Below are 68,325 nucleotides of genomic sequence, written 5' to 3'. Positions count from 1 at the left end.
AACAACAAAACCTACTTTTTTCTCACACAATTTCTCACAGAATTGTGTGAGAAAAGTAGGTTTTGTTGTTATTGTTTTTTTTTTTTTCAAAAAGAGAGAATTTTTTAATATTTATTTTTTAGTTTTCGGTGGACACAACGTCTTTATTTTTATTTGTATGTGGTGCTGAGGATCGAACCCAGCGCCGCGCATGCCAGGAGAGCCTGGTACCGCTTGACCCACATCCCCAGCTCCCTTAGTTTTTTTTTTAAGCAACATCTACATTGCTGGCAGAATCTTCCTCCCACCCACACTCCTTTTAAAATGGTGAGAATTGCTTTGTTCTACAACAGCAAATGAAGGTTTGAATGAATGGAGGTGCCCAAGGCCAGCTCCAGTCCCCTGTGTCTGTAAGGGACAGCCTGAGGGCAATGCTGGGAAGATCAGAGAAGCCCCTCCCCACCGGGCCCCTCCTGGCTCCTGTCCTCTGCCCTCAGTAGCCTTCCAGGTGTGGGGACCCCCAGGCGCAGGCTCTCTCCAGGGCTTCCAGCCCAGGTCCATGCCAACAGCAGGAGGTGGGGTGGCAGCAATTCCTCCCCCTGCTTGGATCCACGGAGGATCAACCTCCAAAGGTGAACTTGGAGAGGCAGCAGGTCTGCGTGGTAAACCAACATCACGCCAAACGCACAGTCCCACTTCCTTCCCGCCTTTTAAACATGGACACTCATGGCTTCACTCAAAACAGCTGCGCTGGCTGCTGGGAGAGGGACAAACAGGGAAGCCAGGACACTTTGCCAAAGGTCACACAAGGCTACTGGGTGGTGGTGGTACGTCGCAGTCACCGCAGGGTCGTCCCACACTCAGGAAAGACATCTTATGAACAACTTATAAAAGTTTTAAAAAGCCTTTTAAAAGTTTACCAGACTCTTTTCCCTCCAGATACTCGGGTTCACAGAATCATAGAAAAAGAGGTAAACTGCTTGGGTACGCGTAAGTATTTGTTTAAAATCATATAGAAAAGGAGACTGGATGCTGTTGGGGGAGGAAAAAAGAGGTAGATTTTGTCTGTGACACTGTGGAGTGGTTTTCAAATTAATGAGTTAAACAAATTTGCAAATTAATATCCAGTAGTCTGCCATTTTCATTAGAAAAAAAGGGGAGTGGAAGGCTGGGACCTCCTAGAGCTTGCACAGTGCTTCTCTGTTCTGAGCACGCAGGGTCCTCAGGGTCTTTAGAGACTTGAAGGCTGAGGCGTGGAGAGGGGAGTGTTTACAAGGCTGGTAAGTGGAGGAGCCAGGGTTAAGCCAGGCAGTTGGCCTGCAGATTCTCAACCATCACCTTCACACCATCCGCACAGGTACTGCTTATGAATGTAAGTGCTTAAAAAAAAGTTCAGAAATATATACACGAATGAAAACTGCGGTCCTCTTTGGAAGGAACTGGGAATTGGGGCAAGGTTAATTCAAACATTCCATTTGCAGCACTTTGTGGGTTTTTGTTGTTTTACTCCTTAGAGAGAATGCCTTTGTGTTACTGCTATTGTTAAACCTATTTATAAAAAATTTATAAACATATTGGTAAATAAATTTTAAAATATGTATAAAAATATATCTTGTGGCCAGTGCAAGTGATCCAATAGAATGGCTAGATTGTGCGCTTTAACTTAAGGCCCCGTGGACTTTGGTGCCATCAAGATCTGAGGGATCAGCTGCTTCATTTCTCCTCTTGATCAGTCTCATGATGTGATAAAATCTTATTTCAGGCATCAGATGAAAAGTTATTTCTGGTTTTATCTGGAAGAATGGAAGGTATATTGGTAAATGTATTATTTCGGGGCTGAACTATCAGAGTTCAGACACTGAAGACCAGTGATCAAATCAGATCAAGCGTTAAGATTGCACTAAATCAAGGAGACTTTTTTTACTTAATTACAAAAATGAAGCACACCTTTAAAAATCTCATCATGTGCTAGTGACTAGGAAATAACAGTGTCTCAGGATATTCAGAGAAAGAGAACCAATTGGGGGTGGAGGAGAGAGAGAGAGAGAGAGAGAGAGAGAGAGAGAGAGAGAGAGAGAGAGGGAGGGAGGGAGAGAGAGAGAGAGAGAGGGAGAGAGAAAGAGAAATAGATTGAGATTTCTTAGAGAACTGACTCCCTGGTGTAATCTTCACATTTCCAGCTTGGCTGGCCAGCTGGAAATTCAGGTGAGAGTTGATATCACAGTCTAAAACCTTCAAGGTGACCAGGAAGCTGAAAACAGGTAGGGTTTCTACGTTGAAGCCTTGAGGCCAAATTGTTTCTTATTCAGGAAATCTGCCTTTACTGATTAGATGGGATCCATCCATAGTAAGGAGGGTGATCTCTTTTAAAGTTAGCCCATTATAAATACAAGTACCTTCTCAGTAACATCCAGCCAGACTGGTGTTTGATAAAACAACTGGGCACCGTAGAACTACTCAAGTCCAAATATAAATATAACCTTCATGAGTAGATTCCAATTTGAACGAAACTCTGCCTGCCCAGGAATATGTTAGAGATATAAGAGTCTGGTGATTTTTTACATTTAGGATGACTAACGTTTTAATTTGCTTTAAGAGAGTCAGTTGATCCATCATTTGAGGAAAATCTCTGCAATATATCACATGCAATATAACCATGCTGATCACTAGCTTTGGTTCTGAAAGATCTCATGGCATGGCCAACTAAACAATGCTGGTGAAGACACATGGATGGCATGTTCATTTCAGGATAACTAGGGTCCAAACAGATTATGAGTTGGACCTGAGAGAGGGTCAGTAACTCTGGAAAGTGTCTCCTGGCATGGCATTGTTTCTGCACTTCAACGTTTTCTTTCTTTGGTGCTGGGGTTTGAACCCAGGACCATGTGCTTGCAAGGCAGGCACTCTACCAACTGAGCTAGTCCCCAGGCCCTGCACTTCAACATTTGATGCTATGTTATACATCGGTACTTTGTAGCTGCCAGATAAACTGTGCAGAAGCTAGTGGACACTTCTCAGATTTCAAACCACCAGTTTAATTATCAAAAAGGATTATTGAGATTGTTACTTTAAGTAAGAAGAAATTCATACTTAACCTTAGTCCCTTTCTACACTTGAGGACAGTCAGACTCAGAAGTTAAAAACCTGCTGGCAGGACAGGGCCAGCAGCTGCTGTCCCAGGGCCAGCTCTCCTCCCACTGCAGACACAGCTTGGGAAAGCTGAGGGGATTCAGGTGCTTGCTCCTGCCGTCCTGACAGAGGAAAGGTGACTTATTCCTCGTGTCCTGCTTCTGCTTGCCTTTCTGCCCACTTCTGGCTGGTGTAAGGGTTAAGATTTCCCCCATAACCGAGGCTGTCCTTCCTAGGATGGTGCACTGTCGGGTTGGCCCAGTTTTCAGTATCCTTTATCACATGGCAGTGTATCTTTGGAAAGATCAAATTTAAATGTTTCTCACTTTAGCTTGTCTTTTCCTAAGCTACCCTTGGGGACCTGCAGGGGCTGCCCTCTGCAATGGGGCTGGAGGGGCATGGTAGCGGAAGGCTCACAGGCCTCCCCAGGTGGGACTTCCAGGGACTGAAGGGCTCAGCTACAGTCGCTGTGGACAGTTCTGATCACACAGGCTCCCAGGTCAGCGCTGCTTTTGCCTTTGTCCAGTTGCTGGGAAGACAAACGTGGATTCTGCAGTTGCACATCCACGCCAGACGTTTCCAGGATTGAGCAATTCTACCCTTGGATGAATAAACTGAGAGGGTACTGGAGGTCATCTAGCTTGTGGTTTTCTGACTCTTTCTTTTTTAGCACAAAAACTTCAAATTCTTAGTTGCAAGCCCAATAGGCTTTCAGCGCTCTATAGCCTCCCAACTCATTTCCCACCGCCTCCCCTGTTGTTCTCAGCACATTCCCCGTCCCTGCTGGACATCTGAAACTCTAACTTGACCTGCCAGCTTCCCTGCTTAAAGCCCTTGGAGGCTCCTTCTCGGGAAGAACCAAGAAGTGCTGTGGTGACGTAGGTCCTGGGTGCTCTTCTTGGAGCCCCAGTCTACATTGCCATTAGTTTTCCCACTCTGTTTACAAATTCATTGAATAAAACTCTATTAAGCGACTATTATGTGGCCAGCAGTGCAGTAAGTTTGGGAAAAACATCAGGCTTAAAACGTGAGTATAAATCTGATCACGTTTATCAGGAGAAAAAATGACAGCACCGTAACTCAATGATAAAAATGCCCCTGCTATCATGGAGGCATGGAATGGGGGCTCCTGACTCCGGCTGAGTCTCTGAGACCTAGTTACTGAGCAACAGGGGGAACGGTGAACAGGTGGGTTTAGAGGGCCTAAGCCTGCTCTTCCTGAGAAGGGGCCTCCAAGGGCTTTAAGCAGGGAAGCAGGCAGGTCAAGTTAGAGTTTCAGATGTCCAGCAGGGACCGGGAATGTGCTGAGAACAACAGGGGAGGTGGTGGGAAGATGAGTTGGGAGGGTATAGAGCACTGAAAGTATAAAAGCAGGAGTGAAAATCGCGCCTTTACAGTTAGAAGCAACCTACCGTTGCTTCTTTCTGAGGCTGGAGTCTCCTCCGGCTGAGAAAGGAGGCTGAGGGGTGCTGGCCTAACAGGTGGCGGAAAACGGAGCCAGCCAGCGTTTCCGACCAGCACAGCCTCCCTAAGTCTCCACATGTGCATTTGCTGCTTTTTGTCCCACTGTACCCCCTCTTTTCTTCAAAAGCTGTTTGCATCACTGAACCTCACCCAAAGATGGGGCTTTGAAGTAGAAAAGGTCTCCTGTCTTTCTCAAGGCCAGCTCTAAATAAAACCCATCTTTTTCCAACCATTTTTTTGGGGATGGGGATGCTGGAAATTGAACCTAGAGGAGCTCTGCCAGTGAGTTACATCCCCAGACCTCTTTACATTTTGAGACTGGGTCTCATTGAGTTGCTCAGGTTGCCCTTGAATTTGCGATCCTCCTGCCTCAGCCTCCTGAGTTGCTGGGATTACAGGCGTGGGCCACCAGGCCTCCAACTCCTGAATTGTAATGGCACCTAGCAGTGGAACTTTCATCACCAGTAACAGCAAGTTTTCAGGGAAAATGGCACATTCATTTTGAGGTTCCAAGATCAGTCAGAAAGCCCTGTCCAGTAAGGACTGGATCAGTATCTTGTGCCTGAACCTTGGAGTAAGATACTATACTGGAATCGCATGTCCACAAACAGGCCTGGGAGAGATGGCTTGGAAAAATATTAACTGCCTAACTAAGACTTTTGGTAAGTTCTTCTTCTTTTTTTTTTTTTTTGCTAAGTTCTTATTTTCCTAATGTTTTTACTTTTATAACCAGCAAAAGCATATTTTAAGTTTATCTTCCAGGCTTTTTTCCCCCTTGTCTAATCTTTTTAAACAAATTCGGACCATATCCTATATAGAAAATTATGCATTTTCTCTGAAAGCTTTATTTGGGAACAATACCGTGTCTCTCGCCCTTTGGTCGCTTTCCTTTACACAGCTCCCATTAATTTTCTTAAGATCCCACCATCTTCCTTTTCCTTTTCCTGTCTAGTTCCTGCTTATGGGAGAAACCATTTGACCCTTAAATTTAACATAATGGTCTTTAGTTGCATACATTCTCCTGCGAATGACATGATTTCATTCTTTATGGCTGAATGAAACTCCATTGTTTATATACACATTTTCCTACATTCATCCACTGATGGACACCTGGGCTGGTTCCAAAGTTCAACTGTTGTGAGTTATGTTGCTGTAAACATGGGTCAGCATGTGTCACTGTAGTATGATGACTTTAATTCTTCAGGATAAATACTAAGGAGTGGTATAGATGGGTCATATTGTAGTTCCATGCCTAGTCTTTTGAAGAATCTCCAAACTGATTTCCACAGTGGTTGTACTTAAATACAGTCCCACCAACAGTGCAAGGGTCTCTTTTCTCCACATCCTCTCCAGCATTTATTATTTGTATTTTTTTTTTAATGTTTATTTTTTAGTTGTACACAATACATTTATTTTGTTTACTTATTTTTATGTGGTGCTGTGGATCGAACCTAGGGCCTCACACGTGCTAGGCGAGCGCTCTGCCTCTGAGCCAGAACCCCAGTCCCTATTATTTGTATTCTTATTTATTTATTTATTTTTTTAAAGAGAGAGAGAGAGAGAGAGAGAGAGAGAGAGAGAGAGAATTTTAATATTTTTTTTTTTTTTTAGTTTTCGGCGGACACAACATCTTTGTATGTGGTGCTGAGGATCGAACCCGGGCTGCACGCATGCCAGGCGAGCACTCTACCGCTTGAGCCACATCCCCAGCCCTGTATTCTTATTTTTTAAAAATATTTTTAGTTGTAAATGGATTATTTATATACGTTGCTGAGGATCAAACCCAGGGCCTCCCACATGCCAGGCAAGTGCTCTACCACTGAGCCACAAACCCAGCCCTATTGTTTGTGTTCTTGATGATTGCCATTCTGACTGGTGTAAGATAAAATCTTCCAGTGTAGTTTGATTTGCATTATCCTAATTGCTAAAGATGTTGAACATTTTTTCATTTATTTGTTGGCTATTTGTATTTCTTCTTTTGAGAAGTGTTTAATTCATTTGTCAATTTTTAAATTGGTTTTAAAATTTTTTTTTTAGTGTAAAGTTTTTTGAGTTCTTTTTTTGATTCTTTTTTGATTGATTTTTTTTTAAATGACAGCAGAATGCATTACAATTCTTATTACATGTATACAGCACAATTTTTCATTTCTCTGGCTGTATATAAAGTATGTTGACATCAATTCATATCTTCATACATGTACTTTGGATGATGATGATTATCACATTCCATCATCCTTACTAATCCCCTGCCCCCTCCTTTTCCCTCCCACTCCTCTGCCATATCTAGATTCTCTTTTTAGAGTGCATTGATTTCTGGAATTTTCTTTCTTATTTCTTTGTTTGCTTGTTTATTTTCCTTCTGTCTCCTTCCACTAAAATACAAGCTCAATGAGATCAGAGGCCTTATTTGTTTCCATCACTACTTTATTCTCTCTCTTTTTTTTGGTGGTACATAATTATTATATTCCACAAATTTTTAACAATTTGAAATAAGTTTTTAACAATTTGAAATAAATATTTGATGTTTAAATAATAGCTAAAAACTTTACATAGATATATCATCAAATTCATTTTAGATATAAAACTTAAGATGTATCCCAATTTTTTTTTTTTTTTATATATACTCTTCCTGTCAGAGGAGTAGCTAGCAAAGATTTTTCTCCCATTCTGCATGTTCTCTCTTCATATTCCTAATTGTTTCCTTGCTGTGTAGCTTTTTAACTTGATGCCATCCCATATGTTAATTCTTGGCATTATTTTCTAAATGTTAGGGGTCCTATTGAGAAAGTTGTTGCTTGTGCCTACATGCTGGAGTACTGACCCTGTTTTTGAGAAGTTGCATAGTTTCTGATCTAACTCCTAAATCTTTGATCCATTTTGAGTTTTTTTGTGTGAGAGATAGGTTCCATTTTCACTCTTCTACATATGGACGACCCGTTTTCCCAGCATTATTTAAAAGGCTGTCTTTCCACCGAGGTGTTTTTAGCAACTTGTCAAGGATCAGATGACTATAGATGTGTTTGTCTCTGTGTCTTCAGGTATATTCTCTTGGCTATGTGTTTTTTTACACCAGTACCATGCAGTTTTTATTACTTTAGCTCTGTTGTGTAATTTAAAGTCAGTTATTGTGTGTGATAACTTTAGCATTGCTTTTTTGGCTTAGAAATTGCTTTAGCTATTCTGGATCTTTTATTCTTTCAAATGAATTTTAGGACTGTTTTCTCTATTTCTGTGAAGAATGTCATTGGTATCTTGATGAGAATATATGCAACTATTTATTAGGCTCCTTACACCAAAAACTTCATGAGGTTTACTTGGGTCCTAATTGTACACAATATGAAAAGAATCTAAAAAATAAACCAGGGCTCACAGCATACCAAGTACTCTCTTGAATGGGGCAATCACAAGCAGGCAGTGTCCTCTCCATCATCAGTGATGGTGGAACAAAGGCAAAGCTTATTTAGTACCAAATTTTCTCAAAGTGACTCTCAGGGGTGTGACAAGGAGGTAGAGGTGTTTCTAACATTATCTGGGAATTATGCTTTTTGCCTAAAAAGTAGCAGTGTTGGCAGGTCTTGATTTTTTTTCCCCCCTTGGCCACAGCCACATACATCAGTCTGATTATGTACCAAACCGAGAGCTGATCTCAATGGATCGTAACACCCACTCTAGCATTTTCTTTCAGTAGGGGAATTAATTCATTCAATATCATCGTGTAATAATCCATGGCTTCTATTGGCAATATTCTGGAAGCAACTTACAAACTACTACTGTATTGCTAGCTTATTTTGATCTTCAACAGCTCTGTGGAGTCCACCTTGTGTGGACCTGTCAACAGCACACATTCTCAGCAACTTGCTGCACTTGGGTCATCAAGAGGTTAAGCAGGATACTTGCATAACAAGTCCAATGACCAAGTTTTCTAGGGAGAAAATTTCTCCAGTGCTAATTCAATGTACTAAATTTAGCTTTCTAGATTGTGGTAGAGGTGGGTGTACTGTCAGATTCCACAGAGCTCAGAAAGGCAGGTAGGATTACCGTTTGCACCACAGCCAAGGCTTCAAAAACCTTGTGTCTGGATGGTTAGTTTTCTTGTGCAGAAATTGGCTTGAACAAACATGGCTTTTATTTGGAAGATATATGCCAATTTAGAGATGCTGGCAAAAGAAAACACTTAGCAAACACTCTACCAACTGAGTTATTTTCCTACCCAACCCCTTAGAGTGCTTTCAAGTGCATGGTACCAAGGATTACCTAAGGACCCTGACACATAAATATTTTGCCCTCAGTGGTAGAACAGGATCCAAGAATCTTGATTTTAAGGACAAGTGATTCCAATGAGGCAAGTTTAGGAAAGTTGGCCTAAGGGGGAACACAGTAGAACAATACCACCAAGCCAGGTCCCCCTCAATCAGAGATATTGGGTAAACTGGAGAATGAGAAACATTCAGCTAGAATTGAGAAATCATCTACAGAACAGTTTATTTCAAGTCCAGAACACAAAACTATTCATTTTTTAACAGACCGCAAATTTTTACTGCATGAATAAGAATACTTAAGTGTTTTGCTATTCACAAGTGCAAATTTATTATTGAACTTTAGGCTCAAATGATTCATATATGTATCAGTTTATTACACAGGAGTTCTTTAACAAATTTTGAGAAAATATTTTACATAAAAACACAAAGCATTGACCAATATTCTCCAGCCCTCACAACTGTCCTTCAGTCAAGATTTGGCTGAAGATCACACCTTCTAGAAAACAGTGCAGACTGAATAGAATGCAGTATTTATAGACTTCAGCTTCCTGCTGCAGCTAAGTTTCCCTTTCTTTGATGGCTTCTGCATGTTACACTATTACACAGGTCTTTTTCTTAACTAGTGACTTAAGTAGAATGAAGTTGGTGCAACTTGTCCCCAACCAAGAACCTACAGTCATGATGAAACCAAGGAACTGACAATGAGGGCTTTTAGAAAGGGCATTTTCAACCTAATAATGAAAGAATTTAGTATCATACAATATGCTCTATTCTTTTGTGTTCAGTAACTACTGCCTGGAGTGCTACTGCAGCTAATATAATCAGTTTCCATCAAAATATAAAGTAAAAAAAATGTACACTTATATCTACTCTTACCTGAATATCTCAGATCTCTTGAGAATGTTCCACAAAAGTGGAATTTCTTCCTAAGTTACACTGAATGTGGTACAATGTGTACAACTCGGTTAACCAGTGCCTTCTTTTCATTTCCAAGATTTTTTCCTTATCTTGAATCAAAAGCACAACCTTACCACCATATCATAATGCACTGGCTGTTTAACAGTTTTGCGTATAAAGTCCAACTCAAGCTTATTTTGGTTTATTGTACATGCTTTATTAAAATGGTACTTGTATTTACAGTATCTGCAGAAGAGTCCCTTCCAAGGTACTCTCACACACCCAGACACACCCACACAGACATCCACACCACGACCATGCACCCACACTAGTGAGATGTGAGGGTCAGACTCCTGAAATTAGGCAGCTGTTGGGGATAAGAGTTGTTGATTTTTTTTTTTTCTTTTTTGAAAAGAGAAAAGCACGGGGGGAATGCATTTGGCCATGACATTGCTAATTAAGTTTGTGTATATTAACATATATGGCAGTTAACACTGAATATTCCTTTTACATTCTATATACACAGAATGACATCAAGGTTTTGTGATCAACAGAATATTCCAACTTCAGTCTCAATGCTGCTTGTAGTGACTTCTGAATTCATATAGGGGCTTACCCTAAAAATAATTCAAGTCTATGGACATGAAATAAGGCACAATTAATATTGATTTGACCTAGGGGAAAGAAGGAAAGGAATAAAACCAGTTTCAAATGATCTTAATTGGGAAACTGCTTTGATTTTAACCCACTTAAATCCATTCTAAGTTCCAAAGATTTCTTAGAAATGTTTTTTTCTTTTCCCTGACAAAGTCCAAAAAGAAAAGTTTGGGAATTCACATTTTCATGTTTCAGTAGCCTAAACTACTCAACTCAATATGTAACTGCCCCCTCCCCTGCTCAGGGCTCCTCCCTCCTCAATGCCTGAATAAAAACGCAGCATGAAATAGGAGTCCCTTGCTGTTTTCTGAGGAGATTTGTACACTTGAGTAGCAAATACATATCTGGTTGTCTTTGATATCTTAGAAAAAGGTGGGGGGAGAAAGGGAAGGGAAAGTAGGAAAGAAGGGAGGAAGAGAGGAAAGAAGAGAAGAAGGGAGGAAGACAGGAAGATAAAAGAGAAAGAGAAAAAGCTAAAAGTAACCTTGTGACTTTCTTGCAGTTTAAGAAATCCCTGTTTCCTCCTTTTCAGGACGATGAAGCCCCACCAGACATTACACACAACTGCAACAAATGAGTCTGGCAGCATAAATAATGTCTAGTATTCAAGTCTTCATAGTGAGACCCATACATCTTGTACAATCTGTTGAATGTTTTTCGCAGCAGGTGAATCAAACCCAAAGACACTGGACATTCTGTGAAAGGGAGTAAGAATTGCAGTTCTGAAGGCCCCTGACTTTGGTTGTTTACAGAGTTCAATCCTGTTTATTGTGATCCTTGGTATCTTCTTCATCTGTATATTCTGAAGGTTCTTCCCCTGGTTTTAGGAGTCTGCCTACATAATCATATTTTTCTGAAAGATACATCAAAAGAAAATCAGTAATGGTCAAATTATTTCACTACTCCATCATACAGAGGTAAGGCGCTTGTCTCTCTTGGGATCATACAGAGTAAACCCAGTTCTTCCTAATGCTTCACCATGGCTTGTCTTTAAACCTCCGGAAAGCCTGAACAAAAGAATGCAGGAGCTTTCAAGTCTTGGGCATTAGTTTTTGCAGGACAGTGCTCTATGCCAGTGACTCTTAATTGGATATAGTATCAGAGACACATGGAGAACTTTTAGAACAATATATATGTATAGGACCCACCTCAGAGCCATCCAGCTGAGACCTTTGGGTTATGTCTGGAGAGGTGTACTTTCCTTCTTTTTTTTTTTGTACTAGGATTGAACCCAGGGACACATAACCAGTAAGTCATATACCCAGGCCTTTTTATTTTTTATGTTGAGACACGGTCTCACAAAGTTGCCGGGGCTGGCCTTGAACCTATGATCCTTCTGTCTTAGCCTCCCAAGTCACTGGGATGACAAGCCTGCGCTACAGCAATCTGGCTAGACACACGTACTCTGAAGCTGATCTAAAAGTGTACTATGAGTCTCAGAATAGTTCTTTAATGTTATATATTTTTTTTTGGTGGTGGTGCTGGTAATTGACTGCATGGCCATTCAAATGCTAGAACTGATCCCCAACCAGCCTAGTTCTTTAACTCTTTAACAGTTCAAAATATTATAATCAAGGAAATGTGCTGGCAATGTAGGGCTAACAGTTATTTAAAATGTATAAATATATTGGGCTTTACATATAAGAGGGATGAATAAAATCTAATAATTTGGAGAACAGACCATGAAAAATAAATGGTGACTTTCTTGGGGCTGAAGAAGGGGGGTGGCTCAAGGAGCCCATGAGGTAGAGAATCACATGGTGAGCAGATTCAGTTGGAAATATTCTTGGGGAGAAAATGTGACTCAGTAGTCATCCAGAAAAAACATGAGAAGATCAAAATTCATTTGTTGCTTCTTACCCTATGTTTCTGAGGTTTTAGCGTGTGACCCATCACATTATTATTCCTTTCCCCTATCAAACTCTTCTTAGATCTGCTACTTTGCTTGTTTTTATGTGACCAGGTGTTTAATTTAGAATTCTGCATGTAGGCAATATACATCGACATGCTTCTTTCTTGGTCAGGAATTGAAACCTAGGCTAAGTGAAAAAGTTATCTGAGTCAGCTAGTCAAAGATGAGTTAAGAGAACTACTTTATACATGACCAGTGCAAGCACCCAGGGAGCCAGAACAGCTGTTCCAGGGGACCCAGTGGTCAGCTCCACAGCTGACAGTACCACCCAGGTGGTAGAAACTGACGTCACCAGGGCATAATAAAGGGAATAATAGGGGCTGTGGCTGTGGCTCAGTGGCAGAGCACTTGCCTAGCATGTGTGAGGCACTGGGTTTGATTCTCAGCACCACATATAAATAAATAAAACAAAGGTCCATTGACAACTAAAAAAAACTTAAATATGTTAAGTCTTAAGGCTAAAAGTTTCACAATTTTTGAGATTTAAAATTTGTAACAAGCCAAGTTTTTTGTTGTTGTTGTTTTGTTTTTTTGTTTTTTTTTTTGAGTTGGGGGTCTCACTATATTGTCTAGGCTGGTCTCAAACTCCTGGGTCCAAATGATCTTCCTGCCTCGGCTTCCTAAGTAGCTGGCAATAAGCTTGGTAAAAAGTCAGTAATAACATGGATTTTCAAAATAACTATCACATGTAACAATCATATTTAGCTATGCTTAAAATATCATCTAATACTGATGTTAATGAAAGAGATGACAACCGTAGGCTTTTAAAAGATGTGAAATAGTATACACTTCTTTATATGTAATTAATTTTCTAAAGAACCCAACAAAAGGAAGGTACCTTTAAACTGCATTTCCCATTCTCGAACACTCTCCATTTGTACTGCATTCAAATCTGAGAGATCATCATATTCATCTCTAAGTGCATCCTTATCTAGGCAAAATGTTGCCAGTCCTCTGGAGGCATCCCTACCAGCAAATATTCCATATGGACCCGCTGAAAAAAAGAAAAGAAATTATATAGACTGATTAATAATATTTTAGAATGTACAAATAAAAAATCCCCACCATGATTCATATTTGGTACATAGCTTTAATTTAAAAATATGCACGGATAGATGAGATAACGAGAAGAAATTTGTTGGAAATCTGCCTTTCACTAAAGTAAAAGTTTTTTGGTGAACATTGAACCTTACATTTCAGTTCGTTCAGATACCCCACAACTAGTTTTTACAATGAAGACTGTGAGGAAACTTAAGACGTCAGGTTTAGAAGCCAGTTTGCTTAAGAAGCCAGGGCATTCTTCTGGATGCTGTTCATAGTGGGATCTAAAAATAACCAATGGCTATGTCCTAGGCAGATTCAGGTGAACTGCGAATCTACACCATTTTCTCTTCTCCTGATTTCATCTTTGCAGGTCTAGTGATTAGTTCAATGCACAGTACATGTTTGATAAATCTTTCCTTAATAAATGTTTTGGTAAAAAACATGACTGGCTTTAAAAATATCATCTGGCCATCAAAATATGCACAAATTATCATTAAGGAAAACAACAGTTTGTCCTGACTCCTGGGAATCCTAGTAAGGAACTTTAAGGAATAGCTCTGGACTGTTTTGCTAGAGGATTTAGGTACCACCCTCAGAGAAGACGGAAGGCCTGACCGCAGTGCTGACAGTGAAGCATTCCCCAGGCATGTCCTCGACAGCAGTAGCTGTCCTGTTCATTTCTGTATCCTAAATGCTCAGCACAGTGACTGGCGTGGAAGAGTAACACAACACATTTCTTCCAAAAAAATCAGCCGTAGTTCCCAATGAGAAATTAAAGATTCTGACCCTTAAGCAGATTTGCTTATGAAAGTAAAATCTCTACCCAAATTACAATTAAAAAGATAATTCAGCTGTTTAAAACAGACGGTATTATCAACAAATTGAAACAACCTAATTTCTTAATAAAGAAATTTGATTAAATAAATTAGAGTACATTAATATATCAAAATGCTACTCAGTTCTAAGAATGGAAAAGAGCAATCAGCAGAGTATAAGTACTTATTATGAATTGAAAAAAATACATACATGCATATTTTATATGTTTGTGTATGTATGAAAAATATCAGGGGGAAATAAAATAACAAAACTCAAAAAAAAAAAAAGAAAAGAAAAAAAAAAAGAAAAATACCAGGAAGAATATAGACCAAATACTTAATAACAACAACATTTCTAGGGAATGGAAGAGAAAATCTGACTTCATATAATTAGTCTAGCTACTTAGGAAATTTTTTTGGTACTAGGGATTGAACCCAAGGGTGCTTTAATACTGAGTTATATCCCAATCCTTTTCATTTTTTGAAACAAGGTCTTGCTAAGTTGCTTAGGGTCTCACTAAGTTGCTGAGGCTGGCCTTGAGCTTGTGATCTTCCTGCCTTAGCCTCCCAAATCACTGGATTACAAGGGTACACCACCCTGTCTGCCTTGCAAATGATTTTTATAATAAAATTTTTAAGACTTAAATGTTTTCTTAGGTTGCAGAGTGGAATCAAGCAGATTTTTCTGCTTAAAACTCTTAGACTATAGTGCTAATAAGTAAGATTTCCAAAATACCTAAATTTTACAAAAGAAACTTTCTTGAGTCTGTAAGACACTCCTATATTCCAAAGGTCATTTGAGACAGAAATCTAAGTTTCCCTTAAGTAGACAAAAATCTACACAGTTATGAACATTTATTTGAATCACTGACAGCACTGTACTATAAAGTTTATTGGTTATGAGAAACTCATTCTCTGACAAGTTCAGGCATGGAACCCATGTGACTTTAGCAGTTAATTTCAAAGTAGCATTATTAGGTATTGCTGTATTAACATAACAATGAGGGTAATACTTCTAGTAAAGTACTTTTTATCCTCCTTTTCTCATTCTTTTTTTAAAAAATTTTTTAGTTGTTGATAGAACTTCATTATTTATTTATTTATTTATATGCAGTGCTGAGATGAACCCAATGCCTCAAACATGCCAGGCAAGTGTGCTACCACTGAGCCCCAGCCTCAGCCCTCTCTCATTCCTAAGTACTTCCCATATTAGGTATTCGATGACCACCAACAATTATCACTCAATAATTTCCCACTGAATAGATGTATCTTTATTTACTTTATTCATTCTCTTATTAAAATAAACTTAGGCTACCATTTTGTACTTTCAAAAGTATCTTCCACATAAGAAAATGGGATACTATTTACCACTGGCCAACATTTAGGACTTTCAAACTTAGCCCATAATTTCAACTGATATTCAAAAGGGTATTTAGAAAAAGAAATTCAATATAGTCTACATTTATAGAGTAAAATCCAAAGTTCATTAAGTTGGAGTTAATTATCCCAGGGGAAATGTTAACTTCTAAAATTAAGCAAGGACAACTTCTAGGGAGAAGAAAAGAAGCCCATCCTAGAATAGCAGTCTTGTTTCTGTTTTTGTTTTCTAGAACTCTACATGCTTTGTGGCAATGGGTGCCTTCAGAAGATTGAAGAGAGGGTCTGTTTGTGGGTTTGTGTGTGTAAAATTAGTGCGATAGTTTTTGTTGAGAAACAATGAAGACCAAAACTCTACAGACATTGTGTGTAGCTTCTTAAGGCTGACAAGACTAATGCTATCAACTTAAAAATAGTGACAACTGAAGCACAAGAGGAAAAATAAAATAGATCATGGTTTTAACAATATATAAATGGAAAGTAATAACTTTGACTTTTAAAAGAATTTTCCAGCAACCACATTTTCCTCTCTTGGGAGTGTCACAAGGTGGAAGGTACAGATTTTTGTTTTCTTTCCCACTTTCTTTCCCAGTTGCCTAAAATCACTGACAACGGGAAGTCCGATTTCCACTTTTTAACTCCTGCAAATATTACATCTGGAGAAAATACACAGGGGACCCACAAACCCAAAGATGGAATGTCAACCCTGAAAACTGGAACATTATACTAATTACAAAATTTCAGGGAAATGGAATTGTAGAATACTTGTTAAATTGAGGAAAACTGACAACAGCTTTTCTTGGCATTTTGTTTTAGCATGTACCTCCCTGTCTTGCAACAGTCAATCTATGTCAGGTACTTCAGAGTATAAATCATAAAACAGGTTTAAGTGATACAAAGGAGAGAAGATTATCACAAAAACAGCAAACATGAGGTCCTGGGTTTGCTCTCCAGCAACACACACACACACACATACACAAGAAAGAATAAGTAAAAATAAAATCATCAATCAGTAAACCTTCCATCTGTATCTTCGATATTAAAATACACCAGGGCTTTCTCTAGCCATATTTCTCGGCCATATTCTCCAAGGAAGCCCTGACATTGAATATAAAAACCTAACAAAACTTCATACATGTATTCTTTTTGATTTTAGATAGCTGACTTAGTAAGAGTAAATAACTCCTTAGTCAAGAGTCAATAATCCAAGCCAAATTCTAGACAAAATGACGTTTAACTCTAGCATAAAACAGGATGATTTGATGATTAACATATTGCCCTGATCCTAGACTGTACTGAATTAGAATTTCCCTGGAAGCATTTAACTTCTGAAAAGTTTTTTGGCAACGGTTTTCTTTTGCTCTTTCTTGTAAGACTGGTAAAGAACACAACATTGAGATTAAGAACTAGAGCTGGAATTGCACGGATTGTTCTGGCCAAGGAGGATTTGAGGTCTAATAAAAGGACATTTCCCTGCATTCATAATACAATCAGAAGTAGATCTGAAAATCAGCAGTACCTCCCCATCCCTCTACCCTGTTACATAACAAACCTAAATGTTATCAATTCTAATACTTTGATAATACTTCACTATCCAAACTGAAATAACAGGGAGCTACCCGAGGAAAGCAAATCCTAAATCGTATTAAGTCTATTTAGGTGCGATATAATTTACCAAAAAAAGCAAAGGCTGAATCAGTGGACTAACCTGTTTCTTTCTGATTGCTGAGACACACTTAGACTAATACAGACAAAGACCAAACAATTTTTTGATTTTATGAGTAAAACTAGACTGAATTTTGATCTCTTCCTGGGACCACTGCTAGGCAGCACAGTGCTGATGGTGATCTGGGCAGTGGCAGTGAGCTGCAGCTCTCAGTTAGCCCTGGGATGGAGGGGAAACTACCTGGACTACACAGCATACATTGCTGCCAGTGTGTGTGTGTGTGTGTGTTTATATATATATTTTTGATAAGGTATTTAATAAATTACAGGAGACAGTCAACATTTTAGTATGAAATAGGCTTTGTGTATGATAATTTTGCCCAGCTGTAGGCTGAGTTAAGTGTTCTGGAACACATTCAAGGAAGGTTATGCTGTGATTTTTGGTAGGTTAAATGCATTTTTGACTGACTTTTTTCAACTTAACGATGGTTTATTAGGTTGTGGATTCATTATACGTTGAAGAGCATTTGTAATTCAGTAATAACTAAGAGAAATCCTGTTGCTTTAATAGACACTATGATACAATGCTGTAGAAAAACAGATTCAAAATGTCAAGAAAATCCTGTTACAAAAAAAGGAATAGTATTGTTTAGCCAATAACAAATATTCTAGGACATAATTTTAAAGATGAAATTTACTTTAAAGACATAGTTAATTATATGAAAATGATATGACAGTAGTTAAAATTAAAATTTCTCTTTTAGAGTAAACCCAACTGTGGTTTATATTTTTAAAAATTCAAAAATCAATAAACCTATTTGTGACTATATCTTAAAACTACTCACTTTAATATAGAATGGGGTAACATATTCTTGTAATGGCAACAATATCTGTTCATTAAAAAACAATGTTTAAAGAATAATTTAATGAACAAAAAATGCCAGGAAGAACCAAATAAAGTATGTAATAACTGATAATTCTGGGATTATTAGGATAATTAGAGAAAGAGAAGAAACATTTCATGAAAGAATAAAAAAATTATAATAAATAATTTGTTTACTTCTATGTTTTAATAAACAATAGCTCTCAAATCAAACTTATTTTAAGTTATTAAAGTTTATAAATAGTCCAGTCTTCTGGCCTGTTTTAACAATAGTCTTTTTTGAATTTTCAATACTTGGTAACTTAAATAAGATTATGATGGGCCTAAGAACAAATGTTGCAATATATAAAAGTGATAAATAAAGTCCAACACACACACACACACACGCACGTGAGCAAGAAGCCCCAAGACTTTTAGAGCTAGTAAAATTGAAAGAATTTCTTATACTTGCATTCTAGAGAATCCATTAAACAAGTGACATTAGGCAAGACTAACTTTCCATAGTCCTTAGAGTCCTCACTTATAAAATGGGGAAATTATTTTACCTGTCTAAAGTTGAGGCCAAACTAGAAAATGTCAATACAGTGATTCTACAAAGGACAGAAAATCCAATCTTGTTTCTGAAAGTTAAACCAGAAGAGTCTCATTAACCTTGTGGGATGGGCTTACGGCCTTGGCCTCTGGGCTCGTGGGTAAGATGGGGAAAGGGAAAACTAAAAAATTAAGACCCCAGGCCTGTGTCATTTATGGGAGCGGGACCTGAGTTTACCTAACCCATGTAGAATGAGAAATCTAAAGTGAAAAAAATAGCAAGAACTCAAATATCTAAAGAAAATAAACAGTACAGATGACATTTCAAGTATTGGGGAATAGAAAGATTATTGCATAAACTACACTGGGACAAGAGAAGACTTCTGTTCAAAGCAAAACAAAACATCCCCATAGAAGCTGCAATCTTTTTCACATCTTAAAGCAAAATCAATTCCAAATGGAACTAGAAACTGAAAACCATGAAAGAAACTAGATTAAAACAACAATAAGATGCCATTTTAATCTCTCAGATCAACAAAGAACAAGAAGTTTTAATATCACATTTTTGGCAAGAGGGTGAGAAATATGTATTTTCATAAATTTTAATAAAAGTTTTTCCAATCTTTCCAGAGGACTTCAGAAATAAACATTCAAATGAAAAATGTCCATACTATGAGCCACAGCATTTTTACTCTAGGAATTTATAATTTTACCCATGTAAATGACATATATATGAATATTTATTGCCGCATCTAGTAGTAAGAGATTGGAAACAACTCAAATGTTAATAGTGGACTGCAAATGAGTTCTCTACACAGACAAGAAAGGCTCTTGAGATAGTAAATACTGCTAAAGGTATACACAGTATGCTATAATTAGTGTGGGGGAATAGGTTCATACCCATATTTGTACTTGGACAGAATAGTTCTGGAACAACATTGAAACTAAGCCCTTGCTTCTGTGGAGGGAACATGGTGTTTGTGAGATGGAGGCTTATTTTTCATTGTACATCCTTTTGAATTTTCCACCTTAAGCATGTATTATCTCATTTTTTAAAAAAATCTCTTTTTAAACTTACTTGAGACTCTATCCCCAAATCACTCTATAGAAACACTTCTATAACCCAGGGCTCATGGAATAGTGCTGGAAACATCCCAGAAACAAAAATGCAGTAACTGCAGAAGATAGTTTTCGTAATAATAATTACAAACTAGCAGGGAGTAAGCACACACAACAAATAGAGAACTAGCATCCCATGAATAAAATTAAAGTTATCAAAAAATTAAGAAATGGGGCTGGGAATGTAGCAGCAAAGCAGTGCACTTGTCTATAGCCTGGGCCAGGCCTGGGTTCAATCCCCAGTTCAAACCACAATCAATCAATCAATCAATGGAATGTAAGAAAGATCACAAGACACAAAGAATAGCTGATGTATCTCTATTAAGAATTCCTGAGGAAGGAACAGAGAGAATAGAGGTGGCAAAATTTCCAAAAGAAACAAATGACACATGTTCACAGGTTTTAGGAGAGTCCAGCACATGTTAAAATCAAAAGTGTACCTGGAGAAATCATAGAAGAGAAGAATCCCACGGGCAAAGAGAAAAAAGAAACTCAACTGCAGCCAAAGGCAACGACAGATGAATAGAAGGAAAGACAAACCCCATGTGGACTTTTTGTCAAAAAGCAGGGGGTAGAGGCATGATGCTACTGAGGTGATCAGGTAAAGCAACAGCCTATCTAGTCTCAGAGCCTCGCCCAGACCCTTACCCCTGAGGACAGATGGAAGGTCTCCTACCAATGAGAAGAACTCTAGCACATACCTCATTCAAACCAACACGGGATTCTGAACAAAGGAATGTGAAGCAAGAAATAGTGCATTTCTTAAAAAGGCAGTTACAGTGGTTAAATATGAAGACTATTAAAAAAGACATCAACTGAAATGACAGTGGAGCCAACAGTCTAACAGTGACAGTGTTGAAAACAGGATAGGGAGGGATAGAAGTTAAACCTTTTCAATGAGGGCCAAGATATGCCGTGTGCTGCACAACTCCAGGGGTATCACACCCATCTGCAGTCATGGCAATTTTGTATATTTGTTAAGAAAAAAATCTGTAGGAGGAAGTATATTGTCCAAAGAGGCAGCTGTTTCTAATTCACACTGAAATGATATTTGGCTACAATTCTTACATTGTTCTAATGGTCAGGATAGTGTTTATAGCCAAAACTTAAGGAAATCATCAAAAAAATAGAACTAGAATGCATTCAAATCAGTAAAGGAGAGTAGGTGGAAGGAATAAAATCTGAGAAGGAAAAACAGTGGGAAAGAGAGGAAAGAATCATACAGATGATTCTCAGCTTATGGTGGGGTTATGCACTAAAAATATCCTAACTAAAAATGAATTTAATTCACTTCAGTCACTGACCATCCTAGTTTAGTAACAGCACACTGGAGTGCACCAGTTGGTTTCCTAGCTGACTGGCAGCTGGAGCCCACTGTCTCTACCTCTGCATATTGCTAGCCGGAGAAAACAACACATTTCAAGATTTGAAGTAGGGTTCCTTCTGTATATGTACTGCTTTAACACCACTGCAAATTAAAAAAAAAAAAAAAAAATAAGTTGAACTATTGCAAGTTGGTGACTATCAGTAAAGAGAAACCACAAAATAAGATGGTAAGAATAAATGTAACTATATCAGTAATCACAAAACACATGAACTGATTAAGCTCTTAAAAGAAAGTATTGATGTGAGATTTTTAAAAAATCCAGCTGTTATTATGAAAAAATAAATACAACACAAATTAGTTGAGAGTAAAGAGAATAAAAAAATACCGAGGTAATACTAATCAAAGGCTTAAGTCAAATATGAAAATCAATAAAAGTGATAAAGATGTTTCCAACATGATCAACTCTACATCTAGTGTTAGATGGCTTCAATTTGTTCAGTATAGATGTATAGCCATCAGAATAATAATCCTGCTTCACAACACCCACATTCCCAGTCTTTGTATGGTTGGCTATTTCAGGTTTTTGTTTAAATGTCAACCCTTTTCTCTTGACAATCTAATATAAACAAAGTACTTTCATTAACTAAGCAATCTAAATAAAGTCCTTTGTTATTCTTTATTATATATCTTGTTAACTTTCTTCATAGCACATTTAATTATGAATTATAATTACGTGTTGAAATGTTTTTACTGCTTGTCTCAACACACTATTAACTCTTTAAGGGTAGGGACACATTTGGTTGGAAAACTCAAGTTAACTCCTTTTCAACATCTTAAGGTTTTACTGTAATGAAATCCAGGGAATTCCTTCTTGGTATTTAAAAAGAGTTTAAACCACATATTAAAGATCTGGAAGACAGGGAACAGGCTCTTAAAGATTAAAAAAAAAAAAAAAAAAAGCTGTACAGTGATGTCCATGTGACACAGGGGGAGGAATGTTATGTCACAGAATGTCAAAATAACAAAAGAATTTGAATGGTTAGTTCCAGTTGTTACTAGTCTACCATTTCTTCTACCTTGAATAAGATCTTCTAGTCTCAAGACTTAAGCTTTTCTTTTGTGATCTGCTTTACTATTCAATACAAATACAATTCCCTCAAAGATTAAGAACAATGGAATGATGCTGAACTTAGAAGGGACAACCAAGTAGGAGTTGCAGAAACAATTAGTAGAAATTTTAGCGAATATAAAATACTTCAGAGAACTTAGCTGATTCTTTTATCTATCTAGCTTCAAAGCAAGAAGCCAGGAGGACAGCTGGGTAGATACCCATGGAGGAGGGTCAGGTTGGGTCAGATCTTCGCATTGCAACTCTTGCTTCAACTGCAATTCTGCAGACCAAAGTATGAAATAAAAATTAACATACTGGTGATAAAGTTTGAAAAAGGAGAAAAAACACCTGAAGGGTCATGTGCTTCTTTCCCTAATATCCTGAATATTAGGTATCTCATAGGGTATTTTGGTGACTTATTTTCTTTTCAGTGGAATTTTAAAGACAAATTGGACTTGGCTTTGGTATATGTTGAGGGACACATAGGAATCAGGGAGAAGTAATATTCCAAGTTTCAAGACTATCGAATAAACTATTAAAAAGACCAAATGTGTATGTATGTATTTATTTTTTTGTGGCCAAAGATAAAAAGAAAAATGTACTAGTAGAGTTCCACTGTGTAATGATAAAATTATTTAAAATACTGAGTCTTCAAAAATCTATTATGACTCTGTAAGCATGTGAAATTGGATAGATGATGCAACAACGGGAAAGGGATGGCCTATGAAGCCAGTTAGACCTGGGGTTGATTTCTAATATCGCTCTTTAATAGATATATGACTTTGGGAAAATCTTTCAAGTTTCAGTTTTCACAAATGTAAAATGAGAACGTTACCTATTTCTATGGCTGTTTGAAATTTAAATGAGATAATAAACTCAAGAAATAGCACTTCCTTCTCCTTTTCCTTTGACCTCTAGAATCAATGCAGTTCAACAGAACTCTCTGGAAGACAAACTATTCTATAGAGTGTACTGTCAAATACAGTGGTCATGTAACTGAGCATTAGATGTGTGATTGGTGTTACTGAAGAACTCAATTTTTAATTATATTAATTTTAATTTGGCCATTTGAGACTTGTGTGGCTATCATACCGAACAGCACAAAGCACAACATAAAGCCACAAAAGTGTGTTTCTTTTATTTAGTACTTGGGATTGAACCCATAGTCCTTTACTACTGAGCTACACCCCAGTCCTTTTATTTTGAGATGGGGTTTCTCTAAGTTGCTCAGGCTGGCCCCAATCTTGCAATCCTCCTGCCTCAGACTCCTGAATTAACACTTTGCAAAGGTACACCATGTGCAAAGTGTTTCTTTGAGGCTTTAAATCCTTATGAGAACTGGGGGAGGATATAAAAGAAAAACAACAATAAGGTTATCTACAAGCCTATCCCAGAATGCAGTTTACTAATTAGTGTAGATAAGCTTTGTGGTCAAACACATCTTGATTTATTTTATGTCTGTGACCCAAGCTCATTTACCTAAACCTTAGACTTCTCATCTGTCAGGCAGGAATACCTAGCAACTTCAGGGAGAAATTGTGAAGATAACAAATTGATGGATCTGATAAGAGTTGGTGCTTAACAAATCTGGTTTCCTTTCTCCTCCCATATTCATTGTTTGTGACATGATCATACTTTCCTCACACACTGGCCAAGTGCCTGACCCGTTACTACAAGTAATATTGACAAATATAGTTAACTCATTTTGACCAACAGTTGGTATTAACTACATTTGTCAATACTACATTATAAATCAATTTTTAAAAAGATGAATTTTAAAAATGTATGACAATGAGAAAATATGTCTCACATGAAAAACAAGGCACAAAACAATCTAATTCTCAAACTATGATTGTGAAACAAGAGTAGTCATTGGCTAGGCATAAAAACTAGATTTTCTAGCTCTCTTAGGTCATTCTTTCAAGTTACTAAGATTCTCAGATAAGTATTACTATTTCTGAATTATTCTGGTACAAAATTATTTGAGGATAAAAATGATTATTAGAAGTTATATTTGATTTATAGACAGAAACTTGGTTTCAGGACCTTTGCAAAGTGCTACAACATTTTCTACTAATGTGAAATATAAACCTGTTCTAAGCCCCAAGATGATCTGGCTACCTTTAAGTTTCCTTTTTTTTTTTTTAAACATTCTTACTTTATTTTTTTATGTGGAGCTGAGGATTGAACCCAGTGCCTCACATGTGCTATGTAAGCCCTCTACCACTGAGTCACAACCACAACCCTAAGGTTCCTTTTAATAATGTCTTCTAAATATCTCTAGTAGGCTATTGCCCAATATTTAGAATAAAATAACTAAATATCACTCTTATGCTGTTCATCAGAACTTGGGAACTGGTGGGAAGTTAACCTAAAACTGACTTCACTGTTTAGAGGAACTCTTCAGTGCTCAAGCCACACAAAAACAATTTACATTAGACCTACTACTCTTACCTTAGTTTTTAATTTTTGTCACAGAACATTTGCCAATGAAGGCTGCCAAACTATATGTCCATGACTCTATCCTGTTTTCAGGTAGTGCCAAAGCATAATGTATGGGGACTAAATGATTCTTTGTATTAATACTTTGTTTTATTGTCAGTTTAGATGGCACAAAGGCAGAGCTTTTTTGAATTCTATATTAAAAAGCTCAATCTATACAAAATTTCTAATCACTTCAATAGATTTTAATACCAATGAGAAAAAAGCTATAACTAGGTACAAAATAATGTGTAAATATTTAAAATTAAAAATTCATTTAATTTGGTCTGTTAAATACTGTACTTTGGCTCTATTCTCTTGTCCCACTTGCTCTTAAGTAAATAAACAACAAAAAGCATTAACTATTTCAGCTGATATAAGTAGAGAGACATCTGGTGTTCTTATTTATAGGACCAGAAGCAAATACCTTATAAATTATCTGTGACTTGGTTGGAGTGAAGGTAGATATACACATAGAAATACAACCAACCAAGAAATATATGAAATAGATCAACACCCCAAATCCTTTCTCATTTCTAATTAACAAACAACCAAAGTCCTTCTAAAACATCATCCAGTCACCAAGCACTGAAATTGGAAGTATATATTTGCAAATGTCAATAAATCTCATGTACTAACAGATTAAATAAAAAAGGAAATAATTTTGTTTACAGAATGCCAACCCCCTTGACTTTAAGAGTCGGATGTGTATTTCTTCCAGTAACAGTTCACTTTAGGTCTCTAACTTTATTATTTACTCTTACTCTAATCACTTATCTTTTTAAAGCTTGGTATTAACCACTGCACCACCAGAATGTGCAACGTGCTCAGTTTTATGGGACACCAACAGGTTGAGTTTGAAGTTTATTTGCTTGATCTGAAATGTATGACTACACTGTAAAAGAAGAGCTTCTAAATCAACTACCCTACATACACAGGTCTCTAAAAGTAAAGCTCTAAAAAATCTTTAACTTCCAGAACCGATGGAGAGAGGGTCTGAATACACAGACAGCTCTTCTAAGTTTTTTTTCTCCTTAGTTCTGCTAAGGGGATACACCAATAAATCATTATCAATGTGTATTCGGATACTTGTCTTCCTATTAGAGAGGGAGAGAGAGGAGGGGGAAAAAAAGGAAAAGAAAGGGGGAAAAAAAAAAAAAAACCCAAAATAAAAAGAAACCCGACAGGCACGCCTGCTGGGCACGGGAGCTCCACCCCCACTCCAGGGCGAACGTCCCTGCCAGTCTTCAGCAAGGTCTGCGTTCGGGTCGGTCCTCATCCCAGACAGTGTTAATCTTGCAAAGCATCTCCGAACCAAAACTGGTTTAGGAAGAGTCCGAGGTGTTGCAGACGCGCCCGGACTTCACAGACACGAGGGCTGGGACTTGAACTACGTGTCCCTAAAACGTGGCCTTGTGGGGAGTGGTCCAGAGAGGGGAAGGCAGACGGGTGGCGACGCAGGGGGAGAGAAGGGAGAGGTGTGAGTCCTAAGGCCTACAACTTTGGGTCTCCGCTCTAGAAGCCCCCTCCTGCCCCCACCCGTCCCAGACCTCGGAAAGGCCAGGAAAGGCGGGCGCCAGCGTGACTGGCGACGACTACGGGAATTTTGAAAATTTCAGCTCGAGAGAAAGCCGCGAGGAGACCGGGACGGGAGCGGACGAGCGCCCCGGAGGCGGGCGTGCGCGGCGGGCCGGGCCGGGCCGGGCCGGGCGAGGGGCCCGCGCCGCCGCCGCCCCCGGCCGCACCTGCCGGCGCAGGGCCCCTCGCCCCCTGCCACTCCTCACCGGGGCCGTAGAACTTGCTGCCTTTGGTCACGTCGAAGACTTTCCCATTGACCGCGAGCAGGATGCGCGGCGTGCGGGACCCGTCGTACTGGCGGAGCTGCTCCAGGCTGAAGTCCCGCTTCTTCATGCGCGGCAGGGAGGCGGCCGGGCTCTCCTCGCCCGCCCCGGCCCCCGCGCCCAGACCCCGCCGCCCCCAGCGCACCCACAGCCGGTAGGCCCCCAGCAGCACCAGCGCCACCAGCGCCACGTTCAGCAGCATCTCCCCGCCCCCCGCCAGAAGCGCCAACGCCGCCGCCGCCCAGCCGCCCCCTTCCGCTGTCGCTCCCGCGCCGCCTGGGCTCCCGCTGCTGCCGTCGCTGCCGCTCTCGCTGCCACTCCCCAGGGTGCCTAGCTTCACGTCCCCATCACCCGCCGCCATCACTGCCCGCCAGCGCCTTCCTCCTCCTCCCCGCCCCCTGCCCGCCCCAACCCCACGGCAGGCCCCGCCCACCAGGGGCTGCCCAGCCAATTACGAGCGCGGAGGGGGCGGGGCCGGGCCGGCCGCTGATTGGGCGCTGGCCGGGTAACGTTGTCTTGGCTCTCCCCTGCCCCGCCCTCCTGCGCTGGCCGCGCTCGAGCGCGACTGCCCGCCCACCTCGTCCCACACTTCCCCGCTCCCGTCCGCGCCTCCGCTCGGCTGAGTACACGAAGGGGGCGGGTCTGAAGAAAGGATGCAGCGCCGGCCGCGCGCGCGCATGGGCGGGGCGAGGCGACGGCGCGTGCGCGGGTTCCGGGGCGCCACGCGCTCCCCTTTCCTCGGCAGCCCCTCCGGGAGATGCGCTCCGCCCAGTCTCCCCGCGGCGCGCGTGCGCCCCGGAATCGCTTCCATCCCCGGGCCCGGGTTCGCGCCCGCGGACTCCCGCCCGGCCTGGAAGCTTCACGTGCGCCGAGGCGGCGCCGGAGTGTCCCGGACGGGACGCCGGGGCCAGGCCGCCGCGTGGTGTTCGCTGTGAGGCGCGGCGACGAGTCTCTCCCCGGGCGCCGGCGGCGTGGGCGTGCAGACCTGGCAGCGCCCAGAAGTTTTGGCGACGAGCTGGAGTCCTCGGCCCCGGAGAGGATGGGGCTCCTTGGCATCGGTGATCCCGGTGGCGCCGGGCGCCGCTCCCGGCGGTTTTTGGCTGCTCATGCAGAATTCCCTTAAAGGAGCTCAGACCAGAGGTCTCCTCATTGCTCGAACCTCGGTCTCCGCGGCGTGGGGAAGTGGGGAGATGAGGTGGCGTCCTCTTCGCCTGTTCAGCCTTATTCCTATTTAGTGCAGCTGGGACGACGTCCTTTGGCCTGCTTCTCCATCTTTAAAATCCCAGTGTAAATGTCACCTCCGGAGCCTCGTTCTGGGCACGCCTGCTTCGTGCACTGGGCTCCTTTGACAGGCTGTCTCCTGCCCTAGTCTGTCTTTGTGTCTCTGAGCCTCCCCCCCTCCCCCGTTTGATGAATGAAGGCTGTCGAGGGAGTGACTGTTTTCGTGTAATTTTGAGGACCCGATTGACTGGAGGAGAGGCATAGACGGGCAGTGACTGCTTATGGTATAAGCCCGGTAGGGAAACAAAGTAGTCCATTTGGCTTTAAAGGAGAGAAGCAAAGTCTGGAAATCTAGGTTGTAGTCTTTAAGATCAAGGAGTAGGACAGTACTGTCGGGCTTTGGAGGAAACACTGGGGGTATGGATGGGGCAAGATCAGTACTCTTCCTCTAGAGATCATCTAGCAATCAGGAGTATGAGAAGGGAGAAGAAGCAAACAGTAGACTTTTGTAAGCTTGCATGCAGGAGACTTGGAACTAGTGCATTAGTGCAGGGCATGGCAAACATTGTCAGAAAAGGGCCAGATGATTTAGGATCTGTGGGCAGTCTCTGTCTTAGCTACACAACTCTGCCCTGTAATGAGGAAGCCGTAGAGGACAATGTGTGTGGCAGTGTTCCAATGAGACTATTCACAGGCACTAAAATTTAAATATGATTTCAGTGGTCATGAAATAGTATTCTTTTGATTCCCCCCCAATCTCCCAAAAAACGTCAAAGCCATTTTTTAAGGCTCTCAGTAGGTACAAAAACAACCTGCAGGTCAGTTTGCTGACTCCTGTGTTAGAGGTACTTTTTGCAAGCATGACCAGGACTCAGTGGGAATAAATAAGTCCACCATATAATCTGCCCTGCAATTTAGAAGACTTTTGGAAGTGAAAGTGGGCACTATTAACAATTACACCGGGAGACTAGGAGTAAAATCAGATTATCATGGGCAAATATAAATTCATAGTCACCCCAACCTTAAGGGTTAGAAGTGCAAATTATTTTAAGACTTTGTAACAGAAAATGGAGGTGCCAGTGATGGAAATGGAAGATTGGGAAGAAACTGTTTCTGGGGACGCACCCCAGAGGTTTCATAATAGGTCACTCATAGCTTCTTGACCAGAAATGTGTCACTAGATATCCCTAAAGTGGTGATTGACAAGGGGCATGAGAGCACCATGATTGCTTTGGTTATTTGACTTGGGAGTTCTTATGCATTTTTTTGCCATTTAGCATCCATGGTCCCTTCTCTCTAAACATCAGTGTCACCCCAGGCCTTGTAACACTGAAAAACTACTCTCTTTCTCTCCATACATGCTTCCTAGAGGGGTAGTACTGATTGAGAGAGAACTCCTGGCTCAGACCCATCAGAGTTAACCTTCGATCTGAATTATTTATGTATAGGTTTGTTTTTCCTGATTGGTTTCAAAGAAAGAAGAATAAAACAGCATTGATGTTCTGCTGTCAAGGAAGAGGGTGGGGAACATTGAGTTTATTTCTTTATCCCAGTGTACTCCTTGTAGTCCTTGGGAGGCTGAGACAGGAGGATCACCTAAGCACATGAGTTTAAGGCCAGCCTCATCAACATAGCAAGACACCATCTCAAAAGAAAAGAAAAAAAAATCCATTAATTTCTTGAAAGTAGGGTTGGTAGGGATGCCAGGAGTGTGGGGTATACAAAAGCGTAATGAAAGACGGGTGAGTCTGAAAACAGGAAAGTTAGGTGGGTCTGGAGCAGAGTGTATGATGGAGAGCTGTGTGCTCTGAGGCTGGGGTAGGTAAAGGAAGCTTGGTGTGTACACAGAACACAGTGTAGACATTACTCAGATCTTCACTGACCGTTCACTGAGGAAAGGAATGCACAATATTGGCTGTACTCTGGTAATTGGGAAGATAAATTCTGCCCCCTCCCACGGAGGACTTGCAGCTGCCCCCCCACCCCCACTCTTTATGGAGATAAAGTCCAAACCTAAGTCCATGAGCCATATCTGCTGCTTTGTCACCCCACCCTCAGACTCCTCACACTACCATGCTGAACCACTTGTAGTTTCTAGAAAGCTATACTCAGGCTGAACTGCCTGCACTGCCCTTGCCTGTACTGACCTCTTTTTTCCCCAATCCTAGCTGACTCCTTAGCTCAGCTAATAACCACCTTCCAGGAGGCTCACCCAAGTCCCCCAAGGCTCAGTTCCCCTTCTTTTGGGGTGTTAGGGATCTAACCCAAGGCTTGGGCATATTAGGCAAGCACCACCTCTGAGCCGTACCCCCAGCCCTCACCTACCCTCTGAAATCTTCCCATGTCCCCTTGGAATTAGCCTGCAAGGAATACTTTTGACACTGACTTACAGTGTCAGTTTATTGTCTGCCTCCCCACCACACTGCAAAAAAAAAAAAAAAGACCAGTCACTGGTGTTATTCCTTGTGGACTCCTCAGTGCCTAGTGCAGTACACAAAACATAGTCATGGATCTATAAAATATTTGTTAAATAAACAAATCTTTTAAATATACAAACCATCTATTTTCCCTTTTTATGTCTTCCTTGTTAAAAAAAAAAAAGTTCCGACTTTATTCCCTGTCCTGTGTAAGGTAGTGGACAGACAGAATTTCTAATGGATCTATCAGTGCAAGTCTCCATTCACAGGACAGTTATACCACTCACTGGAAACTGGTAAATGGGCATGGGGATTTTATGTCATGTATCTTGGTTAGTGTAAGTTCTGCCCTGCAAGGGATAAATGAAAACAGGAACTCCTCTATGTGCTGTCAAAAGCAGATATCTTTTTTGGAAAAAAAAAATGGTGCATTGTGGTTATACATAACAGTGGGATTCATTGTGACATTCCTACATGCACATAACATAATCTGATCAATTTCATTCTCTAGTGCCCCAGTACTTCTCCTTTTCTTTCCCTCCTACCTCCCTCTGATCCCTTTCCTCTACCCTAATTACTGGTCTCACTTGTATTTTCTTTCTTTCTTTCTTTTTTTTTTTTTTACTTTTTTTTCTCTGAAGTTTCCATATTTGAGAGGAAAACATGAACCTTCACCCTCAGAGTCTTATTTCATTTAACATGATGTTCTTCAGTTCTATCCATTTTCTTGCAAGTGATATAATTTGTTCCTATGGCTGAATAAAACTCCATTGTGTGCATATATACCATATTTATCCGCTCATCCATTGGTGGTTCCATATATAGAGTATTGTAAATTATGCTTCTATAAACGTGGTATGCAGGTATGCCGACTTTAATTCTTGGATAAACACCAAACAATGGGATAGATGGTTTCATCCCTAGTCTTTTGAGGAATCTGCATTCTGCTTTCCATAGTTGTGATTCTAATTTACAATCTCACCAACAGTGTATAAGCGCTCCTTTTCACACATCCTTGCCAGCATTTGTTATGGCTTGCATTCTTTTTTTTTTAAATATTTTTTTAGATGTTGATGGACCTTTACTTTATTCATTTATTTATATGGGTGCTGAGAATCGAACCCTGTGCCTCACACATGTTAGGCAAGTGTTCTACCACTGAGCCACAACCCTAGCCCAGGGGCTTGCATTCTTGATGACTGCTGTTCTAACTGCAGTGAGAAGAAACCCTAGTGTAGTTTTTGGTTTTTTGTTTTAGTACCAAGCATTGAACCCAGGGGCACTTAACTACTGAGTCACATTCTCAACCCATTTTATTTTTTATTTTGAGACAAAGTGTCACTGAGTTGCTGAGTCTGGCCTTGAACTTGCAATCCTCCTACCTCAGCCTCCCCAGTTGCTGGGATTATAAGTGTGTGCCACAGTGCCTGGCAAACCCCAGTGTAGTTTTGATTTGCATTTCCCCAATTGCTAAACATTTTTTACATATATTTGTTGGCCATTTAAATGTCTTCTTTTAAGAAATATCTGTTTAGATCATTTGCCCATTTATTAATTTTGTTATTTATTTATTTTGGTGTTAAGTTTTAGTGGCAAATATTTCCTCCCATTCTATAGGCTCTCCCTTTAACACTCTTTATTTTTTCCTTTGCATTTAGCAACCATTAGAATTGATTCCATCCTATTTGCAAAGACAGATTTCTGAGTGCTCAAAACCAGGGGCCACAGCTTTGAATTATGACATATTACTAAGATAAAAGCAGCAGGAGGATTGAAAGTTCAAGGCCAGCCTGAACAATTTGGCAAGACCCTGTCTCAAAATAAAAAAAAATAAAGAGTTGGGGATGTAGTTCCACCGTAAGCTCCCCTGGGTCCAATCCCCAGTACAAAAAAAAAAAAAAAAAAAATGGAGACAGGGTCTCTAAATTGCCCTGTCTGAACTTGGGACCCTGCCTCGCTGGGATTATAGGCATGCACCACAGTGCCTGAACAGAGAGTTTGAAGGAAATCAGTCCCATTTATTCAGCTTTTACCTACTCTTTCCCCACATGTAGCTGCTTGAAACATGACTGAGGTTGAGCTGTCACATTAATCTACTTTCCGACCAAGTCCCTTTAAGAATCATTGTTTTCTCACTTATAAAAGACAGCTAGGCTATCCTCCCACCCAGCCCAGATCTCACTGTGGAAATTGCTCTGGTATACAAAGTCTCTAAGGCATTGTCAAAGGAACAATTCTAAATACGAATATCAGTATTTATTCAGAGCATGGTAAACTGACAGGAAGGTTTCCTAGGTTTTCTTATAATAATTCAGTTAAGAAGAAAGCGTTGTTAGACATTGGACATTTTGGTCTGTGTAGGGGTGTTCTGAGCTCAAATGTGTTGTGGGAGGGCAGGTGTTATAATTTCTTGTCTAAAGCCATTTCTTCTTCATTTCCTGATGATGTCAAAGAATGTGGTTAAGAGAGCAAAAAAGACAGCCTCAGGGCACATCTGCTAGATGGTAAGGAGGAACTCAGCTCTGGATCTTTCCCCCAAGATCCCCTGTGTCTCCACTGCATGTTCAAGAAGAACAATGCAAAGTTTTCCAAATTTCCTTCCTCAAACTGTCATATGGAAAGGAACATAAATCATAATTAAGTTAATGTTTCTTAGGTTCTTTAACAATTATTCAGACGTGTAGTGGAGAAAATTTTTGCCAAGAGAGTATTGAATACACCAAATCTGTGTTCCTTTTTTTAAAACCTGTATTTGCTCATTATTCCTTGTTGAAACTTCTTATCTCATTATTCATTCCCACCATTTTTGTAATAGACTTAGCTTGAGACAGAACCTTCTGTTGTAAAGATGGGATTGAACAGCAGTCATTCATTCGCTCTTGTAAGCCCCGCACTTAAGTCTTCTGCACATTTTCCTCTTTTGTCTGCTAGTGAAAAGTCACATCCACCTATAAATACATGAACTATTTGGGGTGGAGGATCTCTATCCAATTCCTCAAGAGACATATTTCTAATAAAATTTTAGTTCTCTTTAGCAATTATTTGTAAAATTTTGTAATTTAGGTGTGATCAATTGCATGCTATTAATAATTCTAATGATAATTAAGAAATGTTTGTCAGGGCATGCTGGGGGTACACCTGTAACCCCAGCAATTTGGGAACCTAAGGTAGGAGGATGGTGAGTTTAAGGCCAGTCTGAGCAGCTTAGTGAGACCCTATCTCAAAAAATATATAAATTAAAAAAAAAAATAATGAACAGGCTGGGGATGGCTGGGATGTAGTTCAGAGTTTTGATCCCCAGTGCTTGGAAAAAAAAAAAAAAAAAGATTTGGCACTTAGAATCTTATAGGTCACAGGACATTTTAAAAGTTCTCATCAACTTTTTATTGTAGAAAAGAATTAAAGGGTAAGCAATAACTATACTTAAGGGTAAAAGTTACTAAAATTCTTTCGAGAACTGGAATGAAAACAGAAATTCCAAGAGAAAAAGGAATAGTGTAAAATTTCTGTGAAAATGAGCAGTGCTGAGTATTCAGTTTCTATGGAATTTAGATTTCATTAAATGCATTTTAAGTGATAACCCCTTTTTTAACTTAAAAGTATTAGTATTTACACCAGAAATTACATCTTTTGCAACCAAACAGCACAAAATTTTTTAATGCCAATTTAAAACTGATTTTTAAGGGATATATCAGTAGGAAAGGTGGACACCATTGCCTTTACTCTTTCCTTCATTGAGATCAACTTGGGATCTTGTTTTCACCTTAGGGGAGAAGTCAGTGGTGCTTTCATGAAACCCCTTCTCCAATACTGACTTCACCACTTTTGTGACCTCCTAGGGCCACTGGTAAGATATAGTTTTGTCCTATAAAATCAATCAAATGAGGCTGTACCCAAGGCTGTAATTCATAGCGTGTTCTATTGCTGTCTCAAGTTACATTCTTCTTGTCCAACATCATCCGACAATCTTTAAGATCAAATACTTTAATAACCAAGAGCCAAGAAGATGTTCCCAATTTGTTGCCCCTCTCTCAATATGGGTTTTCTAGGGGTAAATTAAAAATTCAGAGATTAAATCACCTTGTTGTGCTAATTTATAACCAAAGTAATCAGTGCTAACTTCGTGTTAAAGTCCAAAATTGGTGTTCAAAGTTGAACTCTCTTATCCCTGTGAATTAAAGTTCAAACGGCAGGTTTTGTCACTCTCTGGTAGTGAACTTAGCTCCTGAAACCTGAAGCTTCCCTTTCCCCAGGGAGCCTTTCCTAGGAAGCTGATCCACATCTCCTGCAAAACATGGCCCCTATCAAGCTTGTGATGTGAGGTAGCTGAGAAGGCCCACTCTCCTGGCTCCCAGGAGAAGGAAGAGGAAGATGGCAGGCTTCACGCTTGCCAAACTCGCACCAGGAAACCAGCTGGTCGCCTAGAATAGAGAATCCAGTTGATGTCAGTGGGCACCTCCTCCATATTTCAAGAAATAGCTGATAGGAAAAAGGAGTGTTTTGCCCTAAAGGAGAGAAGAATGAAAAGAAGCATCCTCTCTTATTCCTGGGAAGGTCCTAAGTGAGTCAGAGCTGGATGTTGCCTAATAAACATTAATATTCATAACATACATGTCAGTGCCTCATGTTTTAGATTTTTGTTATAACCATGCCCTATTTCTGATGTCAATTTTTAGATTAGTCCTGAAAAGCTGATACCCAACAAACTCAATACTTGTGACTTGGAGCAGTGGCAATGACTGTGTTGTACCGGGAACTCTTTCTCCTTATCTTGTTGCAGGAACCCTAACTGATGGAAGTGGCCACCATTTGAATATCGTTAGAATGAGTGGTTAAAGACGGCCACAAATTCTTTGTTATTCTTTCTCCTCCCCAACCTCATCAAGATTCTGTTTCCCCTTTCCTTAAAATTGAGCTGGCCCTATGACTACTTTTATCAACAAAATGTGTCCTATCCAGGCCCAAGACTTACAAAGACCTGCAAGTCTTTGTTTGTGTGCTTTCAAGAGTCCTGAGCCAAAGGCAGAAGTCAGGCTTCTCTGCTGGAGAAGCCATGTGAAGAACACAGGCCCTGGACAGATGGGGAAAAAGAAAGACTCCCACCAGTCTAGCCTCCCAGTGGAGTCTCCTAGTTACTCCAACTCCAGACAGTGTCTGGCTGGAACCACATGAAAGTCCCCAAAGCAAACTCACACCACTGCCCGAGCCCAGTAAATCCACGAAACCATTAAAATAAAATGGGGCTGTTTTCAATGACTGAGATTTAGAAGGGTTTGTTATGGGACAATGGGTGACTGAAGTGTTCTGTCACTGCAGTTAAAGGAGAGAGCAGGACACACGTGCACAGATTCTTCTGCTTTGGTTTGGAAGTGACCCAAGGAACTCCCAGTCAAATTTCACTGGCCGTGCCGTGGTCAAAGGAGTGGGGAAATCCAAGTGTGCTGTGTGTGTAGGAGAAGAGATGGGAACGGTGGGTGGCTAGCTCTCATATGCCCCAGAGAAGGCAGGGCTGCAGGGGGCACCTCCACAGGGTGGGCAGGTGAGGTCTAAGGAGCCGTGGTGTGAGGGCCACATGCAGGTGACCTCTAGGCACGGTAGAGCTGCTGGGTAAAGAAGGGTAGAAAGGAATCAGGAAGGCAACATCCAGAGGAAAAGGGAGAAATCTTGGGATCCCAAAGAGAGTTCCAGTAATGGATGGTCCTGAAGAGCAGAAAGTGGGTGGTGCAGGCAGGAAATCCACAGAAATGTGAAGAAGAAAGTCAGTGTGGGCTGAGGCAGTTCAGGCCTCAGGTGGGAGGAAGGCCAGTAACAGTTTGGGTGGTTGGAAAGGAGCTAGAGGGGCGCTGTCACCGAGGAAGCAGTGCTGATTGATGCCTTGGAACAAGTTGGAGAAACAGCAAGTTTCAGAGGAAGGAAAAGCCCTGAGACCATTTATGGCTTTATGGAGACCCCTGAGCACAAATCAACCTTTAAATTGCTGAGGTCCCCTTGGGTTGTTGTCTGAGCAGAGGAAATTGTAAGGCAGGACTAGTCCCTTCACATGAGACTAAGTCACTGGTTGGAAAGTGACTGCAGTTTCCTGAGCAGGAATATCCTATTGGGAGAGATTATCATCTCCAGGCAAAAGAGAACTCCCTCCCAGACCAGTTCAGGGGGGTTTGCAGGGAGAACAAGCTGATCAGAGAACTCCGAGGGGGCGGGGCTTCAAGTGTGAAGAAGTCAAAACATTAATCTCCGCGATGGTATAAAAGGTATAAAAGAAAACTTCTTACTTCCTGTGGCAGGCAGTGTTGGCTAATTTCAGTTGCCATGAAACATCTTTCTTTTGATTTTTTTTCCCATCATTTTAAAGTGTGACCGTCGTTCTTTGGCCCTCAGTAGGTACAAAAGCAGCTGGCAGGCCATAGTTTGATGACCCCTTCATTCGAGGTACTTTTTAATATGTGTTCTTTGCAACAAGCCAAACAGCACAGAGATGTGGGAAAAAAGTTAAAGCTTTCTACTTTTATCCTACCATCACGCAAGCGCATGCACCTGCACACACACAGCATGCGTGTGTATGTTACCAAAATAGGCTTACACTAGTCAGTCTGTGCTGTCCCCCCTCCCCCCCAGCCAACACGGTGTCATGGACATTGTTCTAGCACCTGCTGGAAGCAGGGCCCTGTGCTTTATCTCATTTACCCCATAACTACTGTATAAAGTAGGTGCTGTCCCAGGAACTCAGATGTGATCAATTTGCCTGGAGTCATGCAGCTACTGATTACAGGCGCAGCAATTTGAACTTGGGCAGTCTGGCTCTTGAGTCCAAAGTGCTGCCACTGCCTCTTACTGTCTTTCAAATAATGCTACTTTTGTTCTTTTTAATAACTGCACAGTACTCATAACATGCCCAGAACTTATTCAATCATTTCCTCTATTAATAAATATTAGTCACTTCCCCATATAAAATGTCTCAGTATGCAGTTCTCCAAAGTGAGATTTGTGGTTAAAGGACTTAATTATTTTTTATTAGACACGACCAAATTATATTCCAAGGATTCTGCAGCATTCTTAAACTCCCAAGCACTCCAAGCCTCATGGGACAGTATCTATTTCCCTAAACCTCACCAGTCCTGGGTGATTCTGCTATATTTATTTTAGCCACCCCACCCATAACCCCCTCCACAGTGTGATCAGCAAATGTTAATTTTGATTTGCATCTTTTCTGACTACAGGTGAGGCTGAGACTCTTTCTGTATGATTTTGGGGTGTTCACATTTCCTATTCCGTGATTTCCTCTCCGGCCCGTAATTTCTTTGGTTGACCATTTGGGTAAAAATCTCTGGGAATAGTTACCATGTTAGTGAGCAGCATTAACTCTTCATTTCTCCATATTCACTGTCTTTTTGATTTTGTTGTGTTATCATTTACTTATAAAAAATGCTTAGTTTTTATGTGGCCAAATCTGTTGTTGGTCTTTTTCTTCATGGCCACTGACTTTATTGAAATTGAGGAGTTTGAGGCATTTCTCCTCATTTTGGATTAGGACAGCTGGCGCTGACCTGGCCTGGATGGCTCAATGGGCTTGGTAACTTGTGTCTCAGGTAACTTGTGTGCTCTTACCTTTGGAGGGGGGGGGTCTGCTCTTTCATTATCACATTCAACTGGACTAAGGTGGACCTGTCTGCCCTGGGAGTCATGTGTCACTTATAAAAGTATGTTTGCATATCTTCATTCTGATCTGCTCTGTGTTGGTTTTCTTTCTCTTGCTCCTAGTTTAGAGCAAGCACCCGGCCCTTTGGACTTCATGTTTTGTTCTTTTCACCCGGCCTTGACCTGAGTCCTTTTAAAGGCAGTTTGGAGGGTGGGTATGCCCTTGCTATCAGACCTGTGCGTACTGATGATAATTGGTGATGGGGAGGCTGTGGGTTTAAGAACGAGTTAGACTGCCTTTGATTACAGCTGGGGAGGCTGTTAAAGCTGTGGGCCCCTTTTCCATAAAATAGGAGCGATAAGAATACTGCTCCGAGGCCACTTTTGGACAATGCAGGGGAAGCCCATAACAGTTAATTTAGATGTTTCTTCCTTTTTGGTCATACTTCAAGAATGTTTTAATGAGGTCAAGTCTTCACAAATTACCTTGGTACCCCTTTTGGCAAAACAAACTCTTTTCATTCACTGTCAGCCCATAAAAGAAAAATGCAATTTGTTCTCCTTAATGACCGGTGTCCATTACAGAGTCTCTGCAATGAACTGCCAATTTCATTACTGAGATGAAAAACATTTAAACTCTTAGTGGAAATTAAATTTGGGGCCATTTGTATCAACCACGGCTCAGGATCAGGGAACAAAGATAGATCATGTGTGGGCTGGGGATAGATTCTGGAGCGAAGAGTCTGGCTTGCATTTTTAATTGATGTGTTAGTCGCATTCCATCACTGACAAAATGCCTGGGCAAATCAACTTAAAAGAAGGAAAGATTTATTTTGGCTCGCAGATTCAGAGGCTTCAGTCCATGGTCACCTGGCACTGTTATTTCTGGTCTGGTGGTGACACAGAACATCGTGGTGGAACGCACAACTGCTCAGCTCATGGTACCTGGCAAGCAGAGAGAGAAAGAGAAGGAGAACTCATAACAAAGCTTCTCCCCACAAACCCATTCAGCTCTTGATTGGGTTTGGTTGGATTGATTGATCCACTGATGAAGTCGGAAGCCTCATGAGCTGATCACTTCCTGAAAGCCCACCTGTGAGCGTGGCTGCATTGGTCACCAGGCCTTCAGCACATGAGCTTTGGGGAGCCATTTAAGATCCACAATTTAACAATTGACAAATAATAATTGTATCTGTTTCTGGGGTGCAGTGTGGTGTTTTGATAGGAGTATACATCATGAAATGGTCATATCCAGCTAAGTGACATATCTATCACCTTGCATAAGTTTTTATAGTGAGAATATTTGAAGTCTATTCTTTTTGGCAATTTAAAATATAGTATCAACCATAGCTAATAACAAGTTACGATATTCAGTGCAGCACAATTTAAAAAACCTTTTCCTCTTAAGTGAAACCTACCTTCTAACCATATCCCCCACCTCACAGCCAGCCTCTCAGAATCTCTGTTCTTCTCTCTAGTTCTAAAGTTTCAGTTTTGCTGATTCCACATGTGAGTGAGATCATACACATTGCCTTTCTGTGCCTGGCTCATTTTCCCTAACACTGTCCTGTGGGTTCATGTATTTTGTTTCAGATGACAGAACTTCCTTCTTTTTTTATGGCTTACTAGTATTCTGTTGTGTGTGCATCCCACTTTTTATCCGTTCTTCTGATGATAGACACTTAAGTTGATTCCATTTTCTTGCTGTTGTGAATAATGTTGCAGTGAACATAGGAGTAATGATGTCTCTTTGACATACCAATTTCAGTTCTTTTGGATATATTCCTAGAAGTGGGACTGCTGGATCATATGGTAATTCTATTTTTAGCTTTTTGAGGAACCTCCATACTGTTCTTCTGTGGTTGGTAGATTCCAGAGTGTGCACAGAATTTTTTTCTAGTCTTTATTAATGGGCTCACAGACTTAAAAATTAGAAGGGGCCTAAAGTTATCAGCCAGGCTTTCCCTTGCCCTCAGGCTAGTGGTTGATAAAACCAACCAAGGTAGGCAGTTTGTTGATAGTATACGTGAATGACAGCTGATTTTACAGTTAGACCGCCTGGCCCTGCTCCTAGATCTGCACCCAATAGTCAAGGGGGAGAGAGCTGAAGCCAGCTCCTTGCTCACGTCTTGCTGTCCTTCATGCTTGGGCATTCTCCTCCATGTTTCACAGGAATTAAAATCAACTAGGACATTTGAATGCTGTGTGCAAGACATTGCGTAGGATGGTGTGGGGGGCGGGGAGAAGGGAAGATTTAGGTAAGTTGCAGAGGTTGCTCACTCAAATGCCTGGGAGATTAAGTCAGTCAAGAGGCTCTGTGTGTGTAAGAAAAACAACATAGTAAGCTTGGTGAAGGACAACGGGTACCGTGTCACTGATGATTGGAGGTGGGGGCTGTGGCACACTGGAGCGAGCACGCCCTGTTTAAAGGTAGCTGCTTATGCCATGGCCCAGCATAGTGGTTCTCAAAGTGTGGTCCCTGGACCAGCAGTATTGGAATCACCCAAAAGCTGCTTCGGTGTGTGGATTTTCAGCCTCATCCCAGACCTACTGAGTTGGGGACTCCGAGAGGGTTTTGTAGTGGGGATTTCAGTGCTCCTTTCCGGTGTGAGGACCATTCTTTGTAGGAATGTGGAGCTCAGTGCTGCTAGCTCTTTTGATTGTTCAATAGAAGCTATAAAACTAAACATTTATGGAAACCTACTGAATTTTTAAAGTTAGACTTTGCAGAGGATGTATGTTTTGGGGGGTAATAGAGAGGGAGGTGCAGACCAAACTGCGGGCCCAAGAAAGCATGTCTGGGGGCTGGATGACCTCAGGCCTCCACTTCCTACTCACAAGAGAGAATCAGAGTCTTCATCCTTGTGGGACCAGAGGAGTGGTCCTCAGGGAGTGTGTGTGTGTGTGTGTGTGTGTGTGTGTGTGTGTGTGTGCGCTTGTAAAAACTGTGTGGTGTCTGATACTTTCTCAGTCCAGGTGCTTCCATAGTCCCTCCAGGGTGAAAGTCACAGCGTGGTGAGCCACTGCCGCTTCTGTAGCTCCAGAGCATCCCCAGGTGTGTGAACAAGGGAGAAAAGGAGCCCTGCTGCCACCCTGGTTTATAAGCTGCTTTCCCATGTGCCCTTCTCAGCTCCTCTCAGCCTTGTCCAATAGATAGGATAGAGACCCTCTGCATTTAAAGCTGCCATAATGGCCTGTAGCCACACAGCTTATAAGGCGTAAACCTGAAACTGCGAGCTTACCAAACCTCACGATTTCTTGAGTTTTTCTGCCATGCTCAGATATGTGTGTCCATCCTTATTTACCCAGACCACCACTGATTCCTGCAAACCTCTGAGTGGCTCACTTTGCTGACTGCTATGTTTTCTTCACATTTGGTATTGATGCATCAGTTGTACACAATGAGGGGACTGACTGTTACATGTTTGCACATGTACGCAACATAGCGTTATTCTTTGGTCAATATCACTCCCCAGCACTTTTCTTTGTTTGGTCCTTGTGACTAAGCCCTGACTGGTTCCCTTCCTGGCTCGGAGTTCTGCCTGCAGCCCCAGCTCTTTATCCCTTTGTCTCTTGGGAATTCCCCGGTGCCAATCACCCATCTTGGAAGTTCTCCCCAATACCATCTCTGCTCCTGGGCTGTGGTTGCTCAGGGTCCCAGGTCTCTCTGTTCTGGCCTGCCTGGTCACCCAATGAATCTCAGTGGGACACTGATTCCAGAGCTGCTCCCCATGCAGGTGACATGTGGCCCAGGTGTCAGTCCTACCACTCTTCTCACAGGCTGCCAAGCGTTGCCAGGACAGTGGCTCTCTGACGTGAGGCAAATGTGGATGATAAATGTGCATAATATTAGGGGAGCTGGATTTTAGGATTCTTCAAGCGCCCTACCTAGTCCAGCCTAGAATGCAGCAGGCTCGCACCCAGAAAGCCCTACCTGGAGAATTTAGTGGTCTGGCATTTCCAGGGCCTGTTCAATATCTACTGGATTTTGAATTCTGCAAAGTACAGGGTGTGGGATGGGCATTGTGGCTGGTTTTGAGACAGTCTTTTACAGGGGCTGTTTTTTCCACCTGGATACTGCCAGGTGTCAGGGGGGCATGATGGGGAAGAACTGGGTGTGGTTGTGTGCCAGGTATTCACAGCAGGGCTGCAGGTAAACACCATGCTCCTGGGCTCTGGTTATTCAGGAGAAGAGGAGGCTGTCTAGTCTTCTCTTTCCTCATCCACACTCTACAGGCAGAGGCAGAGACCTAGTAACCAGGAAAGCACCTGGGTCCAGCCCTGCTCTGGCTGTTTGTAGGAGGAGATGGAAAAGGTGTTTATTGCAAGAAACCCATAATTTAGAAGCAGAAAGGGGTTTATAAACACACCGGATTCCAACTTCAACAGAAATACAGAGTGCAAAGAATTTCTCAGCTTGTTTGAAAAATATAGACAAATATATATTTTGTTTTTATTTTTGGTAGTGGGGATTGAAGCCAGGGGAGCCTAACCACTGAACCACATCTCCAGCCCTTTTTATTTTTTATATTGAGACAGGGTCTTACTAAGTTACCTGGGGTCTGCTAAATTGTTGAGACTGGCCTTGAACTTGTAGTCTTCCTGCCTCAATCTCCTGAGTTTCTGGGTTGACAGGCGTGCACTGCTACATCTGCAGAAATATTTTAAATTTTGCTCAGTGACCACATAAAGTCTCATTTCTCTCTCCTTCAACACAGAGCTGTTGGGGAGAAAGTGAAGGCTGAAATCTACATCAATACATCTATATCAACTATTAATGTTATGTTGTAAAAGAAAATTATAGTAATGCCAATTATATAAAATGAGAGAATAAATATATTAGTTTCAACATGAAAATAATAAATGTTTAATTCTGGCATGTTCCCTAGGTGTCTCTTATTTCAACATCTTATAAGCTCTTGCTCTCTGCCAGACAGCTGGTTAGGAAGATAAGTAAGCCATGGACAGGTCTTCAAGGGATACGCAGTCCCGGTTGGAAGGTAACTGATAACAGCCATGAGAACACAAAGGAGGGACACTCCCCAGAGTGAAGTGCTGGCCAGGAGAGCCTGCAGGAGAAGGTCCCAGAGCGTTTGGCATATCACACTGCTGAGGAGTGGCAAGGCCTGGTACCCGAGCAAGCAGGTTATGGAGTCAGCAGAGGGACTGTGTGATCCTGGCCCTAGTAGGCCTGTTTCCTTCAGGGCGAGATGGAGTGGTGGCATCAAGCTCGTAGGTGGTTATGGGAAACGGCGAGATGGGTACTAGCAGACAGCCTGGCCGTCGGAAACACAAGAGCCATTGTTTTGTGATGTGTATTGACGCGAAAGCACTGTACACCTTCAAGTCCATGGGCTTTGCATAGACTCTGCCTGTTTCCTCAACTATCAATCTCTTATTCTAGCCTTTTCAGTCTCTAAAATTCTTCCCCAAAGGCCTCTAATTCCGAACTTGCTGTCTAGAGTGCTAAAGCAGTGATTTGGAAATACCGTCAGGGCAGATGATGTCCCACGAAGGTGTGGTGATGTCTCCAGTCCAGGGCCTCTGGTTGAAAATGGGAGATGGACTCCGGGTGGGAGTGTGAATTCTGACTGGCTCCAGGGGAGTTAAGTCTTGAGTTAAAGAACACTTCCTTCTTTTCTTTTTTTCACTAGCTGTAAGGGTGAGCCCAGTCATCATTGTTAACATAAAGAACAACGTAAACCTCAAACCAAAGTAGAAAAGGAGAAAATTCTGCTTTTAATCTAAATTCTTTTCGGTAAATATATTAACCTGGGGGCAGAAGATGGGTGAGTGGGAAGAAGTCATCTTGAACTTTAGTCCAAATTCATTCCAAACCTTGAATTTTTAAGCTCTGGGAGGAGGGAAAGCACGGATCTCCCTGCAGGTCTGCCGGGAGGGAGCACCTGCCTTTCTTCTGCACAGCTATGCCCCCATTAGCAAATCCTCTGGAAGCCAAGATCCTATGCTAGACTGGGGTCAGACAAGCAGATGCTCAAGGGCTGTGTAGAGCAACACTCAGCCAAGCCTGCTGGGAGCAGCCTCCAGGAGCACCCCCAGTCAGTCAGTCTGTCTGTCTGTCTGCACACAGTGGCAGAGCAGCAAGGCTGCAGGTCCTCCTGGGCTCTCTTCAGGCCTGTCCTTTACTTCTCTGCCATTTCCCTCCCTAGTCATGACCCCCCAGCCATGACCCCTCCACCCCACTCCCCCAGGGCTGGTCTCCAGCTCCTCCCTCTGATATCAGGGTTTCATCCCACCTGCAGGAGCCTCAGTCCTGCTTGTGATAATTCTGCCAGACCCACTGTGCTCTTCCTTTATCACAACATGAAAGGGCCGTGAGGCCCAGATGGAACGATCCCAACTGTACCTTTCTGCCAGACAGCCCTCCTGTCCTGGGGAGAAGGTGCTGGGACTAAGCACAGTGCCTTTCCCGGGCCCCATAAGAAGCTATGATTTCAGGAAGGAGGAGAGGCAGGAGGGAGTTTGTTTCTCACTTGAGCTTGGAAATATGCCCTGGAGGATAAAGCAGGTTCTTATTTGGGGGCCAACCATTGCCTGTCCTGAGCTGAGAACTTTCCATGATGTCAATACAACATAGGAATCCCAGATAAAGAGGGAATTCAGCCCTTGTGCGTGCCAGCCTATTAATATCCACGGGCTCATCCGCCTTTTGGAAATATACAATGAAGATCTATGGTCATACAGCTTGATGTGGGATTCCTGGATGTGAGGCAGCAAAATCCAAGTTCAACCAGCACAAAGAAAAAACAGAAAATTGCATCTTGATAGTATAATGTGCAACCAGAGTTCTGAGATAATAAATTCAAGTTAGTCAATGCAGGAAGCTGAAATGTGGGTGCTATATGAGCCATTTGAAGAATGGCACTCATATGAAGCTCAACTTCTCACAAGAATTCCCTCCCACAGGCCTGTGCCCCTGACGGCAGCCTCACAATACGTGGCTTAGGAAGGGAACACAGGAGGATAAAAAAGTAATTATACTGATCGAGAGAATTGTAAGGTTCTACTACTTTGTTTCCTTTATTGTTATTCTAATAAGGTGCGATAAATAGGAAATTAGCAGTTGTTAATATATTACTTGTAATCACTCACTACTATTTTGTCAAAAAGCAAATGAAAATATTTCTTAATGCCGAGAGGGTCTGTTTACTAACATCTCTATTCACGAAAGTGCTGTATTTCATCAACACATTCCTTCACCATAAACTTCACTCTCACTCACAGAAACAATGTAAGAAGCATTGAAAGTCATGTCTCAATTTAGAAAAATCCTCTTACACAGTATGAAAATAGCACTGGGCATCTTGGAAAATTTGCCTGATAACAAAAATCATCAGAGGTGCTAGAGAAAAACATAGTCCCCTGGGCCCTTTCCAGGCCTCTCCAGTGAAGATTTTGAGGGACGGTTTGGTTTCACCAGGCACCTGGGTGAAGTTTACAATCCAGGTGGACTTGGGAAACTTGATTATCTGAAGCCAATCCAGAACTACCCGTACAGACATTCTCTTAGCTCACTTTGGGGAGAGATGGCCAGTGTTGTGTGTGGCTTGTCCTCATTCTACTCCAAACACAGCTGTGGCCACGGCTGCATGAATGTAGGACAGCACGGTGCGGAGGGGAGAGGACAGTCTTCTGTCCCCAAAGCCATTACACAAGGGACTCCGCCAGCCTTCACTTGTCCTCAGTGAGTTGGGGTCATTTTCTCTATATCGATTGCAATTTGGAAATTCTGTTCCTCACCTAAATTGCCACTTGTACATGATGGGATGTGTGTGTGTGTGTGTGTGTGTGTGTGTGTGTGCATGTGTTTAATTTTTCCTTGTGCTTTTTTAAATGTGGGTACTAAGTCATTTTTTTTTTAAAGAGAGAGAGTGGGGAGGAGAGAGAGAGAGAGAGAGAGAGAGAGAGAGAGAGAGAGAGAGAGAATTTTTTTAATATGTATTTTTTAGTTCTTGGCAGACACAACATCTTTGTTTGTATGTGGTGCTGAGGATCGAACCCGGGCCGCACGCACGCCAGGCGAGCGCGCTACCGCTTGAGCCACATCCCCAGCCCCTAAGTCATTTTTAATTCAGTTTATACACAGAAAAATTGCCTCCTCATCAATCACTGAATTATTAATTTGAAAGATGGGCAGAGCTCATGAAGCTGTCAGAAGGAGAGCCGTGGGCTCTGAAATAGTCTGGACCCAACTTTGGGAAATAATGGGGCTTCTTTGGGCTTGCGCTCACTGGCTGGGTTCCCTCCCTGTCCAGAGTGATCAGGGGCCTCCTGCTGCTCTCCAGTGGCCACTCTGCTGCTCTCTTCACCCTTCCATGGTAGGGCTGCCTGCTCCCAAATCACCCTTCCACCCCATTTATATTCTCCCGAGTCAAAGCCAAGACAGCAACAGTAAAGCATAGCCCGACAACTCGGGTGGGAGAAAAGGAAAAGTTGGAGTGAATTCTGCCATAGCGGGAAAGACCGATTGACGATTTTCTGCACTAACACATTGTCCTGAGGACATTTACATTCTAAGACCCTTTTAATTAAAGGAGTAAGCCTCAAATGCAGGATGTCAGGCAGTTTTAAGGGAGAGGGAGGAGCAATCTGGGGCAGCGAATTTTTGAATCACACCACTAGGGCCATAGTTCACTCTGCTACCCGAGGTCAACTGTTGCTCTTGGAAATGTGTTGATATGGCGTTCAGCCAAGAAGGCCAGGGAAACATGATTTTTCTCTGTGCCCTTTGTCTCTCTCATCTCCAGCAGGGCACCGCATGGGTGCATGTGTTCAGATCCACAACTGCCAGCTCATGCATTTGCTTGACCCACTTTTGAGGAGAGGTGGCCAACAGTATGTTGGGCTTATCCTTATTCACTCTAAATTCAGCTATGACTATGTCTACATGAGGGTGCAGGGTGTGTTGTCCTGAGAGCTGTTGTGTCACCTATGTGCAGGGTGTCCCCCAACAGAGGGAACATCTGTCCCTGAGCAGAGCTGGACTGTGCAAGCTGGAGTCAGGGTCCTTGAATTTTCATTATTTAAGGCTATTGGCTTGTGGACTAAGTGGCTGTCAGTTAAAGTCCTTTCATGAAGACAGAATCAGGGACCTTTGGCTCTTGCTCTTATCACTTATCAACTGAATTGGAGGAAGCCAGTGTAGGTACTTCATTATGAAATAGGAAGCACTGATTGAAGTTGAGTGGGAGAAAACGTGGTACTTTATTCTTTCTCAGTCGAAAGTTTCATTTCCATGTCTTTCCACATCGATAACATAGTAAATCCTAATCTAACTAGGCAGGGTTCTTCCCCCTTTCAGATTCTATATTAAGAAATGAAAATCTTTTGCATAATAAATGCTTAATGAGCAGTAGACAAGTGCCTTGGACCTTTGTCCATAGACTAGAGACAAAGGTCATTTATCAGGCAGTGTGTTCAGACATGTGATCTTTCAGCTGTCCTCAGTCCCATGTATCCTGACTGTTGGTTTTTTTACTAATGGGACAGAACAGCCGAGACAAGACTGGACAAGGCTGTCTTGAATTCTCTTCTCACGATTAAATTCTTCCAAATCTATATCTTTTTTTTTTTTTTCTTTTTGTGATGGAGTCTCATTATGTTGCCTAGGCTGGTCTGGAAATCTTGGGCTCCTGTGGTCCTCCTCTTTCAGCCTCCTGAGCACTGGGCCTACAGGCGTTTGCTGCTACTCCCAGCTAAAAAACCTAAAATGTCAATAACAGGACTTTGATGGCCTGATTTCTTTCATCTACAAGGTGTATTGCGTGATACTGATGAAACCTTGGGCTCAAGATCTGTGATGAAATGTCCCAGGAGGAGAAATATTTCCCTGAGTGTGTTTATGTGGAATGTTGTGCGTTGGGCCAAGTCATTAGCCAGGATGCATCTTTAAATGATTTCTTCTTCAACTGAATTGGAGGGAGCCAGTGTAGGTACTTTATTATGAAATAGGAAGCTGTTTTCCAGGGTGACCGATGCCTGCTGGGCACCAGGCTCTGTTCTAGGACCATACTGCCCCCAGTTCTCACAGCAGTGCCATTTTGGTTGCCATTTTTAGAAGGGAGACTGAAGCACAGGAAGTCTAGTGACTTCCAGAAGGTTCTCCATGCTGTGGGTGGGCTGAGGACATGGACAGCAGCACTCCACATCTTCATGCTCGGCCATGGAGCTGCCCTGCTTTTCCAGCAACCAAGACAGCCTGGGAGACACACTGCCATCCAGGAAGACAGGTCCCTAGGGCCAGGGGGAGGGACCCAGGGAGACCTTGGGTCTTTTCCATGTCATTTACATTTATTTTTGTAATTATATTGTTTTCATGTATTATTTAGTGTAGTTGAAACTTAAAGTTAAAATGGTCAAAGTTCTAAAATAAAACAAGAAAAAAATAGAAAAAAATGCAAAATGGTCAAAGTTCTAAGTCAGGTTAAAAATATATGGAAATTATTTGCTACTTTTTAAAAAAATTATCAACTGGACCCTCAAAGTAGGGAATTTAGTGACCATTAAACATAGTCCCCTTATTTTTAAATGGGAAGACTGAGGCTACCTGATTTAAGCTCAGAGAGATAGTTAGAGACCCAGCAGGTCAGCTGATACTACTTGCTTTTTTTTTTTTTTTTGCATTACAAGGGATGGGACCCAGGGCCACATGCTAGGCAGGCACCACAGAGCTGTAGCCTTCTACTGTGTTTATTGAGAAATACCTTGGATAGAGTAAAATGCACAGATCTTAAGTGAATAGTATGAGATTTGGGCAAAGGCTTATTCCCAGGTAACCAGCACTAAAGCCAAAATCATTTCTGTTACTCCTTCAGCTAGACGTCTTTTGGAAAACTTTTCCTGTGTTCCTCAACATGCATTGACAAGAATTCAAGTGCTTACCTTTCCTGTGCATTCACATATTTTATGATTTCTAGCAGAGACACACCTTAGTGCGTGTGTGTCCTTAAAAACAGAGGTAGTGATTTCACAAAGTGTGATGCCCTTCTTCTTACCCTTTACAAACCAGATCCTAATTGCTGAAATTGCTAATTGCCCTTCCATGTTATAAACATTAACTCAAGTTGATCTTTAGCCTGACATAATAATCATTATATACAAAATTATTTTTTCGTTATTTGATGCGCATATTTCTCAGTACAATTATAGTCAAAGTACATGTCTTTTTTTTTTAAGCTTAGCAGTTTCTATATTAAATCTTGGAAGTTCTGTAAGAACAAGACATATTTACTAAAACATGTGAACATGAGCAGGTTTGATCTGCCATGCTTCAGTGGGATAAAGTTTTGCAGGTGAGTTGGCAATAATTGTGTTAGTCAGCTTTTGACCATAACTTGCTATGACCGTAACTGACCAGAGCAGCTTAGAGGAGGTAAGGTTTATTTAGGCTCTTGGTGTCAGAGGTTCAGTTCATGGTTGGCTAACTGCTCTAGACCTAAGGTGAAGCAGGACATCGTGACAGAAGGGCCTGGCGGAGGAAAGCTTCTCAGGACAAGGCAGCCAGGAGCTAGGGGTCATATAATCCCCAAGGGCACTCCCCCAGGGACCTATGTCCCCCAGCTGTGCTCTACCTGCCTACCCTCACCACCCATTAATCCAAATTATTAATTCATCAAATGGATTAATCCACTCCTTAGGTTATAACTCTCATAATCTAATTATTTCTCTTTTGATCCTTCCTGCTTCCCTCTAGCTCCAGATGGGCCCTTTGCATTTAGGTACATTGCCTTATTTAATTTTCTTTGTCTGGAAGAACTTCTCACCTTTGTCCTTTGTGACATTGACATATTTGAAGAATGCAAGCTGGTTACTTTATATGTCTCATTATGGTTCTTTGTGACATTTTCTTAGGTCTGGCTGAGGACACTGCACATCAGAAGAAGTGTGGTGTCCTTCTGGGGGTCCTGTATCTGGAGCCACGGGAGGTCCGCCTGCTCCTCATGGTTGCGTTCATGCCCATCATCTGATAGAAGTACTGTCTGGTTTCGCCAGCCTGTGCAGCTACCATTGTCTGAGCAATCTCAGGGGTGACCTGTTGAACGTCCCGCCCCTCCCCCACTCTCTGCTTGCAGCTTCTGTCTTGCCTCAGGACGGACTGACAGACACCCCAGGCCATCTGGAAAACCTGAGCTGCCCCTTTGCCTGTAACCCGCCCATCAAAACCTGTCTGGTTGGCACCATAATTGAAGTCTATCTTAAGATGCCATCTACTTCCCTATCTTTAACCAGATCTAATGTCTTCCTTTTAGACTCTCAGGAGCACTCTGTACCTTTCACCGGGCACACATTAACTTCCACTTTGTGCTTGCAGCCATTCATGGGCTTCCCTTATCCAAGGCTCCAGACAGCAGGAGCCTTGAGGGTATGGGCTGGATTCTGATCACTCTGGTTCCCTCTGAGTGCCAGAGAGGCAATCCATGGGGGGGCTGTGATGAGTTTGCTCGAAATGCCTCTTTATCTGGGTCCCTACCACCCCCTCCCAACTTGTGTTTCTAGAACTCTGAGCTCCACCTGCTCGGCATGGCTACATCTCCTGTGAAACAACACGTTGCTGCTTTGCCCCTGAGCAGCAGTGGAAAGTTTCAGGGTCTGTCATTTCCATATTCCTAGTTCAGGTGTTGGTGTTGTTGAATGAACAAGTTACTTCCTCACCGTGGGGGTTCATACCTCATGTTCCACCCAAGCGTCTTGCTCGGGCACTGGGCCAGCTTCTCACTGCTCTGAGGAGAAGGTGTGATGAGGTCTGCTCTCCCTCTGGGGCCCTCTTCCACACTCATTAAGGGTAACTCTCTCGTGCACTAATAGGAGAGCACAATCTTACCCAAAGATTCCCCTGTGTGCTGCAGCAACTCAAAGTGTACCCTGCCAGAATCACAGGAGTCAAGAGCCAAGGTTATTAATTTGTTCAGATAGTATTAATTTGTTCTGCCAAGACATGTAAGAACAAGCACTAATTTAGTTTGTAACTTTAATGAACAATTGGAAGAACCCAAATTCTAAGTAGGTCAATCAAATCTTATGGTGCAACTAATTGGTAAGTGTACTGGAAAAGATGCCCAGACACATGACCCTGGAGTGCTTGCTACCCATAAAGGAAACGGGGAGACATAAAATCTATCTTGAAGTGAAAATTTTTAAGTTTCAGAAATCTAGGAAATCACACCATTCTTCACAGTGGGGCTTTCCTGTAGAATACAAATGGGCTTGTTATTATTATTTTTTTAAATATATATATATCTTTTAGTTGTAGATGAACATAATACCTTTATTTTATTTATTTATTTTTATGTGGTTCTGAGGATCGAACCCAGGAGTGAGGAAGGCCAACGCTCCACCACTGAGCTATATCCCCCAGCCCCTATTACTGTTTTCTTTTTTAACAGATTTTTATTTTAGAATAATTTTAGATTTCCCAGAAAAGCTGTGAAGCTAGTTCAGAGGCCCCCTTGTACCTTCATCCCCTTTCCCTGTTGTCACGTCCTATGCCACCATGTCATTGATACGAGTTAGAGTGCAGTATGACCCATTATAATAACTAAAATTAATGCTTCATTCAGGTTTTGCTTTTATCCAGTGTCCTTTATATTTTTTTGTTGTTCTTCTAGAACATCAGATGAAGAATGTCAAGTTACATTTTTCCTCATGGTGGTCTGTCCTTGCCCAAACTCACGATGGCATTCAGCTGCCATTGTGATGGCATCGGGAGGTGGGCCCTGTCCTCTTGAACGGACTCATGCTGTTACCCCGGGGTGGGTCCTGGGTGGGTCCCTTCTGGGTGGGTTCCTCCTTTGCACTGTCTTGTGCCCTCTGAAACCTTCTGCCCTGTACGACGGCAGGAAGGGGCTCTCCACACATCGGCACCTTGGTACTGGACTTCCCAGCCTCCAGACTTGTGAGCCAGGGAATTTCTGTCCAGCACAAATTACCCAGTGAGCCTCTCTAGCAACTGAAACAGGCCAAGACACCAGGCCTCGTGGCCTCTTTGGTCTGTGACAGTCCCTCCGTGTTCCTTATCTTCGGTGACCAGGACAGGTTTGAGAAGCACTGACTGGTTCTTTTTGCAGGATGTCCCTCCGTATGGGCATCTTCAGTGGAGGCCACGAGTTTTGGGAGGTGGACCCAGAGGTGTGCTGTCTTTCTCCTCCCATCTCGTCTTACTCTAGCAACCTGGATTATTTGGAATTTTTCTCTATGGGAGATTTGTCTCTTCTCCCCATTTATTTAGTTAACCATTTGTTTACATCAGGATAGACTCATGGATATTTATTTTATACTTTGGGTTATAAACTAATATGCCACTTGTTTCATTCCTGAACGTTCCAGTTTTGGCCATTGAGAGCTCTGTCAGTTTCCCCTGGTCTCTGTGACGTCCCCCGGCTCTTGGTTTTATTTTTTGGTTTTACCTCCCAAGGTTATGAGATGCTACAGGCTCATCTTGTCTTCTTTCTGCCTGTGCCCTAGGTTCAGCTTTGAAGAGCCCTGGGTCACTTTATAGGGGAATGGTTTTGGAATCCAAAGTCTGGTTCATATTTTGACAACATGGTAACGAATTCTGGAAACAAAAGTGGGAGATGTGGTGAGGCAGAAAGCTCAGGCTTTGATGACAGCTCATGACGTTGAACCAAAACTCTGCCCTGAGTGTGGTGATCAACGATCCCAGTTTGTCTGGAGATGAGGGGTTTAGAGCAGGGAGGGACCAGCCACCACAAAACAAGCCTGAATTGGCCACCATGGTCATATGTCTTGGTTGCAAGGGGTAAAAGCCCAAATAAAGAGTTATTTGGATTGGAAATAAAGTGTCATGACTTAATAATACACTCACAATGGAGAATCTAAAGCGGTGAGGTTCCTGGCCAAGCTGGATCCAGGGATCAACTGACTCTCTAGGGCTTCCTCTGACTCCACAGGTCAGTCCCACTTCCCTCTACCTGTGGGCTCCTCTGTGGGCTCTGTGTGTGGTGGGAAAAGCCTGGGCCTCCTTGAAGGGGAACAGTCGCCCTCATGGCCGGGCACAGGGATCAAACCAGATGCCTGTGAAGAGTGGGGCGTGGTGTAAATACCTGGAGCACGCTGGTGGGGGACACCAGGGAGCCCGGGGGAGGGCAGCGGGGAGCCCTAGTCACTGGGGATATGCAGGTTTACTCTTTTTAGGTACTCTGTTATTTTTTGTTTGTTCTAATTAGTGATATGTGACAGTAGAATGCACTTTGACACATCATACATAAATGGAGTATAATTGCTGTTCATCTGGTTGTACATGATGTAGAATTATGTGGGTTGTGTAGTCATACATGTACTTAGGGTAATAATGTCTGATCCATCCTACTGTCCTTCCTACCCTGTACCTCCTCCCCTCCCTTCACTCCCCTTTGCCTAATCCAAAGTAACACTCTATTAGACCCTTCCTCTTCCTTTTTTTTTTGGTGTCCTGATCATGAGGTGAACGGGACTCCTCTGTCACATGCTCCCATCATGATGTGCCTTGACACAGGTCCAAAAGCAACTGGATCAACTTACCATCGTGCCCTGAATCCTACAAAACTGTGAGCCAAGATAAACCTTTCATGTTTTAAGTTGACGGTCTCAGGTATTTTGTTATAGTGAATAAATGCTGACTAACACAAGGAAAGGAGCTAGAACAAGAAGGAAGAAACTTTTGTCCGGCTGATAGTGTCAAATGTTAGAAAAAGGTCATGATAAAAATTACCTCAAGTTGGTGGTGAGTTAGTCAGATGGGAAAAAGTAGCATCAGCGTAGTGATGTGTGTAGGAGCCAGACTTCATGAAATTAGGGATAAGTGGGTAAAGAAATGGAGTCAATGATCAGAGATATCGTGAGCAAGGGGCCAACCAAGTGGGAAGGCCAATGTGTGAGGATCCTGGGGAGGTGATGAATTCTCTGACCACTGTACCAGGCAGGTTGGAGGCAAGTGATGCTGAACTGAAATAGATTATTGGATTCTGGGCTACTGTGAAGCTCAAACGTTATGTGTGTGTGAGGAGAACGAGAAGGCTGGAGAGATGGCGGGATATGGTCTTAAGGTGTGGACTGATTCAGTTTGGGATCTTAGAAATGGGCAGTATGGATGATAAAGAAAGTTGAAGTTTGAAAGGAGGCTAAGAAGGAGTGAAGATGGAGTTTGCCTGGATTGGAGAGGAGGAAAGTCGGCTTCCAGACGGGATCATCAGCACGCGTGGATCTTCCCAAAGGCGATGGGAAGGGAGGGGTGCAGAGAGAGACCGCTGGTGCAGGACTGGGGTGCAGGGGGACAGAGCATGTTCTGAAGCACTGGGTGGGGGAGCCTTCAGGCCCATGGACAACCACAAAGAGCAGGAAATCAGGGGCCTTCGCCTGAAAGGAGGAGAGGTGATTACACAGCGCTTTGGGCATGCAGATGAGTGAAGAGGGAAATCTCATTCACGTCTGACCAGAGATCTAAAGGAGGAAGGGAAGTCAAGTAAGAGGACCAAGAGCAGGAGTTCCTCTGGACCAGTGTGCAGGCGGCAGGAGGGGGTCAGGAGGAGGCACAGGCTTGGGAGCGGGGCGCAGGGTGGCTGCTCGTGGCAGCCCTGGCTGGGTTACAGGTCCTGTGTGTGCTATCAAGAGTTCCAGACCTGACTTCCGTAAGTAAATATAGCTCGAGCACGTCCCTCGTGGACACGTCCCGGAGTACAGAATGCCGCTATTGTACGCCAGCGGCTGGGTGGCTCACTGTGGACTGACTAATTAAGAAACAATGAGCCTGCAAAGGTCAGGAGAGTTTCTTTTTCTAAATGAAACAAACATGGAACACGAACATTGTTTAAAAAGTCGTGTTAGCTAAATAAATGAATCTGTGCCCCGGATGAATAGTTCTGACTTTTTTGGTGGTTCAACATTCTTGGAAATGCTGTTGAATTAAAATAAATTCCTATTTTGCTTGGATATCTGCCATGCCAGCTTTAAAACGTGTGTGTGTGTGTGTGTGTGTGTGTGTGTGTGTGGTGTGCGCGCGCACTATTTAGTAAGAAAACCTCTTAGAGTTGGAGGAAGAAGTTCCCAAATAACTCCCTTTCTTCTGAACTGCAGAACACGTCCATGGTTATAAGACGACAGCTGGTGTCCACCGAGCACAGACAGATGCTCTGCGCCAGGGACCAGCCTCGCCCTGTGCAAGGGGAGGGAGCTGACTGGGCTCTTAACCTTGGCCAGGTCCAGTGTCAGACCCAGAGGGTGGGAAGACAGCTCCAGAGAGGCTTCTAACGCTTGCTTCAGGCCTTTCCTTCCTCAGCTCTACGCCTGTCTGGGAACTGCACTCGTGTTTTTGAATGTACAAGTTGGGGAGTAGGAAGTGAGTTTTACTTAGATGACAAGTTTTTATTTTGTTTAGTTTTTTAAAATGTGGTGCTGGGGGTGGAACCCAGTGCACTAGGCAAACGCTCTACCCTTGAGCTACAACCCAGCCCCTGACTAGTTTTTAAATAATTTTAACCTTTTCAGATTATTTTAGCATGAATTATTCCAAAGACTATCTAGACAACGTAGCAGAGAGTTACCCAAAACTCACCTACCCCTCCACATTTTTCTCCCTTCTCTTCTATCTATCTATCTATTATCCATCACTCTCCTGATGGTCTGATCAATCGATCTATCTATCTATCATCTAGCTATCATCTACCTGTCTACCCACCCACCCACCCACCTAACCATCTGTCCTCTGTGCGCCCTATGTCTTTTTCCTTCTCTGTTTTGATGAGGATGGGAGCAGGAGGGGGTAAGGGGGCAGTAGTTGTCAGAAGTCTCAGATGTCACGGGAGCCTGTCTGAAATGTTCTTGAGGGCAGTTCAGTCATGCCTGGCTTGAAACAATGGTCAAGGAGGAACAGAGCGCTTCTGGGGTTCAGAGGGACACACTTCAGGACATAGGGACATATGGACCAAAGGAAACTTGCAGGTTCGAGAGGAGGCAGGAATTCGAGATGTTGAGAAGGAAGTAATTTCAACCCCTTTCCTTCTCCACAAGGAGAGACTAATGGAATGGCCCAGCCCCTCACACGGTCTCATTCTCCAGTTGCCACAGGACCCTGCCCTCTGCCTGCACCTCCCTCCTGGGGGAGCCGCTGGTGGCCCCATGGTGACAGGGCTGTGTCAACGCCATGGTGAGGGCTGAGACCCAGGGAGGTCTTATCAGCAACCAGAGCTCCCAGTGAGGCGGCTCCTCCGCGGCCAGCATGCTCTTTACATGGCCTCAGGTGTCCGGTCCCCAAGAGGCCCTCCTCCTTTCCCAGGCCCAGACACACCTGGTGACACTTAGGACTAAAATGACCCCATGCTCCTCACTGAATGTTCTGGGGGACCCAGTTACTCACCTTCCTCTGGTCCTCCAGAAGGTCCCCAACACACACGGCCCTCCTGTGTCTTCCGTCAGCACTGAAGTCCAAACGTCCCGGCCGGCCACTGTCACACGGGCTCGTTCTACACTGCTTGCTGCCTCCCGCAGCCCGGCGAGGGCTCCCGTGCTTCCCCTGGCTCCTCCGCGGTGCCCTGAGCTCCTGCTTCACCTCACTAGGAGTCTGGTGTCCCCGGCTTCTCGGAGCCTCTGCCTTTCCTTCTTCTCCAGCGAAATGTGGCTGTCTCGGAGGAGATTCCCTCCTAGAGGTGTTTCCTCCCATCGGAGGACATCTTTTCCTTTAAACCCTCATTTGCCTCAGAAACTGTAGATGGAACAGGCATCTCTTTGTTTCCTATTGACTTTTCCAAACTGTCTCTTCTTCTTCGACTTTGGAAACCACAAGCTCATTGAGCTCTCGTCTTCAGAATGTACCTCTCGTGTCTTCCTGGGTCGTTACCATCCTCCAGAATTTCTGTGCCATCTCCCATCCTTCTCTGATGTTTGCGGTGTCCGTTTCTCCTTTGTTCCTACTCCAATCTGGTGGGTTTGTGTCCTTGTAGGCGATGCACTCCGCGTCCTGGGGCTGCAGTTTCTTGAACTCCCCTATTCCAGTGACCTCCACTCCACGGCAGCCAGCTGCTGCCCTTCCCAGGCCACACCAGAGACACCACTGGTCACCACTGCCAATACCCCCACCTCCTTCAAAGTCTCTGAGCCAGACAGCACTCTCCTGCTATGATCCCCACATTCCACGCTTTGATCTCACTCCTACCGGGTCCTTGGAACTGTTCTTGGACTCCCTAGGGACACTTGCTTGGCTGACTCTATAGGTAGTGTGTCGTGCTGTTACTCACCTTCTTGCCTAAGTGGTGTCCGTGACCTGGCAGTTTGGTCACATCCTTGCAGAAAACCTGAAATTCCTTAATAGACTCCCTCTTCATTGAACGCATCTGAAAAAAACCCACCGTGAGTGAAACCCAACCGCTCCATGCGACACGTGAGAAACTGATGTCTCTAGAGGAAATCCACACACCCATGCTGGACTCGCCAGGAGCCTTCTACCTAGATCGCAGAGGGGCCAACACTGCCAGATGCTGCGGCTATACTTCCCTGGTACAATCACTCGTCTACGCTCTCTTCTCAAACCTTTACTCTCAGCCAATGACCTTAACCAATGTAATGGGATTAAGTAAGGACAGCTTCATCTTCCCATTGGTCAGCTACCATCCCACCCCTGCGTCTGTGCCCACCACGTCATGTGCATTTCCCTCCCTGATGGACAGTGCTCCTGCTGCTCCCATGAAGCCCATCCCCTGGTGTCTCTAATCAGGTCCACACTAGCTTAAGAGCCTGTCGCTGGAGTTACTGCTCTCTCTCTGTAGTTTCATCCTTCACTGAATTATGCATAACAATATACAAACGTGTACTATTATTAATCTTTAAAAATAAACCCTTGGCCCTACTTGCCTTTCATATTTTTCATTTCTCTCCCTCAGTTCATTCACATATGCTGCAATCTATTGTTTACACTTCCTGTCTCATTTTCTCACCATTTTTTTTTTAAATTTCACAAATCCATTCCAAGGGCACTGTTTGTGCTCATCAATCTGCCAAAATAGGTCTTATCAGTAGCATCTAATGTGACGGTCACGTTGTCCTGATCTCACTCAGCCTCTCATTAGCATCGGACATGGCTGATATAAATGTGCATGATTTATGCCTGTGTACTTTATACAATTATTATAAAAGATGCAATTTTTTAAGGAAATATTTCAAAGGCAGGACTCACAATGTGGAAAACTACAAAAATGCTTTGGAGCAGCGGCAGATGATGTTTCCAGTAGAGATGGTGTGCAGAGTGGGGACCGGTTGACTTCCTGTGAATCCCCACGGCTGCTCCCTAGGCCTTTCTGTGTCACGAGAAACGATGTCACTTCCTGTGGTAAGCTAGTTTGAGTTCATTTTTGTTGGTTTCTACAGAGTCTTGCTGTTCTTGATGGTCTGTCTCACCCTACCCAGCTTCTCCTTCTCTCCTCTGGAGTCAGGTCTCCTTTCACAGGTGTAAATCTTCTTATGTCACTTTTCTGCCTAAAACCATTTGCACTGCCCCACGGAAGCCCGAGGCCCAGTGCAGCATCGATTCTGTGGCCCTGCCCGCTCTGCCAGGCTCAGGTTTTCATGACTTTCCGGCTCAGTCTTGGTGGCCTTGGTCTGGCTCCTGAGCGTGTGGTCTTCTCATGGACCGGGGCCTCCGGCAGCAGGTTTCTTCTCTGGAGAGCCCTCCCATGCTGTGGTTCTTCTCCCTTCTCCTGCTGCTCAGCCCTTAGAAGGCTCTTCTTTATCCTGTCTTTCAGCTTAGGTGTCACTTCACCAGTCTCCTTGACATGGGAGCTCCAAGGGCCAGGTGTTCACTGCTGTCCAGGGCAGTGGACATGGAGTGAGTGAACAGGGGAGGGGGCCTCACACCCGCACCGGGAGTTGACTCTCAGTCATCACTGTACCTCCACTGTTTCAGCGTGCCTGGCACCTGTGATCCAATCCACGTTCGCCACTTTATGGCACTTGCTGTTAAAAGGATGGAACAGGAGACTGCCATGCTAAGGGAAATAAACCAGTCCCCAGACATCAAAGGTTGAGTATGTTCTCTGATTTGTGGAAGCAAATCAAAATAAGGGTGGGGGGAGGATAAAAGAATAGAGGAAAGATCAGTGGAGGAGACAAAGGAGAATGAAGGGAAGCGGGAGAGATGGGACAGGCAGACAGGGAGGTGAACCTGACCTGACCTTCCTGTGCACCTATAGGGATATTCCACAGTGAATCCCACCATCATGGACACCCACAAGACACTCATTAAAAAATACCTACAAGTAAATAGTGGGAAAGAAGGGGAGGGGAAGGAGGGGAGGGGAAGGAGGGGAGGGGAAGGAGGGGAGGGGAAGGAGGGGAGGGGGAAGGGGAAGCATTGGAGACTGGATTATAATAAATTATATTCCACAGTTTTATAATGATGTCATAGTGAGTCCTAATGTCTGTATAGCAAACAATAAAAAACAAATCTGCATTCACACCAAAGGACATCATCAACAGAGTTAAAAAGCAACCTATGGCCTGGCAGAAAATGTTTGCTAAACTTACTTTTGATCAGAGATTAACATCTTGAATTATAAACAATTCCTAAAACTCCACGTCAACAAAAAGCCAGTTAAAAAAATGGGCAAGGCCTTGAATCGACATTTCTCCAAAGGAGGTGAAAACAAACGGCCAATAACACATGAAGACGCTCAGCAGCACTGACTATGAGAGGAATTCGGACCAGAGCCATGGGCGAGAGCTATCTCACACTCATCAGGTGGCCGGCTATCATCTGAAAAATCATCCAATCAATCCAACAGAAAATAACATGTGTTGGTGAGCAAGCAGATGAATCAGAACCTGCATGTATCTATGATGCAGTATCCGTGAAAAATGGTACAGTGTTTCCTCGAGGAATCTGCCCCGGGTGATCCAGTGATTCCACTTCTGGGGATGTCCAAGGGAACTGAAAGCAGGACTCAATCATAATGATGCACTGTATTCACAGCAGCACACAAGAGCCAACAGGTGGAAACACCGAATGTCCATCAACAGACAAATGGATGCACAAAATGGTGTGTGTGTAATAGAAGTGTCCAGCCTTAAAAAGGATTGCAATTTTGACACTTACTATAACATGAACCTTGAGGACATTGTGCTAAGTGAGATAAGTCAGATACAAAAGGGCAAAGACTATGGGTTCACCTTGATGAGGTACCTGCAATAATTATAGAAACAGAAAAAAAATGGCACTTTTCAGGGGTTGTGGGGAGAGGAAAAGGGAATTATTGCTTAGTGGACACAGAATTGAAGAATTAAGGTTTGGGAAGACGAAAGCATTTCTGGAGATGGATGGTGGTGACGGTTGCACAATCATGTGCTATTCTTTAAAAAATTTTTTTTAAGTTGTATATGGACACAACACTTTTATTTTATTTTATTTATTTATTTTTGTGTGGTGCTGAGGCTCAAACTCAGTGTGTCACATGTACAAGGCAGGTGCTGTACCACTGAGCTACAGCCCCAGCCCTCATGGGCTATTCTTAGTGTCACTCACCTGTGCACCTGACAGTGGTAAAAATGGTACTTTTTTTGTTTTGCATATTATTACCACAATAAGAACATCAAAAATTCAAAAGAAAACCTGTATTCCCTGCTAAACACAAGCTAAGTGAGGGAAGGTACCTTGTCTCTCTTTTTTTCCTCTGGATCCCTGGCATCTGGACAGTGTGTGGAACACAGTAGGTGCTCATGGGGGCTGAATGAATGAGCCCGAGGAGTGCCTGCAGTGGGGAGAAGGCAAGCCACCTGGGGAGAAGGCAAGCCACCTGGGGAGAAGGCAAGCCACCGCAGCAGCCGGGTTTCCATCTGGGGAATATTGGCCAGAAAGCAATGCAGCATTTTTGGAACTGGGGATTGAACCCAGGGGTGATTAACAACTGAGCTACCTCCGAGCCCTTCTCATTTTCTATTTTGAGACAAGGTCTTGCTAAGTTGCTGAGGCTGGCTTTGAACTTGAGATCCACCTGCCTCAGCCTCCCAAACTGCTGGGATTACAGGCCTGCGCCACTGCAACTCAGTGTCTTGTGGCACAGGTCTCAGCTCTGCTCCTTACAAGGCCTCTTAGAAGCCACATCATAACTTCCCAGGCTTTAGCATCCATACCTCTAAAATTTGGTGGATACACCTTCCCAAACGATGCATTTGGTAGGGACTCCTCCAGTACAAGGGATTACTCAGAGACAGTGGGCGTGGGTCACAGCCCTGGGCTCTTGCCCCCGGTGATGTCTTGCTGCTCACACTGAGTCACTTAGACAACCAGAAACACTGTTTCTTCTCCACATCACATCTGCCTCATCTAATGCAGCTCAGCTGCTGACATTTTGTCGCCTCCCCTGAGGCTCTGGAGCTGCGTTGAGCTTTAAATGGGTAGACTGGGTAGACCGCAAGGTGCCCAAAGAGCCTTGATGTCTGTCCGTATCTCAGGTTGAAAGCTCCCAGCAGAGCAGAGCCGCGTTGTACTCACCGCCATGGTTCTAAATTCAGTGCAGAGAGCAGATCAGGTTTCTCCTCATGACAAGGAAGAGGAATGGGAAGATTTTTCTTCCATCATGTCGAATAGAGCTGCTGGATATTATAGGTCCTCCTAGAATCTTCTGGATGGTTTCCTCTTTTCACTTGAATACCTTATTCCCCTGGAGTGAAATGCATAGAGATAGAAAGGTAAATGGTCTGAGAACCAATGCACTGTAATACATTCACTTTGGCTACAAAAATAAAACAACCCAAACCTAGTTTTTCTTGCAGTCTTTAAATCCAGATGGTAGTAAAATTTGACATTTCAATTCTGTTTGTGAAATTCATTTTGTTTTTAAATTGGGAAGAACCATAGAGCTAAAAATTGCCTGAAGTGCTGGGAAAGCCTGGTGAGACCTCTTTAGAAGTGTTATTAATAAGGGCTTCACATTTCAAAGTGAATCCGAGGCTCTGCAGGTAGAGACTCTGAACGTCCCCATGGGCGTGAATAAGGGTCCTGAGACCCCAAAGCAATGTCTTATTTCTCACCTAGTATGAAAGAGGCAGAAAAGGGGCTGGGAAATGCAAGGAAAGGAGAAATATGGATATCAACAGAATCTGTTTTGGTGGCCAAATGGAGTTATTTAATAAACAAACAACCAAACAATTCCTTGTTGAGTTTGGAATTTGGAATTTTGCATTAGGGCTCCATTTGTAGTGGGTAAGTCACCATTTGCGATAACTGTACGATATAGTGGAATGTTCACAGTGCTCGATCCACAAGTTAGGCTATCATTCTCAAGTGTGTCTTTATAAAGTTCTGTAATTAAGAATTATGGAAGGTTTTTTTTTATAAGTCAATATCTGAACTGTTAAGGAGTCAACTTAATTAAACTCGAGATTCAGGCATCCAGAATGGGCAAAACCAGGAAGATGCCCTCTTATAAAATTCTTTATTGGCAAACCTTACTTCTGACTGAGTCTGTTCTCTACATTCTTGGAGGAAAACAGAAACAAATTGGCATCTATATGTTATAAGCAGTGTATCCATTAAGTTTCTTTTGGTTGAAAGTGAAGAAAGTTCAACCTCATTGAAATTAAAAAAAAAATTGTTGACTTTTGTTAACTGTCAAGTCCAGTGAGGAGGCTGGTTTTCCTTTACTTGACACAGATACTCCAGAAGTATCACAGGACAAATATCACCTGACTTTCTTTTCTTCCATTCTCAGACTTGGTGTGGCCTCATGGTTGCAAGAAGGCTGCAGCTTCCTAAGACTTCATACTCTCCTGATGGGAATGCGGTTCTTTATGCAGAGACATGATAAATATAGGGATGGAGACAACAGATATTAACTCTAAGTTATACCTAATTAAAGTACTCAAGATTTTAATAGAATGTTTGCCAACATTGACTGCTCATCATGTGCTAGGACATGCGGAGGTGAGTAAGAAGGATCTTCTTGGGATTTCTTACCGTCTGGGGCACCATCTGAGTCTCCAAGGTGATGCTGCTGTGAGAGTTTCTTGCTTCCTGACTGTAGTGCATTTAACCAGGGGGGTCTGAGCACCTGACTGCTTTGCTATGTTGCAGAAAGATACAGTAATGAGCTATTTTCTCCACACCTTTCTCCTGGGAAACACACATTCTCAAGAGACGAAGAGAACAGATTTCTTCAAATTCCCCCTTCCTTTTGCTACATTCTCTGTTTAGACCAAAATTTTGGAGAAAGAGCTATTTCTGGCTGTGGGCTGAAGGCAGCTCCTCTGTGGGGACGTTCTGCTACTGTGTACATAACTGTGCATCTGTGTGTGCAGTGACACTCGCGGCTTCCCCTCCTGGCTCGGTGCAGGGTCTTCTCTGATTCTTCTCTGATCCCTTACTTGTCTCTTCTCCTCCATAAATGCATAATACCAAGGTACGAGTGCATATGTACATGTGTGTGTACACAGTCGATGTTAGGAATGTTTAACAAGCGTTAAGGCATATTCACCTACCAGAGCACGTCTCAGCTCTGCACAACTAGCACAGCTGGGGCATGGGACCGAGAGTGAGCCTTCTGTGCTGGCCCTGGGAAATGACAAACAAGCCATCCTTAGCAGTGAGCTTCCAAAGGCTCCTGCCCTCCACCCTCCAATGAAGACAGGAAGGGGAGTGGGGCACAGAAAGAGGGGTGTACAGGAATTGGATGAGCTGTTCTTGAGAAATAAGGAGCAGAAGAGCAAGATCTTCTTCACTTCTTAGGAAACTATGCACCAGGGGACTGTGGAGCAATCTATTCAAGGGTGAGGGATAGAGGGTGAGGAGGAGGAAGCCAGGGAAGGGGAAGGGGCATTCAGGAAACTCCGTGGATGAGAGCTTCATGGGGTTGGAAAAAGACAGTCTCCAGAGAACCTTGGATAGATTGAGAATAAAGTGTCAAGACAGGAGATTTTAATGTGATTCTCTGGACTGACTATGTGTTTGGCCTCTCTTGAAAACCTGCCTGTATCTTATCTCACTGAACGAGGGAAGGGCTCCTGGAGCTAGGATCGACCGTAAGTTGGCCAGTGACCATGACGTCGTCTGATGAAAGGCACAGGCTGGGCCAGTCGTCTTCCTTCCCTTGGGAACTTGTACCATGAGCATTCTCCGTTCAGCTATGGCTAGTTTCTGAGGACCTAGTGTGTGTCCAACATTGTCCAGTTCACACTAGATAACAGGAAAGGAGGAGAATAAACACTCAACAGGGTAACTTTTGGCTATGGAAGGTGCTTTGGAGGGATTCCAACAGGGCAATGTGGTAGAAAGTTGTTGGGATGAAGAGCTGCTTTAGCTGGCCAGGGCGGAGGTGTGCTCTGAGGAGGCGCTGCACCCAGACTTGGATAGAGGGCAGAGCTGGGGGACCTGAGCCCCTGCAAAGGCCACATCAGGACAAAGACTCTGAGGTGGGAACCAACTTGGCATGTGTGTCTGGGCAGTGCCGAGTGACCTGGGAGTGGCATGGTGGTGGAGATGAGTCAAGAGGCCTGTGTCACAGAGTCAGGGGTGTCCCCATCCAGAGTGGGGTTTCTCCTAAGTGCACTGAGAAGCTGGGAGCAGGGAGCAGGGCGCTCTATGAGTGATGGAGATGGTTCTGAGAGGAGCAGAGCTCAGAGCAGAGAGCAAGAAGGAAAGTCCAAGAGGGACTGACACTGAAGGTCTCCACAGAGAGAGGGGCTGGAGAGCTCTGGTGGGAAATGCATGAACCAAGGTTGAGAAGCACCAAAAACCACATCTTAGGAGGAAGCAGATTTGACAGGTGTGGAGCATGGGCTGAGGGGCGGCCGGAGGAGAGAAGGGTGGAAGTAGGTCGTGGGGGCAAGTGCAGTGGGGAGAGGAGCCGGCCCCCAAGCTGTCCCCACATCTGGGGCTTCTCAGTCCCCAGAGGGCTATCTGTACCGCGGTTCCTCCGAGATGCTCATTTCCTCACCGCCCCATTGATTCTTTCACTAACCTCCTTCTCTCCTTTAAAAGCTACCTTGAGAGACTCTATTACTAGGAACTAAGCCTAGCCAAGAGGAACGAGTGGGCCAGCCCCCAACATTGTTCTGTAACTTGTCTCCTTCCCTCATCAAGACAGAACCACCATCTTTCAGGTCCATCAGCGACAGACTGACATCACGTTGTCGCGCCCAGGATGTCGGCGCTGGAGACCAACTCGCGGTCCTCTTGGCCCCCCTTCCCTGGCCATCACACAGGTGACGCCTTCCTTGTACCTCCATTAGCTGCACCAGGTACTTCTCAGGTTCTTCCGGAGGGTTGCTCACGCCCCATATAGGAAGCCAGCGGGGACTCATTTAGCACCTGGGTATGTGCAGACTGGTAGTGTGAGGTGCCAGTCCTCAGTGGACAGACCTAATCCAGCGGGGGGTGGCGACAGCGAATAAATGCTCCCAACCCATCTCACAGGTTGTCGATTCTAAAGGCTCGTTGTCTCACGGTTCCTTCGAGGACCCCAGTTTCGGGTTTGATAATAGGCTTTATGGTGGTGTTCCCTTCTCCCCTACTCACCCTCCCCAGTTCACCTCCCCAGGTGAAGGACCTGCAAGCCCTTGGTTTCTGTTTTCTGGCTGACGTCCAGGCAAAGGCAATTGCATTGTCCAGCGGCATCCTAATACAGCCATTATTTCCTTACTGATGGACATTTTCATTGTTCCCTTCCATTGCTGTTAGAAATAATGTTGTGACATGCGTTCTTATCAATACATCTTTGCCTATTTCTTTAGGAAAAATACTATAAATGAAATTGCTGAGTTTAGTACTCATCAACAGGCACTCACACTTTTTTTCCTTTGAAATTTTTTTCCCCCATCATTTTATTGGTCCATTACAACTGTACATAATGATGGGATTTGTCGTTACATGTCCAAACATGCGCAGAATGTAACACTATGATTTGACCAGCATCATTCCCCAGTATTTCCCCTTCCCTCCCCTCCTCCTTCCTCCCGGTCCCTTTCCTCTACTGATCTCCCTTCAGTTTTCATGAGACTCCTCCCGCCCCACTTTCTTTTCCTTTTTCCTCTCTAGCTTCCACATATGAGAGAAAACATATGACTCTCGACCTTCTGAGTCTGGCTGATTTCACTTAACATAATGCTCTCAAGTTCCATCAGTTTTCCTGCAAATAACATAACTTCATTTTTCTTTATGGCGGAATGAAATTCCATTGTGTACATATACCCTATTTTTATTTATCCATTCATCCAGTGATGCACACTGAGATTGTTTCCATAGTCTGACTGGTGTGAATTGAGCTGCTATGAACACACGTATCCCTGTAGCACGGTAACTTAAATTCCTCAGGATCAACCCCGAGGAGTGCTGTAGCTGGGTGAGGGTGGTTCCATGCCTGGTCTTTTGAGAAAACTCCATACTATTTCCATAGCAGTTGTACTAATTTACAGTGTTCCTTTTCTCTACGTCCTCTTCATCATTGTCATTATTTGTATTCTTGATGACTGCCATTCTGACTGGTGTGAGATGAAATCTCAATGAAGTTTTGATTGGCATTCCCCTAATTGCTAATGATGTTGAACATTTTTCTCATATATTTTTTGCCATTTGTATTTTTTCTCTTGAGAAGTGTCTGTTTAATTCATTTGCCCAATTATTAATTGGGTTATCTTGAGTTTTTTTGGTGTAAAGTTTTGTTGAGTGCTTCATATATTCTAGATTAATATCAGTTCGAAGAGCAGTTAGCAAAGGTTTTTCTCCCATTCTGCAGGTTTTTTCTTCACTTTCCTCATTGTTTCTTTGCTGTATAGAAGTTTGTGTTTTTTTTTTTTAATTTGATACCATCCCATATATATTAACTCTTGGCATTATTTCCTGAGCTTTAGGGGTCTTACTAAGAAAGTCGTTGCCTGCAGACACATCAAGGCTTCTGCTATATACTAGAGCAAAAAATGTTTGTACTGACAGTTTCATGGGTTTGGGGGAAAGCCAGCCCTTACTTGGAGGACATAACCTGTCTGTAAAGATAGTCATCACTCAGATGACTGACAACATGAGGCTGTCTGCCTTCCAACTAAAAGCTAACAACTCATTTGTGTTTAAGGTGGAGAAACTTATTTTACTTAGTTCCAATAAAAGAAAACAGTGTTTGGGGGGCTTGGCTTTGCCCACCACATTTTGAGTCTTTTAATCATTATGAGTAAGAAGTGGTGAGAGATCAACTATTTGATCTAATTGAGAGTCTCAGTCTATCCTAGGAATATGGAGCTAGTAATGTTGCTGCTTGAGGAAGCCTTCAGGCCCACAAGACCTTCCTGTTTAATCCTATTTAATCAAGTTACTATAAGAATATGCCTCTTGAAAGGAAGAAAGGGAAACCAACAATTCAGACACCCCTGTATCAGTATTGTTAAAAAAGTCACAAGTAGCCCTAACCATTTCCCCCAAACGGTGTCAACATCTACCCAAGTTAATCCTTCTCAATTCTGTGTCCTTGGTGAAGGTGTAACTCACCTTCTGATTTCCTGGAGTAGAAATAAAGTGGACATTATCAAGTAAGCAAAGAAAATAGTGCAAGTGTTGATACCATATCATATTCAGCACATTCTTATTCTTGCATTACCTTGCTCACCTACATATCCTTCAGAAAGCCTTGTGTTTTATAGTGCGCAGGTAGGTGACTTATGGCTGATATATGGTGATTGTGATTTCCACAAATGGTTGCTCAGTAGATAGTTGGCTAGAAATATAGCCATTTCTACAGAAAATAATCTCCTGCACACAAACATTTTGACGTATAGCATTTTTCCCATTATCTTGACCTGTGATAAAAATGTTGGGTGTTAGCCTCTTAATCAAGAGTAAAACACTTTATGACATCACTTATATGGGACAATGGAAGTCTATTCATGTTATGCTGATTTAAAATAACTTTTATAGGGATTTAAGACAGAGAAATGAAGGAAAATTGCTTGTTTTATAAATCTCTTTTTGTGTGCAAACATACAGGATACGTGGTCAGAACATTGATACAGTTAAAAACTGTCTTCTAACTAGTATTACTGCTGCTTTCTGTTGCTTTCTGTTTGGACAGAAGAGGTGGAGCTGGAACTTGAAGGTTGGGACATGCGGCCTGGGGAGGTGGCCGTAATCTGGGTGGGAATCATTTGGAGTTTTGAAAACTGAACTAAATGGAATACATTGGGCATGGTGTGCAAATTTAGATTGTCAGAAGACTATGAGATCATCAAAAAATTGTTTTAGGCAAGAGATGATGAAGGCCTGGGCAAATGTACTAACTCTAGAAGCCGATGTAAAGGGGGAGAGGGATGAGAGCATCTGAAAGGATGTGGGTTGCTAGATGATAGAGGAGGTGGGACGGAGTGGTCAGAAGGACTGTAACTTTGTGTTTGAGTGAGCAAGGGCAAGGACTTTGGCTTTTCCAACTTTGCATCTTCAGGTCTAAGGCTGTGCTTGATGTAGAGTAGATGCTCAATAAATATTTGTTGTAAGAATAAAGATCATTTGTATCACCAAAAATGAGATGGAGTTATGCATTACACATATGATAGCCTTGAATGGATTTGTCACCTGATATTTTTGACATT

The 68,325-nt window shown here is 42.9% G+C and overlaps 1 protein-coding gene across 1 annotated transcript; it reads right to left on the bottom strand.

The window, feature by feature from the left end:
• Positions 1-9,029: 9,029 nt before the first annotated feature.
• On the bottom strand, positions 9,030-26,858 carry Pgrmc2 (progesterone receptor membrane component 2). The gene is made up of 3 exons (XM_076864365.2): positions 26,435-26,858; positions 13,136-13,291; positions 9,030-11,238 (listed from the first exon to the last, which is right to left on the bottom strand). The coding sequence occupies exons 1-3, from the start codon at positions 26,850-26,852 to the stop codon at positions 11,141-11,143; spliced, it is 672 nt and encodes a 223-aa protein (XP_076720480.1). The 5' UTR covers positions 26,853-26,858; the 3' UTR covers positions 9,030-11,140.
• Positions 26,859-68,325: the final 41,467 nt, after the last annotated feature.

This window comes from Callospermophilus lateralis, chromosome 8 (genome assembly GCF_048772815.1).
Source record: "Callospermophilus lateralis isolate mCalLat2 chromosome 8, mCalLat2.hap1, whole genome shotgun sequence".
Lineage (NCBI taxonomy): Eukaryota > Metazoa > Chordata > Mammalia > Rodentia > Sciuridae > Callospermophilus > Callospermophilus lateralis.
Note: the sequence above shows the minus strand (reverse complement) of the source record. Positions and strands in the feature narration are given on the sequence as shown.

Excerpts from the sequence above, each read along its gene's own strand:
- Pgrmc2 (XM_076864365.2), bottom strand. The coding sequence starts at position 26,852 with ATGGCGGCGGGTGATGGGGACGTGAAGCTAGGCACCCTGGGGAGTGGC. Across the intron at positions 13,292-26,434 it reads CAGCAAGTTCTACGGCCCCG|CGGGTCCATATGGAATATTT; the intron begins GTGAGGAGTGGC and ends TCTTTTTTTCAG. Across the intron at positions 11,239-13,135 it reads ATGGGAAATGCAGTTTAAAG|AAAAATATGATTATGTAGGC; the intron begins GTACCTTCCTTT and ends TGTATCTTTCAG.